Source organism: Ranitomeya imitator, chromosome 4 (genome assembly GCF_032444005.1).
Source record: "Ranitomeya imitator isolate aRanImi1 chromosome 4, aRanImi1.pri, whole genome shotgun sequence".
NCBI lineage: Eukaryota > Metazoa > Chordata > Amphibia > Anura > Dendrobatidae > Ranitomeya > Ranitomeya imitator.
Genome location: NC_091285.1, coordinates 556,768,608 through 556,840,696, shown reverse-complemented (window position 1 = coordinate 556,840,696; position 72,089 = coordinate 556,768,608).

The window sequence follows — 72,089 nt, the reverse complement described above, 5'->3', positions numbered from 1 at the left end:
GTGTAGGCCGAAGCCTGCACTGGTGGCAGCTTTTGGTCGGTTGTGCCAGCGTGGCTTGTGCTGGACACGATGCCGGCTACACAGCGGGGGAACAGCTGGCGTTGCTGAACCCCACTAACACATTGGCTGGTGTTTTTCTCTGGGCAGCTAGCATTTCCGGGCAAAAACTAGCGTTGTTAGAGCCCAGGGTCAGCAGGAGGAGGAGAGGAGCAGAGTGTAGGCCGAAGCCTAGTTGAACCAATTTCAAAGGTTACCTTTAACCCCCCCTCAGGTGTTACAAAGAACAAGAGCCACTCCTTCTGCAGCATTAATGCTGCACAAGTAAAAGGTTGCTCTATTAATTTGTCTACTTGCACAAGCTGAATGCAACACGTAGACTATTTAGCCCATTATACTGTTTAACAGTAGTGGAGGCGTGACTTGTCTTTTTAAAGAAAAGCAGCACAGGTGTCGAAAACAACACCTTTTTGCATGGGCGCAGCTTCCTGAGCGTTGTTAGTTGCTGTACAGGAGTCTGCGCTCTTGTGATCCTTTGGCCATGCGCTGTGAGCGCTTCCTGTCTTATGACCTCATTTCATGTTGGCCGTTGCGGTTAGCGATGGACATGAATCCCAGACCCACAGTGTGTTTTAAAAAAATCACACTGCGGTGCTGGGATTCGTGCCCTGGTGCAGTAAATATGTTTGCCGCTCACACATGTCCTTACACCTGCTTCAGACTGGACGGCCTCATCTGATCCCTTATCGCATGCCGCGGCCATGAGGCCGCACAGTCAGAAGAAGGCGGAAGGAGGGGAGTGAAAACAGGGGAACATATGCACTGCTCGTGCCCATCAATCACACCCTCGCAGTCAAAATATATGAGACAACGGGGGGCGTTGTGTCGGGCAGGGGGGACGCACAGGCACAGCCAGCCAACCAATGATGTCAGGAGACGGGCAGCGCTAACAATGGGGGTGCTGCGTGTCATTAAAAGGAAAGTCACACCTCAGGGACATTGTAATGGTCTGTAATGAGACACATTTTGTACTTGTTGAGTTCCACGTGTGCAAGGAGAAAAAGTCAGCCACCTTGTACAAATGCAGCAGTACTGCTGTACAAGGTGGCTGTTATACATAGAAACACCTGGGGGGGGTGGGGGGCAGGCTCCCTTCAATTTCAGTTCATGTGCCTGCGTGGCGTTTGCAGGTCACGTTGCAAGCTACACAGCAGGGGAACAGCTGGCGTTGCTGAACCCACTGACACATTGACTGGTGTTTTTCTCTGTGCAGATTGCATGTCCGGGCAAAAACTAGCGGTGTTAGAGCCCAGGGTCAGCAGGAGGAGGAGGAGAGGAGCAAAGTGTAGGCCGAAGCCTGCACTGGTGGCAGCTTTTGTTCTGTTGTGCCAGCGTGGCTTGTGCTGGACACGTTGCCGACTACACAGCAGGGGAACAGCTGGCGGTGCTGAACCCCACTAACACATTGGCTGGTGTTTTTCTCTGTGCAGCTAGCATTTCCGGGCAAAAACTAGCGGTGTTTGAGCCCAGGGTCAGCAGGAGGAGTAGAGGAGCAGAGTGTAGGCCGAAGCCTAGTTGAACCAATTTCAAAGGTTACCTTTAACCCCCCCCCTCAGGTGTTGCAAGGTACAAGAGCCACACCTTGAACAGCATTAATGATGCACAAGTCAAAGGTTGCTCTATTTAATTTTGCTCCTTGCACACGCTGAATTAAACACGTACACTATTTAGCCCATTATACTGTCAAACAGTTGTGGAGGCGTGACTTGTCTTTTTAACGAGACGCAGCACAGGTGTCAAAATTTGCACCTAGGTACTGGGCGCAGATTCCTGAGCGTTGTTATTTGCTGTACAGGAGTCTGCGCTCTTGTGTTATCCCTTGGCAATACCCTGTTAGTGCAGGCCGTCTCATGACCTCATTTCATGTTGGCCGGTGCGGTTAACGATGGCCATAAATCCCAGACCCACAGTGGCTTTTCCTAAAGTCACACTGCGGTGCTGGGATTCGTGGCCTTGTGCAGTAAATATGTTCGCCGCTCACACATGTCCTTACACCTGCTTCAGACTGGGCGGCCTCAGCTGATCCCTTATCGCATGCCGCGGCCATGAGGCCGCACAGTCAGAAGAAGGCGGAAGGAGGGGAGTGAAAACAGGGGAACATATGCACTGCTCGTGCCCATCAATCACACCCTCGCAGTCAAAATATATGAGACAACGGGGGGCGTTGTGTCGGGCAGGGGGGACGCACAGGCACAGCCAGCCAACCAATGATGTCAGGAGACGGGCAGCGCTAACAATGGGGGTGCTGCGTGTCATTAAAAAGGAAAGTCACACCTCAGGGACATTGTAATGGTCTGTAATGAGACACATTTTGTACTTGTTGAGTTCCACGTGTGCAAGGAGAAAAAGTCAGCCACCTTGTACAAATGCAGCAGTACTGCTGTACAAGGTGGCTGTTATACATAGAAACACCTGGGGGGGTGGGGGGCAGGCTCCCTTCAATTTCAGTTCATGTGCCTGCGTGGCGTTTGCAGGTCACGTTGCAAGCTACACAGCAGGGGAACAGCTGGCGTTGCTGAACCCCACTGACACATTGACTGGTGTTTTTCTCTGTGCAGATTGCATGTCCGGGCAAAAACTAGCGGTGTTAGAGCCCAGGGTCAGCAGGAGGAGGAGGAGAGGAGCAAAGTGTAGGCCGAAGCCTGCACTGGTGGCAGCTTTTGTTCTGTTGTGCCAGCGTGGCTTGTGCTGGACACGTTGCCGACTACACAGCAGGGGAACAGCTGGCGGTGCTGAACCCCACTAACACATTGGCTGGTGTTTTTCTCTGTGCAGCTAGCATTTCCGGGCAAAAACTAGCGGTGTTTGAGCCCAGGGTCAGCAGGAGGAGTAGAGGAGCAGAGTGTAGGCCGAAGCCTAGTTGAACCAATTTCAAAGGTTACCTTAAACCCCCCCCTCAGGTGTTGCAAGGTACAAGAGCCACACCTTGAACAGCATTAATGATGCACAAGTCAAAGGTTGCTCTATTTAATTTTGCTCCTTGCACACGCTGAATTAAACACGTACACTATTTAGCCCATTATACTGTCAAACAGTTGTGGAGGCGTGACTTGTCTTTTTAACGAGACGCAGCACAGGTGTCAAAATTTGCACCTAGGTACTGGGCGCAGATTCCTGAGCGTTGTTATTTGCTGTACAGGAGTCTGCGCTCTTGTGTTATCCCTTGGCAATACCCTGTTAGTGCAGGCCGTCTCATGACCTCATTTCATGTTGGCCGGTGCGGTTAACGATGGCCATAAATCCCAGACCCACAGTGGCTTTTCCTAAAGTCACACTGCGGTGCTGGGATTCGTGGCCTTGTGCAGTAAATATGTTCGCCGCTCACACATGTCCTTACACCTGCTTCAGACTGGGCGGCCTCAGCTGATCCCTTATCGCATGCCGCGGCCATGAGGCCGCACAGTCAGAAGAAGGCGGAAGGAGGGGAGTGAAAACAGGGGAACATATGCACTGCTCGTGCCCATCAATCACACCCTCGCAGTCAAAATATATGAGACAACGGGGGGCGTTGTGTCGGGCAGGGGGGACGCACAGGCACAGCCAGCCAACCAATGATGTCAGGAGACGGGCAGCGCTAACAATGGGGGTGCTGCGTGTCATTACAAAGGAAAGTCACACCTCAGGGACATTGTAATGGTCTCTAATGAGACACATTTTGTACGTGTTGAGTTCCACGTGGGCAAGGAGAAAAAGTCAGCCACCTCGTACAAATGCAGCAGTACTGCTGTACAAGGTGGCTGATATACATAGAAACACCTGTGGGTGGGGGGCAGGCTCCCTTCAATTTCAGTTCATGTGCCTGCGTGGCGTTTGCAGGTCACGTTGCAAGCTACACAGCAGGGGAACAGCTGGCGTTGCTGAACCCCACTAACACATTGGCTGGTGTTTTTCTCTGTGCAGCTAGCATGTCCGGGCAGAAACTGGCGTTGTTTGAGCCCAGGGTCAGCAGGAGGAGGAGAGGAGCAAAGTGTAGGCCGAAGCCTGCACTGGTGGCAGCTTTTGGTCGGTTGTGCCAGCGTGGCTTGTGCTGGACACGATGCCGGCTACACAGCGGGGGAACAGCAGGCGGTGCTGAACCCCACTAACACATTGGCTGGTGTTTTTCTCTGTGCAGCTAGCATGTCCGGGCAGAAACTGGCGTTGTTTGAGCCCAGGGTCAGCAGGAGGAGGAGAGGAGCAAAGTGTAGGCCGAAGCCTGCACTGGTGGCAGCTTTTGGTCGGTTGTGCCAGCGTGGCTTGTGCTGGACACGTTGCCGACTACACAGCAGGGGAACAGCTGGCGGTGCTGAACCCCACTAACACATTGGCTGGTGTTTTTCTCTGTGCAGCTAGCATTTCCGGGCAAAAACTAGCGGTGTTTGAGCCCAGGGTCAGCAGGAGGAGTAGAGGAGCAGAGTGTAGGCCGAAGCCTAGTTGAACCAATTTCAAAGGTTACCTTTAACCCCCCCCTCAGGTGTTGCAAGGTACAAGAGCCACACCTTGTGCAGCATTAATGCTGCACAAGTAAAAGGTTGCTCTATTTGTTTTGCTCCTTGCACACGCTGACTAAAACACGTACACTATTTAGCCCATTATACTGTCAAACAGTTGTGGAGGCGTGACTTGTCTTTTTAACGAGACGCAGCACAGGTGTCAAAATTTGCACCTAGGTACTGGGCGCAGATTCCTGAGCGTTGTTATTTGCTGTACAGGAGTCTGCGCTATTGTGATCCCTTGGCCATGCGCTGTGAGCGCTTCCTGTCTTCTGACCTCATTTCATGTCGGCCGTTGCGGTTAGCGATGGACATGAATCCCAGACCCACAGTGTGTTTTTAAAAAATCACACTGCGGTGCTGGGATTCGTGCCCTGGTGCACTAAATATGTTTGCCGCTCACACATGTCCTTACACCTGCTTCAGACTGGGCGGCCTCATCTGATCCCTTATCGCCTGCCGCGGCCATGAGGACACCCAGTCTGAAGAAGGCGGAAGGAGATGAGTGAACACAGGCAAACATATGCACTGCACATGCCCATCAATCACACCCTCGCTGTCCAAAAAAATAAGACACCGAGGGCCGTTGTTTCGAGCAGGGGAGATGCACAGGCGCAGCCAGCTAACCAATGATGTCAAAAGACGGGCAGCGCTAACAAGGGTGGTGCTGCGTGTCATTACAAAGGAAAGTCACACCTCAGGGACATTGTAATGGTCTCTAATGAGACACATTTTGTACGTGTTGAGTTCCACGTGGGCAAGGAGAAAAAGTCAGCCACCTCGTACAAATGCAGCAGTACTGCTGTACAAGGTGGCTGATATACATAGAAACACCTGTGGGTGGGGGGCAGGCTCCCTTCAATTTCAGTTCATGTGCCTGCGTGGCGTTTGCAGGTCACGTTGCAAGCTACACAGCAGGGGAACAGCTGGCGTTGCTGAACCCCACTGACACATTGACTGGTGTTTTTCTCTGTGCAGATTGCATGTCCGGGCAAAAACTAGCGGTGTTAGAGCCCAGGGTCAGCAGGAGGAGGAGGAGAGGAGCAAAGTGTAGGCCGAAGCCTGCACTGGTGGCAGCTTTTGGTCGGTTGTGCCAGCGTGGCTTGTGCTGGACACGATGCCGGCTACACAGCGGGGGAACAGCAGGCGGTGCTGAACCCCACTAACACATTGGCTGGTGTTTTTCTCTGTGCAGCTAGCATGTCCGGGCAGAAACTGGCGTTGTTTGAGCCCAGGGTCAGCAGGAGGAGGAGAGGAGCAGAGTGTAGGCCGAAGCCTAGTTGAACCAATTTCAAAGGTTACCTTTAACCCCCCCCTCAGGTGTTGCAAGGTACAAGAGCCACACCTTGTGCAGCATTAATGCTGCACAAGTAAAAGGTTGCTCTATTTGTTTTGCTCCTTGCACACGCTGACTAAAACACGTACACTATTTAGCCCATTATACTGTCAAACAGTTGTGGAGGCGTGACTTGTCTTTTTAACGAGACGCAGCACAGGTGTCAAAATTTGCACCTAGGTACTGGGCGCAGATTCCTGAGCGTTGTTATTTGCTGTACAGGAGTCTGCGCTATTGTGATCCCTTGGCCATGCGCTGTGAGCGCTTCCTGTCTTCTGACCTCATTTCATGTCGGCCGTTGCGGTTAGCGATGGACATGAATCCCAGACCCACAGTGTGTTTTTAAAAAATCACACTGCGGTGCTGGGATTCGTGCCCTGGTGCACTAAATATGTTTGCCGCTCACACATGTCCTTACACCTGCTTCAGACTGGGCGGCCTCATCTGATCCCTTATCGCCTGCCGCGGCCATGAGGACACCCAGTCTGAAGAAGGCGGAAGGAGATGAGTGAACACAGGCAAACATATGCACTGCACATGCCCATCAATCACACCCTCGCTGTCCAAAAAAATAAGACACCGAGGGCCGTTGTTTCGAGCAGGGGAGATGCACAGGCGCAGCCAGCTAACCAATGATGTCAAAAGACGGGCAGCGCTAACAAGGGTGGTGCTGCGTGTCATTACAAAGGAAAGTCACACCTCAGGGACATTGTAATGGTCTCTAATGAGACACATTTTGTACGTGTTGAGTTCCACGTGGGCAAGGAGAAAAAGTCAGCCACCTCGTACAAATGCAGCAGTACTGCTGTACAAGGTGGCTGATATACATAGAAACACCTGTGGGTGGGGGGCAGGCTCCCTTCAATTTCAGTTCATGTGCCTGCGTGGCGTTTGCAGGTCACGTTGCAAGCTACACAGCAGGGGAACAGCTGGCGTTGCTGAACCCCACTGACACATTGACTGGTGTTTTTCTCTGTGCAGATTGCATGTCCGGGCAAAAACTAGCGGTGTTAGAGCCCAGGGTCAGCAGGAGGAGGAGGAGAGGAGCAAAGTGTAGGCCGAAGCCTGCACTGGTGGCAGCTTTTGGTCGGTTGTGCCAGCGTGGCTTGTGCTGGACACGATGCCGGCTACACAGCGGGGGAACAGCAGGCGGTGCTGAACCCCACTAACACATTGGCTGGTGTTTTTCTCTGTGCAGCTAGCATGTCCGGGCAGAAACTGGCGTTGTTTGAGCCCAGGGTCAGCAGGAGGAGGAGAGGAGCAGAGTGTAGGCCGAAGCCTAGTTGAACCAATTTCAAAGGTTACCTTTAACCCCCCCCTCAGGTGTTGCAAGGTACAAGAGCCACACCTTGTGCAGCATTAATGCTGCACAAGTAAAAGGTTGCTCTATTTGTTTTGCTCCTTGCACACGCTGACTAAAACACGTACACTATTTAGCCCATTATACTGTCAAACAGTTGTGGAGGCGTGACTTGTCTTTTTAACGAGACGCAGCACAGGTGTCAAAATTTGCACCTAGGTACTGGGCGCAGATTCCTGAGCGTTGTTATTTGCTGTACAGGAGTCTGCGCTATTGTGATCCCTTGGCCATGCGCTGTGAGCGCTTCCTGTCTTCTGACCTCATTTCATGTCGGCCGTTGCGGTTAGCGATGGACATGAATCCCAGACCCACAGTGTGTTTTCAAACAATCACACTACGTGGCTGGGATTCGTGGCCTTGTGCAGTAAATAGGTTTGCCGCTTACACATGTCCTTACACCGGCTCCAGACTGGGCGGCCTCAGCTGATCCCTTATCGCCTACCACGGCCAGGAGGCCGCACAGTCTGAAGAAGGCGGAAGGAGATGAGTTAAGACAGGCGAACATATGCACTGCTCGTGCCCATAAACCACACCCTCGCTGACAAAATAAATATGACAACGAGGGGCGTTGTTTCTAGCAGGGCGGATGCACAGGCGCAGCCAGCTAACCATGATGACAAAAGACGGGAAACGCTACCAAGGGGGGTGCTGCGTATCATTACAAAGGAAAGTCACACCTCAGGGACAGTGGAATGGTCTCAATGAGACACATTTTGTACGTGTTGAGTTCCACGTGGGCAAGGAGAAAAAGTCAGCCACCTTGTACAAATGCAGCAGTACTGCTGTACTAGGTGGCTGTTATACATAGAAACACCTGGGGGGGTGGGGCCAGGTTCCCTTTTAATTTCAGTTCCTGTGCCTGCATGGCATTTGCAGGTCACGTTGCCGGCTACACAGCAGGGGAACAGCTGGCGTTGCTGAACCCCACTAACACATTGGCTGGTGTTTTTCTCTGTGCAGCTAGCACTTCCGGGCAAAAACTAGCGGTGTTTGAGCCCAGGGTCAGCAGGAGGAGGAGAGGAGCAGAGTGTAGGCCGAAGCCTGCACTGGTGGCAGCTTTTGTTCTGTTGTGCCAGCGTGGCTTGTGCTGGACACGTTGCCGACTACACAGCAGGGGAACAGCTGGCGGTGCTGAACCCCACTGACACATCACCTAGTGTTTTTTTCTGTGTAGACAACACTTCCAGGTGGCAACTGACAGTGTTGAAACCCAGGGAATCAAAGAGGAGCAGAGTGTAGGCCGAAGCCTGCAGTGGAGCAAGTTGAAAGGGAACCTTTAACCCCCCCCCCCAGGCATTTGTTGCTGAAAGAGCCATCTTGTACAGCAGTAATACTGCACATGGAAAATGGTGGCTCCGAAAATTATGCTCCTTGCAAACGCTGAAGTACACACTCATATAATGTGTCCCCTCACACCGTCAAACCATCCCGGAAGTGGGACTTTCCTTTGTAATGTGACACAGCACAGCCGTCATTCCAACCCCCTTGGTGCCGGGCACCACCTCCTCAACGTTGTTTGGTTCTGTCACGGAGCCCGCACTGTAATGTTATCCCTTGGCCATGCACAGTTAGCGGTGCCCGTCTTCTGACATCATGTAGGTGTCAGGCTGGCAGTGCCTGTGCGTCCAAGCTGCCCGAGATCCAACCTTGCAGTGTCATCTAATGTAGTCCCACTGCGGGCCAGGGATCCATGGGCATGCGCAGTGCATATCATCGCCTCTCACTCACCTCCTTCCTGCTTCTTCAGACTGTGCGGCGTCACGGCCGTGGCATGCTATTAGGGATCAGCTGACGCCGCCTAGTCTGAAGAAGCGTGAAGAAGGGGAGTGAGAGGCTAGTATATGCACTGCGCATGGCCATGGATACCAGGCCCACTGTGGGATCACATTAGACGACACTGCGAGGTGTGATTTCGGGCAGCGTGGACGCACAGGCGCAGCCAGGACGACAACAAATGATGTCAGAGGACGGGCAGCGCAAACTGTGCATGGCCAAGGGATAACATAACAGCGCAGGGTCCATGACGGAATCAAACAACGCTAAGGAGGCAGCGCACGGTGCCAAGGGGGTAGCAATGACGGCTGTGCTGTGTCACATTACAAAGGAAAGTCCCACCTCCGGGACGGTTGGACGGTGTGAGGGGACACATTACATGAGTGTGTAGTTCAGCGTTTGCAAGGAGCATAATTTCAAGAGCGACCTTTCCCTTGTGCAGTATTAGTGCTGCACATGGTGGCTCTTTCAGTAACAAACGCCTAGGGGGGGGGGGGGACAGGTCCCCTTACATTTTAGTTGTGCCAGCGTGGCGGTCGCATGACACGTTGCCGGATACACAGCTGGGGATCAGCTGACGTTACTGAACCCCAATAACAGAGGAGCGACTGTTGACTGTGCACACAGCACTTCCAGGCACCAACTGGCGGTGTTAGAGCCCAGGGACAGCAGGAGGAGCAGATTGGAGGTATTGCCGCACACACAGCTGGGGATCAGCTGACGTTACTGAACCCCAATAACAGAGGAGCGACTGTTGACTGTGCACACAGCACTTCCAGGCACCAACTGGCGGTGTTAGAGCCCAGGGACAGCAGGAGGAGCAGAGGAACAGAGTGTAGGCCGAAGCCTGATTGGAGCAAGTTGAAAGGAAACCTTTAACCCCCCCCCCCCAAGACGTTTGTAGCTGAAAGAGCCATGTTGTGCAGCACTAAGGATGCAAAAGGAAAAGGTTGCTCTTTTAATTATGCTCCTTGCAAACACCGAAGTAAACACTAAAAATGTGTCCCTTTATACCGTTAAACCGTTCCGGAGGTGCGAATTTCCTTCGTAATGGGACACAGCACAGCTGTCATTCCTATCCCCTTGATGCCGTGCGCTGCCTCCTCAGCGTTGTTTTAAGCTGCCACGGAGCCTGCGCTGTTCTGTTAGCCCTTGGCCATGCCCAATTAGCGCTGCCTGTCTTCTGACATAATTTGGTGTCAGGCTGTCAGTGCCTGTGCGTCCACGCTGCTCCAGATCCCACCTCGCAGTCTCATCTAACGTAATCCCACTGCGGGCCTTGGAACCATGGGCATGCACAGTGCATAACCTCGACTCTCACTCCCCTCCTTCCCTCTTCTTCAGACTGTGCGGTGTCACGGCCGTGGCATGCTAGGGATCAGCTGACGGCGCACAGTCTAAAGAAGGCGGAGGGAAATGAGCGAGAGCCCGAGGGGAAGATATGCACTGCGCATGCCCATGGATCCCAGGCCCGCAGTGTGACTCAATCAGAAGACACTGCGAGGCGGGATCTCGGGCACCGCGGCCGCACAGGCGCAGCCAGCCTGACACCAAATTATGTCAGAAGACAGGCAGCGCAAATAGGGCATGCCCAAGGGATAACAGAACAGCGCAGGCTCCGTGACAGCTTAAAACAACGCTGAGGAGGCAGCGCATGGCACCAAGGGGGTAGGAATGACGGCTGTGCTGCGTCACATTACGAAGGAAAGTCCCAGCTCCGGGACGGTATAACGGTATCAGTGAACACATTTTATAAGTGTTAAGTTCTGCGTGTGCAAAGAGCTAAAAAAAAAGAGCTACCTTTTCCTTGTGCAGCATTACTGCTGCACAAGATGGCTCTTTCAGTAACAAACGACGGGGGGGGGGGGGGGACAGGTTCCCTTACATTTAGGTTGTTGTGCCAGCGTGGCGGTCGCAGGACACATTGCCGGCTACACAGCTGGGGATCAGCTGACGTTACTGAAACCCAATAACACTGGGTCGTATGTTTTTACTGTGCAGCCTGCACTTCTGAGCCGCAACTGGCGGTGTTGGAGCCCAGGAATAGCAGTTCAGGTGGTAGAAAGATGAACACAGCAGGAGACCTGGATGACACCCAATTACTTAATCAGGCAGAGGAGTGGCAAATTCCTGCGAGATCCAGGCCTGGTTCATTTTCAGGAAAGTAAGCCGGTCAACGTTATCGGAGGATAGTCGCATGCGACGGTCTGTTAGTACACCACCTGCGGCACTAAAGACACGTTCCGATAAGACACTAGCCGCAGGGCAAGCCAGCACCTCCAATGCATACTGGCTTAGCTCTGGCCATGTATCCAGCTTAGAGACCCAAAACTTGAACGGGGAAGAGCCGTCTGGGAGTACAGTAAGAGGGCAAGCCATGTAGTCTGTCACCATCTGACGGAACCGTTGCCTCCTGCTGACTGGAGCCGCCGGTGATGGTGTAGACATTTGGGGCGGGCACACAAAAGTGTGCCAGAGTTGTGCCATACTGGGCTTGCCTTGGGCAGAGGCACTGCTTCTGCTCCCTCTTTGGGCAGAGCCTCCCCCACTGCCTCGACGCACTGAGCTGCTTTGTAAAGCACTAGCAGCACTCCTCTCAGTTGGACAGGAGAAGATGATGGAATTCACCAGTGTGTCGTGGTACTCCCGCAATTTACGCTCCCGGGTCAACGCAGGGATGAGGTTTTGGACGTTGTCCCGGTAGCGAGGATCGAGGAGGGTGAACACCCAATAATCAGGCATGTTGAGAATGTGGTCGATGCGGCGGTCGTTTCTCAGGCACTGCAGCATGAAATCCACCATGTGCTGCAGAGTGCCAACCGGCCCAGAAACGCTGTCCCCTGCTTGAGACATGATCTCTGCCCGCTCGTCATCACCCCACCCTCGCTGTACACACTGACCACTGGACAATTGTGTCGCTCCCTCCTCTGGACGGAGCTCTTCCTCCTCCATTGACTCCTCCTCATCCTCCTCACAAATTGGCCCCTGCGTACCCCTTTGTGAGGAACCACGTGGCGCTGACTCTCCAGAAGCTGATGGAAAAGGTGACTCCTCATCCTCCACCTCTTCCACCACATCATCCCTTAACCCTTGCAAAGTTTGCTGAAGCAGGCAGATAAGGGGGACAGTCATGCTGACTAGTGCATCATCTGCACTTGCCATCCGCGTGGAATAATCAAAAGGACGCAAAACCTGGCAGACGTCCTTCATAGTGGCCCACTCTGTGGTTGTGAAGTCTGATCGGCGCTGACTGCGACTTCTTTGCGCCTGATGCAGCTGGTACTCCATAACTGCTTGCTGCTGCTCACACAACCGCTCCAACATATGTAACGTGGAATTCCACCGGGTAGGTAGGTCACATATGATGCGGTGTTCCGGAAGGCGGAATCGGCGCTGCAGAGCAGCAATGCGGGATCTGGCCAAGCTGGAACGCCGCAAGTGAGCACACTCTAGGCGGACCTTGTGCAGCAGGGCATCAAGATCCGGATAGTCCCTCAGAAAACTCTGCACAACCAAATTGAGCACATGTGCCAGACATGGGATGTGAGTGAGGTTGCCAAGGGCCAAAGCTGCCACCAGATTTCGGCCATTGTCACACACTACCATGCCTGGCTGGAGATTCGCTGGCAGTAACCACACATCGCTCTCCTGCTTTATGGCATTCCAGAGCTCCTGCGCTGTGTGGCTTCGATGCCCCAATGAAACTAGTTTCAAGACGGCCTGCTGACGTTTGGCCACGGCTGTGCTCATGTCGGTCATAGGTAAACGTTCACGGGTCCATGTGGGGGTGGACTGTGACGGATCCTGCAGAGAGGAATCAGAGGAACTGGTGTAAGAGGAGGAGTCGATGCGTACAGACTGGATTCCTGCAATCCTTGGAGTGGGCAGGACACGTCCTGCGCCACTCGCACGATCTGTACCTGGCTCAACAACATTAACCCAATGGGCAGTGAGGGAAACATATCGCCCCTGTCCATGCTGACTGGTCCACGCATCGGTGGTGAGGTGGACCTTGCTACTGACGGCGTTCAGTAGCGCATGTTTTATGTTTGCCTCAACATGCCTGTGCAGGGCAGGGACAGCCTGCCTGCTGAAGTAAAAGCGGCTGGGCACCTTGTACTGTGGGACTGCCAATGCCATCAAGTCACGGAAGCTGTCAGTCTCCACCAGCCTGAACGAGAGCATTTCCAGGGACAACAGTTTGGCAATGCCTGCATTCAGAGCCTGTGCTCGGGGGTGGTTGGCCGAGAATGCCCGCCTTTTCTCCCATGCCTGTACTACCGATGGCTGTAGAGTAGACTGGGAGTGTGAGGATGACTGGGAAGGTGGTGCTGTGGGTGGAATTACACAAGGTCTCTGGGAGGAAGCCAAACCAGCTGTGCGTGAGCTGGAGGAAGAGGCAACACGAGCTGAAGAGGTGGTAGCTGCCGCTGTTGGTTGGCCTACATCTTCAGTGTGTTTCTGTAACTCCACCGCGTGCCTGGTCCGCACATGTTTCCACATATTTGTGGTATTGAGGTTGCTGACATTTTTCCCTCTTTTTACTTTATGATGACACAGCTTGCATTTGACAAAACAAATGTCATCTGCAACTGTGTCAAAAAAGGACCAGGCACTGCAAGTCTTGGGAGCGCCCTTTTTGGCTTTGGAAAGAGACAGGCTCCTAACGGGTGCCAAAGTGGAGGCTACAGGCTCCGCAGTCTTCCCCCTCCCTCTCCCTCTTTGGCCCGTAAGAGGAAGCTCTTCCTCTGAGCTGCTCCCACCACCTTCCTGTTCCTCACGCCACGATGGGTCAAGGACCTCATCATCTCCACTACCCTCTGCCACCAACTGCTCCTCCTGGGTAGTCTCAGCAGCACAGTACGCACGAGAAAGCGGCACCTGAGTTTCATCATCAGATGCGTACTGCGCTGTGGTCACCGGAGGCACTGGCCCACCTGCCTCTTCAGAGTCAGAGAGAAAAAGGTGTTGGGCATCACTGCACACTGCCTCTTCTTCCATTTCTCCAATGCTGCTTGGCTGGCCCCCTGTTTCCAAGCCAAGAGATTCAGAGAACAGAAGTAGAGACGGCTCCTGTCCTGGGCTCTCTGACTGCCTGGCCAATTTGGCAGGTGGTGAAGAGACAGATGGCTGCTCTCCAGTGCTCTGTGCCTGAGAGGATGTGGCACTAACTGAAGTCGATGCCGAGGCGTTAGCTGCCATCCACCCGACAACGGCTTCAATTTGGTCTTCACGCAGCAGCGGTGCACGGCGCTCTCCGACAAAGCTGCGCATGAAGGACTGTTCCCTGCTGAAACTGAGTGACGACGAGTCACCGGCGCCCGCAGCAGGCACAGAATCACCACGTCCTCTCCCTGCTCCTCTCCCTGCTCCGCGCCCACGCCCACGTGCCTTACTCCCTGCCCTCTTCATCTTGGTTGACAGATAAAGATAAGCAGAAAAGTACTAAGGCCTTAGTGTGCTTATTCCTGTAATGCTCCTCCTAACAGGTGTAAGAAACACTAATGTTGTAAATTGTGGACTAAACTTTATTATTTTTCAAATGTGGCCTACACAAGTGTAAGTTGTGTTTGGTGAACTTAACCTTTTTTTTGGTGCAGATCGGGCTACAGAGCTAGTTTAAATCACACGGAGACCGTGCAGACAGCCGTAAACGGCGCTGCAAGGCCAAGAAACCCTCCTCTAGGTTATCCTATATAGTGTTTTTCCACTATTTAGCTGGATACAAGTGGAAAGACACTAATAGGAATTTTTTTTTTCAAATTTTAAACTGGCTGCACTATTTGAAAAAAAGGAAATTGTTTTTCAAGGTATGAGGCAGTAACGCACCCTGAGCTGAATCCAACCGGCTATGGCTGCACACAGACTACAGGGCGAGCTGGGCTCACACGGAGACCGTGCAGACAGCCGTAAACGGCGCTGCAAGGCCAAAAAACCCTCCTCTAGGTTATCCTATATAGTGTTTTTCCACTATTTAGCTGGATACGAGTGGAAAGACACTAATAGGAATTTTTTTTTTCAAATTTTAAACAGGCTGCACTATTTGAAAAAAAGGAAAATTTTTCTCAAGGTATGAGCCAGTAACGAACCCTGAGCTGAATCCAACCGGCTATGGCTGCACACAGACTACAGGGCGAGCTGGGCTCACACGGAGACCGTGCAGACAGCCGTAAACGGCGCTGCAAGGCCAAAAAACCCTCCTCTAGGTTATCCTATATAGTGTTTTTCCACTATTTAGCTGGATACGAGTGGAAAGACACTAATAGGAATTTTTTTTTTCAAATTTTAAACAGGCTGCACTATTTGAAAAAAAGGAAAATTTTTCTCAAGGTATGAGCCAGTAACGAACCCTGAGCTGAATCCAACCGGCTATGGCTGCACACAGACTACAGGGCGAGCTGGGCTCACACGGAGACCGTGCAGACAGCCGTAAACGGCGCTGCAAGGCCAAAAAACCCTCCTCTAGGTTATCCTATATAGTGTTTTTCCACTATTTAGCTGGATACGAGTGGAAAGACACTAATAGGAATTTTTTTTTTCAAATTTTAAACAGGCTGCACTATTTGAAAAAAAGGAAAATTTTTCTCAAGGTATGAGCCAGTAACGAACCCTGAGCTGAATCCAACCGGCTATGGCTGCACACAGACTACAGGGCGAGCTGGGCTCACACGGAGACCGTGCAGACAGCCGTAAACGGCGCTGCAAGGCCCAAAAACCCCCCTCTAGGTTATCCTATGTAGTGTTTTTCCACAATAGAGCTGGAGACTGGTGGAAAAACACTAATAGGAAATTTGAGAAAAAATGTGCAGCAGGCTGCACTAAGAGCAAAAAAGAACAACTGTGTGAGGCAGTGTGAACCCCCCCTGAGCTGAATACAACCGGGTATATGGCTGCACACAGACTACAGAGTGAGCTGCACACACACACACACAGAGACCTTGCAGAACGCTGTTAAAACAGCGCTGCAAGGCAAGAGCAAGGTGAACAGTGAAGAACACACAGCGTTTTGCTAAATTAGCCTTTGGAAAGGAAAATAAAGCAATTAGCTAGCTCAACTGGCCCTCAGTTAGAACACAGCGTCCTGTCCCTAACTGAAATCACAGCAGAGTGAGCGCAAAATGGCGGCAGCGCTTTTTTATAGTGCAGAGTGACATCATTTCAGCAGCCAATCCAAGCCTTGCCAGTACTTACATGCCCACCATGCTAAACAGGATGTGCCCACACTTTCATTCATTCCTCATTGGCTGCTGCGTTCAATTTGAATTCTGGGAACTTCCGATTCCGGTATCCGATACGCGGGAAGTATCGGAATTCAGTATCGGAATTCCGATACCGCAAATATCGGCCGATACCCGATACTTGCGGTATCGGAATGCTCAACACTAGTGTTTACTGAAGACTTGTTCATATTCCGTCACTAGCCTATACACCCCTTGTTTTTGATGGGTAGGTGTTGAATTTATGCCCACGTGTAGCTGTTGGCACCAATCCTCAATTTCTCCATCTGAGCCATTGCCTTCCACCTGACAGGTTGGTTCTAAGGGCTCAATGGTTGTGATGGCATTGTTGTCAACAGTATATAGCTTTGCCATTGTAGCATACCTTGGCAAAGTGACCTCTTCCTCTCCACAGTTCAAAAGTCGTACCGGCACTCGTCCCCGGTGTACCTCGACTATCCCTCGTGCTGTGAGTATAGTGGGCCTGCTGTCAGTGTACACTGGTTCTATTAAGGCTTGATAATCTCGTCCCTTAGTACCAATGGCTGCTCTACACCATACCAGCATTTCTGTTTTTGGTGGGATTACAATAGACGTTGGATCACTTACCCTCACACTGCCGATTTCTCCACCTGCAACTTCTACCTGTTGCCTTAACATCAATACTTTTATTTCCCTCCGGAGAACTCTCTGCTGGCAGGATTGGGCAGTTTCAGCAATTTGCTGTAAGACAGAAATGACTTCGGAAAAGCAGTTCTCTAACACATTCATTCCTATCAATACAGTTGGTTCACAGTTCCGCCGGTCAACATCAACAACAATTATACCCTGTTTCTTCAGTTCTACTTTACCAATCTTTATGGTCATCTCCCTGAATCCTAGTTTCGGTACCAACTTACCATTACTGGCCCATATATCTAGTTCAATATCAGAGGGCCCTTTATCAATATCTGCATCAGCCCAGTACCTCTTATAAAGGATATACGGTATAGATGAAATCTGGGAACCTGTGTCCAGCAAAGCGTTGAGGGGAATTCCGTCCAGCACGATAGGGATAATGGGTCGTCCTCCGATGTACCTGTCGTGCCAGGGTGTTGGGCCTTGAAAGTTCATTCCTGCGAAGCGGCCCGCATTCCCAGGGGATTCCCGTTTAAATCACAATCTCGTGCAAAGTGGCCCGGCTGCTGGCAACGGCGGCAAATGGGCTGTCCATCCGGTTGGTAGCGGTCGCGGGGTCGTCCTCTCCATGTCGGGTATCTCCGGGGTCTCATCCATGGAACATCCTCTCTACAGTTTGCCAACTCCATCTTGTGTCCTCTCATCTCCTGCATGGTTTTAGCCATTGAAGCACCAACATCAGCTAAAGAGTCAAGCTTTTGTTGAAGAGCCTCATTAGTACTGGGCCCCAGGGGCTTAGCAATGGCCCCGGACATAGCTGATGTCACTTGCACTCCCTGTTGTTGAGGTGCCTCTGCCATGGGTTGCGCAGGATCCTGATCCCGAGGTGCCTCTGCCAGCTGGAGACGTATAGCGCTCTCCTTTAATTGGGCAAATGTCAATTCAGGGTTCTTAAAAACAAGCATGCTCACATGCCCCCGGTGAGAAGGGGTGTAGAGTCCCTCAATAAATTGATCTCTTAGCAGTTTATCCGCTCCGGTGTTAAAAATGGGTTCAGCCAGTGTAAGTGATTTAAGGGCTTCCTGCAGGTTTAAGGCAAAGTCTCTCACGCCCTCATTAGCTTTTTGTTTGCAATTAAAAAATCGTATTTTAGCTTTGCTGCTGGCCGTGGTTTCAAATGTAGCTTTTAATCCAGCAAATATGCGTTCAACAGTGCCTTTTAGATCAGCTGCCCATGCTGTGACTTCTCGCTTAGCATGGCCACTTAACTGCATCATCAGGAGACTAACACGCTGAACTTCACCCACAGGGAACATGTCAAAATGGGCCAGCATCTTTTCTCTGAAATCGTCAAGGGTATTAGGCTCACCTTCATACATTGGAAGCCATGGGCCACCCGGGGTATATGGCATCAGCACCGGCATGATGGGCGCCACTCCTTGCACCGCTGCGCTGCCGGACTCTCTATTGACACTCTGTCTTTCAGCTGCATTAGCGTTGCCGGGTGCTGCGGCGTCTCCGTGCTGCGACATACTGTGCCCCCTTAGTTAATCCGGACCCTTCCGGTCCTCCGCTTCCGTCGGGATAGTGTAGATTCGTTCCGCTGTGCAGCTGGATCGATTTTCCCCTTGCTCTGATGTCAGAGCGCTCAGCTTGGTGCCGCCCACAATGACACGCCCCCTGCTGCTCCCACCCACCGCGCTCTGTAATGGCGGATTCTGAAGTTTTTCAGTTAGACTGGGGCTCAGGTGATGGCGTAGCTCAATTAACAGTCTCGTGCCTAACGGTTATGAAGTGATTACCTCAGGGGATGGCGGCCATCTTTACTCCATTATAACCAATGGGGAAAAGTCACTTTCAATAGTTTTCAATGGGGAATGGATTTTTCTTTAATAAAGTCAATTTTCAAGATTTTTCATCCCAGTTTTCACAGTTTTGGGCTCCAATCACGGCACACAATACCCGGTATACGGGCTGGCTAGATCCTGTTCGTGACGCCAATTGTGACGCCCAGGAGACCGGGATACCCAGCACCGGACCAATGGAGTCTGTCTCTTGAGGGGGATGTCACGGGTGGCTTGACCCGGTGCTGTGGCCTCAGGCAATGCACAGTGTAAGGGGTATCATGAGGGGACAGGCACTTACTTGATCAGCAGCAGGTTCTCCCATCGGTGACGATCCCGATCCTGGATAGATGGCTATTGTCCAAATGAAAGACTGAGGCACTGAAACGTTTAACCAGTTTACTTTAACATAAAAGGATTTACAACCAGTCCTGTCACCGGAGTCTGTATGGGAACTCTGAGTTACTTTGACCCTGCCGGGGTCTTCGCCTCTTATTGTGCGCAATTTCTGTGTGGCCCTGCTGCTGTATGTGAACTGGCTGACGGCCCAATCTGTCCCCTCCGGGTCCTGGTTCGACGGGCAACCCGAGTCCTTTTATCGGTTTACCCCCTCTGGGAGTATCGCTGAACTCTGTGTCTGTTGCTGCGTCCGGCCCTAGTGAAGCTGATATCACCTCACGTTTTTCCGGTTGCTGTATTATATATAATGAATACAGCCACGGATCCGGTATCCGTCTTTGCGCCTGTTCTGGGTAGTGATTAATGCTACCCGGTTCTCACAATGTCCTTTTTCTCTATCCCTCTTCTCCTCAGGCCGGTGATTTAGGCCTGGTAACAGTCACAGGGCTGTTAGAGATTCAACTGTATGACCTCTCACTTTCAGCTCCTTAGCCCAACTGCCATTTCTTCTCTCAGACCAGAATGGATCAAGGGGAGTCTCTGGAGCTCCCCCTTCTGGCCGGAGGTGGTAGTGCAGTCTTGCTATTTTAGTATTTGTACTTACTCTCAGTAACTATTTTTGTGGCAAATACCCCTAGGGGTGCCACACCAATGATTGTCTGTATCTGCCACTGTCCATGTATTCTATTATAGGGGATCTGTCTATTTCCCTAAATTGTCTGTTTTATTAAGTACTTCTCTCGTTGATCTGTGGCGTGTCATTCCTCTGGTACTCTTCCTAGAAATTTCTGAGTAAATTGACAACAGGGTGTTAGTATTTGCAGGTGTGTCTTTACACACTGGCAGTATCCAATCAGCAGGGCCAGTTTTAGACAAAGTGTGGCCCTGGGCCCCAAATGCTCGCCCATATTGCAGCATCACAAAGAAACACTTCGGTTGCATTTATACGCACTGATTTCAGGAAGTTAAAGGGACACTGTCACCTGAATTTGGAGGGAACAATCTTCAGCCATGGAGGCGGGGTTTTGGGGTTTTTGATTCACCCTTTCCTTACCCGCTGGCTGCATGTTGGCTGCAATATTGGATTGAAGTTCATTCTCTGTCCTCCATAGTACACACCTGCGCAAGGGAAGATTGCTTTGTGCAGGCGTGTACTGTGGAGGACAGAGAATGAACTTCAATCCAATATTGCAGCCAGCATGCAGCCAGCGGGTAAGGAAAGGGTGAATCAAAAACCCCAAAACCCCGCCTCCATGGCTGAAGATTGTTCCCTCCAAATTCAGGTGACAGTGTCCCTTTAAATGTCATTATTCAGGTCTTTGTCTGCCGCACTCTTCACACTGGCTGACGAAGAATGATGGGCACAGAACGATCACTAGTAGATTAATCTGTCCATATAGAGTATTATGCTATCAGCAGCACTTCTGCAGTTTACACCGGCCGATGTGCTGCTAAGAACAATGATTTTTGTTTTGGCATAAATAGCTCAATCACTCGATGAATAGGCAGCATTTTGCTCGCTCGTTGGGTGACTGATTACATGTTTAACCCTATGGACTATTGTCTGCCCTGCCGGAATTTATAAATGCGGATGCTACACACGCAATATGTGACACACACATTGCATGTTACACACGCATATGTATTGTAAGGTGGCAGCTCGATAGCTGATGATTGGGAGGTTTGTGTTCCCGGGGTGCCAAGCATCGGTGATGTAGGACCCAGAGAGTGGAAAAAACTCGTTTAAATGTTGGAGCCCGGGTGTTATATGGAATGGTTATTTTCCATTTTGTTTAGTTATACTTTTTGCTCTACCTGGAAGAAGAGGCTGTTTTATTTTTGTAACCCTGACGGCTTATAAACTCTTAATAAACCGCTTGTTTTTGAAGCAAAGATCTAAGTCTCGTGTGTAAACCAGTGTCCCACAGAGCCAATCTCTCACAGTATATAGATATAGCACACACACATGTATAAACCAAGCACATGCACACATATGTATACAAGGAGCAGACACAAAGCACATACATACAAACACATGCATGTGTACTTACATACAGATACATGAATGCACATACATGTAGAGACATGCATGTATATACATATACACATACATACAGAGACAGGCATGCACACATATATAGAGACATGCATGCACATACATATATATATATATATATATATATATATACATACATACAGAGACATGCATGCACATACATATAGAGATACGCATGTATATACATATAAACTTACATACAGAGACAGGCATGCACACATATATAGAGACATCCATGCACATACATATATACATGCATACAGATACATGAATGCACATACATGTAGAGACATGCATGTATATACATATACACATACATACAGAGACAGGCATGCACACATATATAGAGACATCCATGCACATACATATATACATACATACAGAGACATGAATGCACATACATGTAGAGACATGCATGTATATACATATACACATACATACAGAGACAGGCATGCACACATATATAGAGACATGCATGCACATATATATATATAGATATATATATATATATATATATACATACATGCAGATACATGCATGCACATACATATAGAGACATGCATGTATATACATATAAACATACATACAGAGACAAGCATGCACACATATATAGAGACATCCATGCACATACATATATACATACATACATACAGATACATGTATGCACATATATATATAGAGACTTGCATGCACGTACATATATATGTACATACAGAGACATGCATGCTCATTCATACAGAGACAGGCATGCACACATATATAGAGACATGCATGCACATACATACAGTACAGACCAAAAGTTTGGACACACCATCTCATTTATAGATTTTTCTGTATTTTCATGACTATGAAAATGGTATATTCACACTGAAGGCATCAAAACTATGAATTAACACATGTGGAATTATATACTTAACAAAAAAGCGTGAAACAACTGAAAATATGTCTTATATTCTAAGTTCTTCAAAGTAGCCACCTTTTGCTTTGATGACTGCTTTGCACACTCTTGGCATTCTGTTTATGAGCTTCAAGAGGTAGTCACCGGGAATGGTTTTCAATTCACAGGTGTGCCCTGTCAGGTTTAATAAGTGGGATTTCTTGCCCTATAAATGGAGTTGGGACCGTCAGTTGTGTTGAGAAGAAGTCTGGTGGATACACAGCTGATAGTCCTACTGAATAGACTGTTAAAATTTGTATTATGGCAAGAAAAAAGCGGCTAAGTAAAGAAAAATGAGTGGCCATCAATACTTTAAGAAATGAAGGTCAGTGAGTCAGAAAAATTTGGAAAACTTTGAAAGTGTCCCCAAGTGCAGTTGCAAAAACCATCAAGCGCTACAAAGAAACTGGCTCACATGAGGACTGTTCCAGGATAGGAAGACCAAGAGTCATCTCTCCTTCTAAGTATAAGTTTATCCGAGTCACCAGCCTCAGAAATCGCAGGTTAACAGCAGCTCAGATTAGAGACCAGGTCAATGCCACACAGAGTTCTAGCAGCAGACACATCTCTACAACAACTGTTAAGAGGAGACTTTGTACAGCAGGCCTTCATGGTAAAATAGCTGCCAGTAAACCACTGCTAAGGACAGGCAACAAGCAGAAGAGACTTGTTTGGGCTAAAGAACACAAGGAATGGACTTTAGACCAGTCAAAATCTGTGCTTAGGTCTGATGAGTCCAAATTTGAGATTTTTGGTTCCAACCACCGTGTCTTTGTGTGAGGCAGAAAAGGTGAACGGATAGACTCTACATGCCTGGTTCCCACCATGAAGCATTGAGGAGGAGGTGTGATGGTGTGGGGGTGCTTTGCTGGTGACACTGTGGGGATTTATTCAAAATTGAAGGCATACTGAACCAGCATGGCTACCATAGCATCTTGCAGCGGCATGCTTTTCCATCCGGTTTGCGTTTAACTGGACCATCATTTATTTTTCAACAGGACAATGACCCCAAACACATCTCCAGGTTGTGTAAGGGCTATTTGACCAAGAAGGAGAGTGATGGGGTGATACGCCAGATGACCTGGACTCCACAGTCACCAGACCTGAACCCAATCGAGATGGTTTGGGGTGAGCTGGACAGCAGAGTGAAGGCAAAAGGGCCAACAAGTGCTAAGCATCTCTGGGAACTCCTTCAAGATTGCTGGAAGACCATTTCCGGTGACTACCTCTTGAAGCTCATCAAGAGAATGCCAAGAGTATGCAAAGCAGTCATCAAAGCAAAAGGTGGTTACTTTGAAGAACCTAGAATATAAGACATATTTTCAGTTGTTTCACACTTTTTCGTTAAGTATATAATTCCACATGTGTTAATTCATAGTTTTGATGCCTTCAATGTGATTGTACAATTATCATAGTCATGAAAATACAGAAAAATCTTTAAATGAGAAGGTGTGTCCAAACTTTTGGTCTGTACTGTATATACATACATACAGAGACATGCATGCACATACATACAAAGACAGGCATGCACACATATAGAGAGACATGCATGCACATACATATATACATACATACAGAGACCTGCATACACAGTACATACATACAGAGGCAGGCATACACACGCATAGAGAGGAAGGCAACATACATACATACGTACATACATACAGAAACAGGCATGCACATACGCACATACATACATAAACATGCATGTAGATACGTACAGAGACAGGCATGTGTAAGGTACTAGCAGGTACTCAGGATGCAGTGACGAGGATTGCAAAAATCCTGTCAGACTTTAAGTACCAGGGGTATTTCCATTTTTGCGTTTCCATTTTTTGCTCCCCTTCTTCCCACGACCATAACTTTTTTATTTTTCTGTCAATATGGCCATGTGAGAGGGCTTGTTTTCTGTGGGACGAGTTGTACTTTTATGGCACCATTGATTTTACCATGTCATGTACTGGAAAATGGGAAAAAAAATTCCAAATGCAGTAAAAATTGCAAAAAAGTGCAATTCCACAATTTTGGGGGGAAATTTTTTTTGACCATATTCACTACTTACTAAAACTGACCCGCCATTATGAATCTCCAGGTCATTACTAGTTCACAGACACCAAATATTTCTAGGTTCTTTTTTAAGTGGTGAAAAAAAATTATTTTAAAACAATTAGAAATAATTTACATTTAATAATAAATGAAGGAGTTTCAATTTAGAAGAGCTAACATGTTAGCTAAACTAAATATGCCCAACTTTTCCAACCCCTCATCATATGAGAGGCCTTCCATGCCTTGTAATAATTTAGTTGTCCGCCTTTGAACTGACTCTAAGTACTGAATATCCTTTTTAAAATGTGGAGCCCAAAGCTGGATCCGTATTCTAAATGTGGCCTCACCAGTTATTTATGAAAGGGTAACAGTATGTTGGGATTGCGGGATTTCATCTCTTTTTATACATCCTAAAATCTTGTTTGCTTTTGCAGCTGCTGCTTGACATTGAGTAGCACTCCACAGCCTACTTGTAACCAGAATACCCAAGTCCTTCTGTTCTGTAGTCTCGAGTATACTCCCATGTAAAGTATATGCAGCAATAGGATTTCTCTGTCCTAGATGCACTACTCTACATTTGTCAACATTAACTCTCATTTGCCAGGTGTTTGCCCATTCAGTTATCTTATCCAGATAGTTTTGAAATATTGTAAAGTTATTTGAGCATGAGATGCCAGACACTCAAAGCAGGTTCTATTCTAATCCATGTTTGAGGATCAGAATCTGTCGTTCAAGTCTATGGTGATCAATGAAAGAAGGATGCAAATAGGAAGGGTTCAGATTTGCATTCATGTCTTACTAATCTATTTCTCAGTGATAAATTTGAATTAAAATATGTCACCTTCCAAATGTTTTCTTCAAGGTTTGTGAGCAAAGACCTGTCTTCAGTAAAAAAAAAACAAAAGACATAAGAAAAAAATAGATGCAATTAGGATGCCACAAAGAAGGAACTAGGACGACATTTGAGAAAACAACGGTCAGCTTCTCAAGAATGGTAAAATTCAGCTGGATGTTTCTCTTTCCCCCTAATATTGGTTTCAGTAGAACCACCCATATGTTTTACTTTATGAACAAAAGTATTAAAATACTATATATACTGTGTATGATGTACAATATATCATGCTACATTTAATGTGCAATTATTGAATCCTAGATATTCCCGTAGGAACAGAGATCCAAGGAGAGGTCACCTTTTCAGTCATGACTTAGTGACGTTAACCAACCTTTCATAAAATATACCCTATGTGTCATACATGGCTAAAACCTGATACCTTGCTGCTTACAGAAAATGCAGAATGGTTCCTAAAATATCTGTGTGCGCATCCTCATAAATCACAGAGAGAACACTTGATACGTGTAGTCATTATTTAACAGGCGGCTGGACTTTGCTGAGGATATCACTCTTCACGTCCTAGGAGAGAACGATTCACTTCTCATTGCCATGTCAGTCACTCCATTATATTTCTGCCCTTTCAACAAAATGTTATCCATTTTAGTTTTACAGTTCAGCTATGAGACCAAATCAATAAACATGACATAGCTACTAAAAATATCTCTGAAACAATCTCAGTCTTTCAAATATAAAATTAGTTCATAATCTATCTATTATCTATCTATCTATCTATCTATCTATCTATCTATCTATCTATCTATCTATCTATCCATCTTCATATCTATCTATCTATCTATCTATCTATCTATCTATCTATTATCTGTCTATCTATCTACAGTGGGGGAAAAAGTATTTAGTCAGCCATCAAGTTCTCCAACTTAAAAAGATGAGAGAGGCCTGTAATTGACATCATAGGTAGACCACAACTATGAGAGTCAAAATGAGAAAATAAATCCAGAAAATCACCTTGTCAGATTTGGCAAGATTTATTTTTTGCAAATTATGGTGGAAAATAAGTATTTGGTCACCTAAAAACAGGCAAGATTTTTGATTCTCACAGACCTGTAACTTTTTCTTTAAGAGGCTCCTCTGTCCTCCACTCAGTACCTGTAGTAATGGCACCATTTTGAACTTTTTAGAAGTATAAAAGACACCTGTCCACAACCTCAAACAGTCACACTCCGGTGTCCACTATAGTGAAGACCAAATAGCTGTCGAAGGACACCAGAAACAAAATTGGAGCCCTGCACCAGGCTGGGAAGACTGAATCTGCAATAGGCAAGCAACTTGGTGTGATGAAATCAACTGTGGGACCGATAATAAGAAAATGGAAGACATACAAGACCACTGATAACCTTCCTCGATCTGGGACTCCACACAAGTTCTCACCCATAGGGTCAAAATTATCACAATAACGGTGAGCAAAAATCCCAGAACCACATGGGGGGACCTAGTGAATGACCTGCATACAGCAATGACCACCGTAACAAAGGCTACAATCTGTACACACTACACCACCAGGGACTCAGATCTTGCAGTGTCAGGCGTGTCTCCATTCTTAAGCCAGTACATATCCAGGCCCAACTGAAGTTTGCTAGAGAGCATTTGGATTATAAAGAAGAGTATTGGGAGAATGTCATATGGTCTGATGAAACCAAAGTAGAACTGTTTGGTAGAAACAAGAGTCGTCATGTTTGGATGAGACAGAATGCTGAGTTGCATCCAAAAAACACCATACCTACTGTGATGCATGGAGGTGGCAACATCACACTTTGGGGTTGTTTCTCTGCAAAGGACCAGGATGACTTATCCATGTACACGAAAAAATGAATGGGGCCATGTATCGTGAGATTTTGAGTGCAAGCCTTCTTCCATCAGCAAGGGCATTGAAGATGAAACATGGATGGGTCTTTTAGCATGATAATGATCCCAAGTACCCCACCAGGGCAACGAAGGAGTGGCTTACTAAGAAGCCTATGAAAATCCTGGAGTGGCCTAGCCAGTCTCCCGGTCTCAACCACATAGAAAACCTTTGGAGGGAGTTGAAAGTATGTGTTGCCCAGCGATAGGCCCAAAACATCACTGCTCTAGAGGATATCTGCATGGAGGAATTGGCCAACATACAGGGGCGGATTATCAGAGGGTCGATATGGGCGGTAGCCCAGGGCCCAGTGGTGTGGGGGGGGCCCTGGGCTACCGCACAGATTGACCCTCTGCTAATCCGCCCGAGTGTGACTGTGAATGCCCGCCGGCATTTATGTGCCCCTGGACCCAGTGGGCAGAGAGAGGGGGCCCGCATCGGGCCCCTTCTCATCTGGTCACCAGGCCCTTTCCGGCGCTGCGGCGGTTTCCTATTGAAGTGCGGGCACGCACCTGCACATCAATAGTTAACAACAGCCACCAGTCAATTGGGGGCTGGCAGCTGAAGTCGGCCGCAGCACACACGTTGCCGGCGTCTGACGTCATTGTCAGTCGCCGGCGAGTGTGCGCTGCTGGAGGGAGCTCGCCGCCTGGAGCATTGGTCAGGTGAGGAGACTCTGTTTGTTTGTTTGTTTTTTGTTTTGTTTTTTGATAAGCTAAGGGTGGACACACTGGGGGCAATGCTGGAGGACACACTGGGGCAATGCTGGAGACACTGGGGCAATGCTGGAGACACTGGGGCAGATTGCTGGACACACTGGGGGCAATGCTGGAGGACACACTGGGGCAGATGATTGCTGGATACACTGGGGCAATGCTGGAGACATTGGGGCAATGCTGGAGACACTGGGGCAGATTGATGGACACATTGGGGCAATGCTGGAGGACACACTGGGGCAGATTGCTGGAGACACTGGGTCAATGCTGGAGACACAGGGGCAATGCTGGAGACACTGGGGCAGATTGCTGGACACACTGGGGGCAATGCTGGAGGACACATTGGGGCAGATGATTGCTGGAGACACTGGGGCAATGCTGGAGACACTGCGGCAGATTGCTGGACACACTGACGGCAATGCTGGACATACTGGGGCAGATTGCTGGACACACTGGGGGTAATATGCTGGGGACACTGGGGCAGATTGCTGGACACTGGGGCAGATTGCTGGACACACTGGGGGAAATGCTGGATACTCTGGGGCATTATGCTGGACATACTGGGGCAGATTGTTGAACACACTGTCTGGGGGAAATGCTGGATACACTGGGGCAATGCTGGATACACTGGGGCAATGCTGGAGACACTGGGGCAATGCTGGAGACACTGGGACAGATTGCTGGACACACTGGGCAATGCTGGACAATTGGACATACTGGGGCAGATTGCTGGACACACTGGGGGCAATGATGGACATACTGGGGCAGATTTCTGGACACACTGGTGGTAATATGCTGGACACACTGGAGCAGATTGCTGGACACAGTCTGGGGGCAATGCTGGACATACTGAGGCAGATTGCTGGACACACAGGGGGTAATATGCTGGACACACTGGGGCAGATTGCTGGACAAACTGGGGCAGATTGCTGGACACACTGTCTGGGGGCAATGCTGGACACACTGGGGCAGATTGCTGGACACACTGGGGGCAATATGCTGGAGACACTGGGGCAATGCTGGAGACACTGGGGCAGACTGCTGGACACACTGGGGCAATGCTGGAGGACACACTGGGGCAGACTGCTGGACACACTGGGGCAGATGATTGCTGGAGACACTGGGGCAATGCTGGAGACACTGGGGCAATGCTGGAGACACTGGAGCAATGCTGGAGACACGGGCAGATTGCTAGACACACTGATGGCAATGCTGGACATACTGGGGCAGATTGCTGGACACACTGGTGGTAATATGCTGGACACACTGGGGCAGATTGCTGGACACACTGTCTGGGGGCAATGCTGGACACACTGGGGCAATATGCTGGACATACTGGGGAAGATTGCTGGACACACTGGGAGTAATATGCTGGACACACTGGGGCAGATTGCTGGACACACTGTCTGGGGCAATGCTGGACACACTGGGGCAGATTGCTGGACACACTGGGGGCAAAATGCTGGAGTCAGACACTGGGGCAGATTGCTGGAGACACTGTCTGGGGGCAATGCTGGACACACTGGGGCAGATTGCTGGACACACTGGGGAAGATTGCTGGACACACTGGGAGTAATATGCTGGACACACTGGGGCAGATTGCTGGACACACTGTCTGGGGCAATGCTGGACACACTGGGGCAGATTGCTGGACACACTGGGGGCAAAATGCTGGAGTCAGACACTGGGGCAGATTGCTGGAGACACTGTCTGGGGGCAATGCTGGACACACTGGGGCAGATTGCTGGACACACTGGGGGCAGGACTGGAGGCATGGGCAGAATGTAGACACGGGACATGATTGGAGACACGGGGCAGAATGAAAGACATGGGGCAGGATTGGATCATGGGGCAGGATGGATACGATGGAGACAGATGGGGCAGGATGGGCAGATCATATGGTGTAGAATGCATACTCATGAGTGCAGGATGGGAGAACATATGGCTGGAGCCAGGAATGAGACACACGGGGCCAGGGTGAGAAATATTATTACCATAGGGGCTAATTAAGGGATATTATTACTGCAGTGATGCATTTATTTTATTTTTTGAGTATACTGTTTTAAATGGGGGGGCGGTCATGTTACTGTGCAGAGTGACACTATGTCGCCTTTTTTTCTTCATGTGGTGTAATGTAGAAGTTGTGAAAAATTAAGTAATGTGTTCTGGAAGCGGAGCTCAAGATAACTGTGTTAACTGTGTTTTTTCCTGCAGAAATGAGTCCTGGCTGGAAGAAATGATGGCGGTCTGTGCTGGATGAAAGATGAAGGACTTCACCTAGAGACGTCACTGGTGAGTCAGTGTTACCTATACACTGACACTATACACTGTAGTAGCTATAGCAAATGGATACTAATAAAATTAAAAAAAATAGCCTTTAATAAATCCATAATAAAAATAGACTAGTATTACATAACAACAACAAAAAAAGGTGGGCGTATTTGTGGTGTGATTTACCCACAGTAGTGGGCTGTGTTTATGGCGCATTCTCCATGCATCAATGTGTAAGGGATCACCTACAGTGGATGCTTCAGCTACAAAGGGAGGAATAATCAATACACTGACCACATTTGGAACGCTCATGAGTACTTAAATGAGGATGTATGGTTCCCTCGCATATGCGGTTTAGTGTATTATGCGCTAGTATTGTCTTCACATATTGAAGCCTTAGTGACGTGCTGCTAATACTTATTGACTGGCACTATAATCCGGTATACTCTGGCATATAAAAAAGTAACCGTTGGTGGTGTTTATGTGTTTTGTAGCAATATCTATACCAAAACAGGGGCCAATAGTCTACACCCCCTCTTTTTCTACTATTCGTTATGTGGATGCATTGTCCCTAATAATGGTATGTATGGGATTCCACACTGTTGCAGTAACAAATTGGCGAGGTGTATGCATAGACAGTGGCATTCCTCTGTGTTCTGTATCATTTGCTACATTCTTCAGTCTCTGTTGGCCATATGACCCTGAGACTAATAGTGCAGTCAATTTTTAAACATTGTGTGTTTATGTTTAGCAGTCTTCCCCTTCTGTGTTGGGCTAAGGGCACAATTAATCACCGACCCCCTTTTTTTGTCCCCTTTTTTTTGTTGTTGTTATGTAATACTAGACTATTTTTATTCTGGATTTATTAAAGGCTAAGTTTTAATAGTATCCAACCACTATAGCTACTGTATATCTTTTTCTTGGATTACTTACCCAGCTGGCTTATATTATACACTATACACTGTATACTATATACAGAGGTCCTGTGTACAATGTCACCAGTGATCACTGTTCTACCTATACATTATATACAGAGCTCCTGTGTATAATACCACCAGTAACCTCTGTATTACCTGTACACAGACACTGCATACTAAGTACAGATCTCCTGTGAATACTGGCACTTATGGTGATAGTATTGTGTTTTGTTTTGTTTTATTTCTGATCAGTATTGTAGTATTCAGTCACTATGTTGTGGTAATATGTGGTCTGGAAATGGTGTTGTGGTATTTGTCCATTGTATGTGCTATTTGGTCACCAAGTGGTGGTAATATGTGGTCTTGACATGGTGCGGTGGTATGTATTCCTTGTATGTGATATTATTCGATCACTGTGGGTGTAATTTGTGGTCTGGTCATGGTGCGGTGGTATTTGTTCCTTGTATGTGATATTATTGGTCAAAATATACCTAAATTGTATTGCAGATTTTAACAAATATTTAATAGGTTACAGTAGAGTAGGGCCCGGCCATTTTTCTGGAATAATCTGGTTCGGATATATCATGACCCCGTCACATGACCCCCGTCACATGACCGCCATCACATGACCCCCGTCACATGACCCCCGTCACATGACCGGGGGGGCCCACCGTGTCTGAACAGCCCGGGGCCCTGGCTACCCTTAATCCACCCCTGCCAACATACCACCAACAGTGTGTGCCAACCTTGTGAAAACTTACAGAAAATGTTTGACCTCTGTCATTGCCAACAAAGGATATACAACAAAATATTGAGATTAACTTTTGTTAATGACCAAATACTTATTTTCCACCATATTTTGCAAAATAAATCTTGCCAAATCAGACAAGGTTATTTTCTGGATTTGTTTTCTGATTTTGACTCTCATTGTTGTGGTCTACCTCAATTACAGGGAGAACTTGCACAATTAGTGGCTGGTTAAATAGTTTTTTCCCCACCGTATCTTATCTATCTTCATATCTATCTATCTTCATATCTATCTATCTAATACAAAAAGGGTTAAGAGTAGGGTTGAGCTACTTTTGTTTTTATAGGATCGGGTCGGGTTTCACGAAACTCGACTTTTTCAAAAGTCGGGTCGAGTGAAATCGGCCGATCCTATAGAAAAGTCGGGGTCGGGCTCGGCCGAAACACGAAACCCAATGCAGTGCATTGGGTTTCTAATGGTTCCCAGGGTCTGAAGGAGAGGTAACTCTCCTTCAGGCCCTGCGATCCATATTAATGTGTAAAATAAAGAATAAAAATAAAAAATATTGCTATACTCACCCTCGGACGCGCCCTGGTTGTAACCGGGAGCCTTCCTTCCTAAGAATGAGCGCCTGAAGGACCGTTCGATGACGTCGCGGCTTGTGATTGGTCGCGTGAGCGGTCACATGGGCGTCACGCGACCAATCACAAGCCGCGACGTCATCGAAAGGTCCTTCAAGCGCTGATTCTTAGGAAGGAAGGCTGCGGGTTAGAACCAGGGCGCGTCTGAGGGTGAGTATATTCTTAATAGGTATATACTCACCCTCGGACGCGCCCTGGTTCTAACCCGCAGCCTTCCTTCCTAAGAATTAGCGCTTGATGGACCTTTCGATGACGTCGCGGCTTGTGATTGGTCGCGTGACGCCCATGTGACCGCTCACACGACCAATCACAAGCCGCGACGTCATCGAAAGGTCCTTCAGGCGCTCATTCTTAGGAAGGAAGGCTCCCGGTTACAACCAGGGCGCGTCCGAGGGTGAGTATAGCAATATTTTTTATTTTTATTCTTTATTTTACAGTTAAATCTGAATTCCGATACCGATTCCCGATATCTTAAACATATCGGGAATCGGTATCGGAATTCTGATACCAGATTCAGAAGATCGCCGACCTCATGGCCGACCCCACATAGGGGTCGGGTCGGATTTCATGAAACCCGACTTTGCCAAAAGTCGGCGACTTCTGAAAATGGCCGACCCGTTTCGCTCAACCCTAGTTAAGAGCAGCACAAAACACAAAATTAGGGTGCAGAGCCCACCAGGCATATACCAAACCTTTTTATAGGAGTCCAAAAAATTAGAGGCAGCACACCACTGATAGTTGACGTTTTAAAGGTATTAAATTTTAATAGCCCATTAACCCCTTTACCCCCAAGGGTGGTTTGCACGTTAATGACCAGGCCAATTTTTACAATTCTGACCACTGTCCCTTTATGAGGTTATAACTCCGAAACGCTTCAACGGATCCTGGTGATTCTGACATTGTTTTCTCATGACATATTGTACTTCATGATAGTGGTAAAATTTCTTTGATAGTACCTGCGTTTATTTGTGAAAAAAACGGAAATTTGGCGAAAATTTTGAAAATTTCGCAATTTTCAAACTTTGAATTTTTATGCAATTAAATCACAGAGATATGTCACACAAAATACTTAATAAGTAACATTTCCCACATGTCTCCCTTACATCAGCATAATTTTGGAACCAATTTTTTTTTTGTTAGGGAGTTATAAGGGTTAAAAGTTGACCAGCAATTTCTCATTTTTACAACACCATTTTTTTTTAGGGACCATGTCTCATTTGAAGTCATTTTGAGGGGTCTATATGATAGAAAATGCCCAAGTGTGACACCATTCTAAAAACTGCACCCCTCAAGGTGCTCAAAACCACATTCAAGAAGTTTATTAACCCTTCAGGTGTTTAATAGGAATTTTTGGAATGTTTAAATAAAAATGAACATTTAACTTTTTTACACAAAAAATTTACTTCAGCTCCAATTTGTTTTATTTTACCAAGGGTAACAGGAGAAATTGGACCCAAAAAGTTGTTGTCCAATTTGTCCTGAGTACGCTGATACCCCATATGTGGCAGTAAACCACTGATTGGGCGCATGGGAGAGCTCGGAAGGGAAGGAGCGCTATTTGACTTTTCAATGCAAAATTGACAGGAATTGAGATGGGACGCCATGTTGCGTTTGGAGAGCCACTGATGTGCCTAAACATTGAAACCCCCCACAAGTGACACCATTTTGGAAAGTAGACCCCCTAAGGAACTTATCTAGAGGTGTGGTGAGCACTTTGACCCACCAAGTGCTTCACAGAAGTTTATAATGCAGAACCGTAAAAATAAAAAATCATATTTTTTCACAAAAATTATATTTTTGCCCCCAATTTTTTATTTTTCCAAGGGTAAGAGAAGAAATTGGACCTCAAAAGTTGTTGTCCAATTTGTCCCGAGTACGCTGATACCCCATATGTGGCAGTAAACCACTGTTTGGGCGCATGGGAGAGCTCGGAAGGGAAGGAGCGCCGTTTGACTTTTCAATGCAAAATTGACAGGAATTGAGATGGGACGCCATGTTGCGTTTGGAGAGCCACTGATGTGCCTAAACATTGAAACCCCCCACAAGTGACACCATTTTGGAAAGTAGACCCCCTAAGGAACTTATCTGGATGTGTGGTGAGCACTTTGACCCACCAAGGGCTTCACAGAAGTTTATAATGCAGAGCCATAAAAATAAAACAAAATTTTTTTCCCACAAAAATTATTTTTTAGCCCCCAGTTTTGTATTTTCCCTAGGGTAACAGGAGAAATTGGACCCCAAAAGTTGTTGTCCAATTTGTCCTGAGTACGCTGATACCCCATATGTGGGGGGGAACCACCGTTTGGGCGCATGGGAGGGTTCGGAAGGGAAGGAGCGCCATTTGGAATGCAGACTTAGATGGAATGGTCTGCAGGCGTCACATTGCATTTGCAGAGCCCCTAATGTACCTAAACAGTAGAAACCCCCCACAAGTGACACCATTTTGGAAAGTAGACCCCCTAAGGAACTCATCTTGATGTGTTGTGAGAGCTTTGAACCCCCAAGTATTTCACTACAGTTTATAACGCAGAGCCATGCAAATAAAAAATATTTTTTTTCCACAAAAATTATATTTTAGCCCCCAGTTTTGTATTTTTCCAAGGTTAGCAGGAGAAATTGGACCCTAAATGTTGTTGTCCAATTTGTCCTGAGTACGCTGATACCCCATATGTGGGGGGGAACCACCGTTTGGGCACATGGGAGGGTTCGGAAGGGAAGGAGCGCCATTTGGAATGCAGACTTAGATGGAATGGTCTGCAGGCGTCACATTGCGTTTGCAGAGCCCCTAATGTACCTAAACAGTAGAAACCCCCCACAAGTGACACCATTTTGGAAAGTAGACCCCCTAAGGAACTCATCTTGATGTGTTGTGAGAGCTTTGAACCCCCAAGTATTTCACTACAGTTTATAACGCAGAGCCATGCAAATAAAAAATATTTTTTTTTCCACAAAAATTATATTTTAGCCCCCAGTTTTGTATTTTTCCAAGGTTAGCAGGAGAAATTGGACCCTAAATGTTGTTGTCCAATTTGTCCTGAGTACGCTGATACCCGATATGTGGGGGGGAACCACCGTTTGGGCGCATGGGAGGGCTCGGAAGGGAAGGAGCATCATTTGGAATGCAGACTTAGATGGATTGGTCTGCAGGCGTCACATTGCGTTTGCAGAGCCCCTAATGTACCTAAACAGTAGAAACCCCCCACAAGTGACCCCATATTGGAAACTAGACCCCTCAATGAACTTATCTAGATGTGTTGTGAGAACTTTGAACCCCCAAGTGTTTCACTACAGTTTATAACGCAGAGCCGTGAAAATAAAAAATCTTTTTGTTTTCCCACAAAAATTATTTTTTAGCCCCCAGTTTTGTATTTTCCCAAGGGTAACAGGAGAAATTGGTCCACAAAAGTTGTTGTCCAATTTGTCCTGAGTACGCTGATACCCCATATGTTGGGGTAAACCCCTGTTTGGGCACACAGGAGAGCTCGGAAGGGAAGGAGCACTGTTTTACTTTTTCAACGCAGAATTGGCTGGAATTGAGATCGGACGCCATGTCGTGTTTGGAGAGCCCCTGATGTGCCGAAACAGTGGAAACCCCCCAATTATAACTGAAACCCTAATCTAAACACACCCCTAACCCTAATTCCAATGGTAACCCTAACCACACCTCTAACCCTGACACACCCCTAACCCTAATCCCAACCCTATTCCCAACTGTAAATGTAATCTAAACCCTAACCCTAACTTTAGCCCCAACCCTAACTGTAGCCCCAACCCTAACCCTAGCCCTAACCCTAGCCCTAACCCTAGCCCTAACCCTAGCCCTAACCCTAGCCCTAACCCTAACCCTAGCCCTAGCCCTAACCCTAGCCCTAACCCTAGCCCTAACCCTAGCCCTAACCCTAGCCCTAACCCTAGCCCTAGCCCTAACCCTAGCCCTAACCCTAGCCCTAATGGGAAAATGGAAATAAATACATTTTTTTTTATTTTTCCCTAACTAAGGGGGTGATGAAGGGGGGTTTGATTTACTTTTATAGCGAGTTTTTTAGCGGATTTTTATGATTGGCAGCCGTCACACACTGAAAGACCCTTTTTATTGCAAAAAATATTTTTTGCAATACCACATTTTGAGAGCTATAATTTTTCCATATTTTGGTCCACAGAGTCATGTGAGGTCTTGTTTTTTGCGGGACGAGTTGACGTTTTTATTGAAAACATTTTTGGGCACGTGACTTTTTTTATCGCTTTTTATTCCGATTTTTGTGAGGAAGAATGACCAAAAGCCAGCTATTCATGAATTTCTATTGGGGGAGGCGTTTATACCGTTCCGCGTTTGGTAAAATTGATAAAGCAGTTTTATTCTTTGGGTCAGTACGATTACAGCGACACCTCATTTATATCATTTTTTTATGGTTTGGTGCTTTTATACGATAAAAACTATTTTACAGAAAAAATAATTATTTTTGCATCGCTTTATTCTCAGGACTATAACTTTTTTATTTTTTTGCTGATGATGCTGTATGGCGGCTCTTTTTTTGCGGGACAAGATGACGTTTTCAGCGGTACCATGGTTATTTACATCTGTCCTTTTGGTCGCGTGTTATTCCACTTTTTGTTCGGCGGTATGATAATAAAGCGTTGTTTTTTGCCTCGTTTTTTTTTTTTTTTTCTTACGGTGTTTACTGAAGGGGTTAACTAGTGGGACAGTTTTATAGGTCGGGTCGTTACGGACGCGGCGATACTAAATATGTGTACTTTTATTGGTTTTTTTTTTTATTTAGATGAAGAAATGTATTTATGGGAATAATATTTTTTTTTTTTTTCATTATTTTGGAATATTTTTTTTTATTTTTTTTACACATTTGGAAAAATTTTTTTTTACTTTTTTACTTTGTCCCAGGGGGGGACATCACAGATCAGTGATCTGACAGTTTGCACAGCACTCTGTCAGATCACTGATCTGACATGCAGCGCTGCAGGCTTCACAGTGCCTGCTCTGAGCAGGCTCTGTGAAGCCACCTCCCTCCCTGCAGGACCCGGATCCGCGGCCATCTTGGATCCGGGGCTGGAGGGAGCAGGGAGGGAGGTGAGACCCTCGCAGCAACGCGATCACATCGCGTTGCTCCGGGGGTCTCAGGGAAGCCCGCAGGGAGCCCCCTCCCTGCGCGGTGCTTCCCTGCACCGCCGGCACATCGCGATCATCTTTGATCGCGGTGTGCCAGGGGTTAATGTGCCGGGGGCGGTCCGTGACCGCTCCTGGCACATAGTGCCGGATGTCAGCTGCGATAAGCAGCTGACACCCGGCCGCGATCGGCCGCGCTCCCCCCGTGAGCGCGGCCGATCGGCTATGACGTACTATCCCGTCCAGGGTCAGATAAGCCCAGGGCACCTCGACGGGATAGTACGTCTAAGGTCACAGAGGGGTTAAAGCAACGTTTTGGCTCATGGAGAGCCTTTCTCAAGCTTTTTTTTTAAATAAATAATTAACATTATAAAAAATCTATAAATACAGGGTGTGGTGGGTTCCCAGGAATACTCCATAGGTAACTATGCACATTATTGCTTATGTATACACTTTTATTTAATTATCACATATTGTTCAGCGTCTATGAGTTCTCAGTGCATGGTTACATTGAACCATCTTCTGTATTTATAGATTTTTTATAATGTTAATTAATTATTTATATGGATGTACATATTGCGTATTTGGGTAACTTCCTGGGCTACCCACCTGTATTTACCTGTGCTTGTGGTATTTTTGCCCATCTTTTAATACTTGTATTTTTATTGTTTCTAATAAAGGTTATGGTTAGTTTTACTGGCCTTGTGTAAAGTTTGGTACTTTTGGGTTATTTACATGTGTTGACTTCATGGCCCCCTTTTTGGTGGATATGCTTAGATGTTTCTAAAGCAGGGTTAGGTTATAAAAAAATAGTCCAAGCTTAGAACATCTCATGGAGCACTGTTCAATTCATCATCCAAAAATGGAAGCAGTATGTGTCAAGTTCCCACCTCTGCACAGGGGGAATCTGGAACCATCTTCACTGCAGACTCCCATTCATTTCCAGCCACAGTGGACTCTGCTCAGCAGAGACATCAATTCCAGCGTCTAGCTCAGGCTGATACTGGATGACTGGTTACTACTGCCCTTCCAGGCACTGTCCTTGTAGCCGGCAATGTTCAGCAGTGAGCAGGTTTTTCTGGGACTAAGTCCTGCTTTTCCCATACAGAGCATGCCCACGGAATGACTTCCCATTGGAGGTCCAGGGTCACATGCTCAGGTCCTCTTGCAGCTCCTATTGGTCCATCTGGAAGGTCTTGTATCACTTCCGCTATAAAAGGTTCGCATGGCCACTCGGCCATGCGCTAGTGTACATTTGAAAATGTGTGTGTTGATGAGTGCAAGTCACTCTTTAAACATCCCCTCCCTTGTGTATGACTGCTCGCGTAAGGTGGATGTCTGCTATCTAGCGCCCGGCTGAGCTATCAGCATTAAACACACAAAGCAGCGTCTAATTGCTGTGACCGCCAGTGCAGCGCCGTGCGCTATTAGAGCGCTTTTCTATCCCAAGTCTGGGTGGTTAGTGGCATCCGCCAGAACGGCACAGCACGCACTCTTGTGCATTTGCGTTATATTTTCAGTTACTCTGACACCCCAGTTGCGGTGTCGAACGCAAGTGATCTGAACGTACTCTAATCCTGTCTCTTGGGATAGAGTCCTGAGACTCCTTGCTTGCGCTCTTGGTGCGGTACCGCGGCCCTGTGACGCAACAAGGTTTGCTTCCTTCACACTGGGTGAAGTTAACCCGTGTGGGTATCCACATTGTACCACCATATAGTCTTAATTACTCAGCAGCAGGTTCCATATCTGCACGGTGGACCCCGGGCTGCGAACGCACCTATACCATTTCTCTTATAATTTGGTGCGTTCCGCTAGCCCTAACATTATGGCACAACTGCAAACCTACCAAGACATGGCAGTCCACGAAAACTGACAATCCATGCAAGAAGAGCACTAATCAAAGAAGCAGCCAAAAGGTCACTTGGGAAATTGCTGCAGGTCAGGTGAGAGAATCTGTCCACAAGGCAACTATTTGGTCATGTTCACAAGCTCAGCATTTAGTCAGTATTTTAGATCAGTATTTCCTAGCCAAAACCAGGCATGGGTAAGAAATGCAGAAGTGATGCAAGTGTTTCTAATAGGCCAAATTCACACATCCAGTATTTGGTTTGTATTTTCCATCAAATTATAAGCCAAAACCAGGAACTGATGAAAAATGCAGAAGTGGTTTTGAGTTACACATTCTAATTCAAAATACTGACCAAATACTGAAAGTGTGAACGTGGGCTTATACTATTCCTATGACCATTCTACTGCTGATTTTTCCTTACAATTACTGATGTAAAATACAATCCATATGCTGAACATGTGAACTTAGCAATAGTCGCATATTCCACAAATCTGGCATTTATAGCAGGATGAAAGAAGAAGAATGAAATTTCTGAATGCAAGCCATAAGAGGTCCCGATTGTACTTTGCAAAAAGTTATGTAGAGTACACACCTTGCAGGTGGAAGAATGTGCTCTGGTAAAATGAGACCAAGTGGAACTTTTTGTTCTAAATGCAAATTGCACTGTATATCACACTGAAAACACCATCCACACCATCAAACATGGTAGTAGCAGCATCATGCTGTGGGGATGTATTTCTGTAGCAGGGACAGGGAAGCTAGTCAGAATTAATGGAAAGATAAATGGAGTTAAATACAGAGCAAACCTGGAGGAAAACATGCTAGAGGTTGAAAAAGACTGAGAAGTAGATTCACCTTCTATCAATACAACAACCATAAACATAATGCCAGAGTTGCAACTGCAATGGAATGGTAATCATAAAAGCATTATGTGTTTGACTGGTCTAGTCAAAGTCCAGACCTGTGAATCTGTGGAATGACTTGAAAATTGCAGTTCACAGAAGCTCTCTATCCAATCTCATTAAGTGTGAGCTGGTTTGCAAAAGAGAATTGGAAAATATTTCAGCATCCAGTTTAGGGGGCTTAAAGTCAGCTGGGTAAATTGGCCACTCATAGAATAAATGTGAATATGAAAGGCCACAGTCTTTGCGGGATAAGATGATGTTTTCAGTGATATCATTATTTTTCTATATAACTTTTAGATCATCTTTTTATTTTTTTCCATGTTTTTTATTCTCTATAATGGTGTTTATCATATAGGTAATAGTACAGATCTTTTTGACTTCAGTTTTTTCATAAACCAGTATTTTTTCATACTTTATTTGAATTAAAAAAAAATGTTTTCCTGCTTTTGTCCCCCCAATTAGTCCCATACAGTATTATTGTTTTACAATTAGCCCCTAAAATGAATTCTGGCTCCCATCTTGTAATAATGTCCTCAATCCTGTAATACTGTCCCAAATCCTGTGATAATGTCCCCATTTTGTAATAATGTCTTAAAAAATGTAGTAATGTCTACAAACCTGTAATAATATAAAAATGTAGCTATTCAAGTAATATTCTCTTCATGGTTGCCATCATATACTAATGTCCCCATCCTGGTGGCCAACATGTAGCAATATCTCCATTTTTGTCTCCATCCTGTAGTAATGGGGTTATAAAGGACAGGCTGTGTGGTGCTCGGCACACTGATGTAATTGCACAGCTCAATGACAGTTGTTATTGGAAGAAGAGAGTGCATGTCCAGGCATATGTGTGCAAAGTTTAACGAATCAGAATCCTGCAGTGTTGATACTATTGCTGAAGCTGAACCACAATAGTAACAGTCCTTATAAGGGCTATTTTTTTGTTTGTATCAGATACAATCTCAATTAAGCCTAAGGAAGGAAAGAAAGTTGCAGGAACAGGGAGAGTGGCTCAATAGAGTCAAAGATTAGGGTTTTGCAGTCCGTTGCTAAATATATAGCTGCATTAGTTGACCACATTTTCATTTTATTTTTTGGGTGCAAAAACCAACTATATTGTCATCTATGGAGTATTAGGTGCTTTGCAATACATTTCTCTATCTTATAACACTCCCAAAAAGTATTGAAACATTTTTCTGTGTTCAATTACTCATCTATATACTATTATGTGACCTATGGTACATTTTGGTATTATACAACAATCCAAAAAATGTGAAAAAATTTTCAGAATTCAATTACTCATTCATACAGTTATATGAAAAATTTTGGGCACTCCTATTAATCTTAAGCTTAATGTTTTCTAAAAATTGTTTTTTTTTTGCAACAGCTATTTCAGTTTCATATATCTAATAACTGTTTGACACAGTAATGTTTCTGCCTTGAAATGAGGTTTATTGTACTAACAGAAAATGGGCAATCTGCATTCAAACAAAATTTGACAGGTGCATAAGTATGGGCACCTCACCAGAAAAGTGACATTAATATTTAGTAGATCCTCCTTTTGCAAAAATAACAGCCTTTAGTCGCTTCCTGTAGCTTTTAATGAGTTCCCAGATCCTGGATGAAGGTATTTTTGGCCATTCCTCTTTACAAAATAATTCCAGTTCAGTTAAGTTTGATGGTCGCCGAGCATGGACAGCCCTCTTCAAATTATCCCACAGATGTTCAATGATATTCAGGTCTGGGGACTGGGATGGCCATTCCAGAACAGTGTAATTGTTACTCTGCATGAATGCCTGAGTAGATTTGGAGCGGTGTTTTGGATCATTGTCTTGCTGAAAGATCCACCCCCTGCGTAACTTCAACTTTGTCACTGATTCATGAACATTATTGTCAAGAATCTGCTGATACTAAGAGGAATCCATGCGTCCCTCAACTTTAACAAGATTCCTGGTGCTGGCATTGGCCACACAGCCCCAAAGCATGATGGAACCTCCACCAAATTTTACTATGGGTAGCAAGTGTTTTTCTTGGAATGCTGTGTTTTTTGGCCGCCATGCATAGCACCTTTTTGTATGACCAAACAACTCAATCTTGGCTTCATCAGTTCACAGGACCTTCTTCCAAAAAGAAATTGGCTTCTCCAAATGTGCTTTTGCATACCTCAGCCGACTCTGTTTGTGGCGTGCTTGCAGAAACGGCTTCTTTCGCATCACTCTCCCATACAGCTTCTCCTTGTGCAAAGTGCGTTGTATAGTTGACCGATGCACAGTGACACCATCTGCAGCAAGATGATGCTGCAGCTCTCTGGAGGTGGTCTGAGGATTGTCCTTGACTGATCTCACCATTCTTCTTCTCTGCCTTTCTGATGTTTTTCTTGGCCTGCCACTTCTGACCTTAACAAGAACTGTACCTGTGTTCTTCCATTTCCTTACTATAATAATCACAGTGGATATTGACAGGCTAAATCTCTGAGACAGCTTTTTGTATCCTTCCCCTGAACAACTATGTTGAATAATCTTTGTTTTCAAATCATTAGACAGTTGTTTTGAGGAGCCCATGATGCCACTCTTCAGAGGAGATTCAAACAGGAGAACAACTTGCAAGTGGCCACTTTAAGTAGCTTTTCTCATGATTGCATACACCTGGCTATGAAGTTCAAAGCTCAATGAGGTTAGAAAACCAAAAAAATTGCTTTAGTAAGTCAGTAAAAAGTAGGTAGGAGTATTTAAAACAAGAAAATGATAAGGGTGCCCATACTTATGCACCTGTCAAATTTTGTTTGAATGCAGATTGCACATTTTCTGTTAGTACAATCAACTTCATTTCAAGGCAGAAACATTACTGTGTCCAACAGTTATTAGATATATGAAACTGAAATAGCTGTTGCCAAAAAAACAATTTTTAGAAAACATTAAGCTTAAGATTAATAGGGGTGCCCAAACTTTTTCATATAACTGTATACTGTTACGTGGTCTCGGATACATTTTGGTGTTATGTGACAGTCCAAAAGAGCATTAAAAACATTTTCTGAATTCAATTACTCATCCATATACTATTAAGTGTTCTGTGGTACATTTCGGTAGCATATAACACTACAAAAATGTTTTGAAATACTTTTATGGATTCAATTACTGAACGCTATACTATTACATGCTCTGTAGTACATTTCGGTGTTATATAATAGATCAAAAATTTTTGAAAATTTGAAATTTTTTTCTCTTTTCAATTACTCATCCATATACTATTAAGTGTTCTCTGGTACATTTTAATAGCATATCATTACTCCCAAAAAGCATTAAAACATTGTTTTGCATTCAATCACTTATCCATATACTATTATGTGGTCTGTGGTACATTTCGGTATTGTATAACAATCCCATAAGGCATTTAAGCATTTTTCTATATTCAGTCACTCATCTATGTAGTATTACATGGTCTATGATATATTTTGGTGTTATATAACAAACCAAAAAAGATTTGAAACAATTTTCTAGTTTTAATGACTTTTCCATATACTAGAAAATATACAAGATCTGTGATACAGATTGGTGCTTTCTGTGACATTTTGGTGGTATATAAGACTCCGAAAAAGCATAAAAAATTTGTCTATATTCTATTAGTCATCAATAGAGTGTTAGGTGTGCTATGTTCCATTTTGGTGGTAAATAAAACTCCAAAATAGTGTTTAAAAATTTGTCCGGATTCAGTTACTCATCCATATACTATTACATTTTCTGTGGTTGCTACATTTTGATGTAATATGACAGTCCAAAAGAGCATTGAAAAAAATCTGTATTCAATTACTCATCCATATACTATTATGTGTTATGTGGTACATTTTGGTAGCGTATAACACTCCAAAAAAGTGGTCAAAATTTTTTCTGTGACTCATCCATATAACATTATGTGGTCTGTAGTACATTTCTGTGTTATATAACAATCCCAAAAATCATTGAAACATTTTTCTTATTCAATTACTCATCCATCCACTGTTACGTACTTGGTGGTACATTTCAGTGTTGTATAACAGTCCAACAAGGCATTGAAAACTTTTTCTGTTTCAATTACTCATCCATAAACTATTATGTGGTGTGTGGTACATTTCAGTCTTAAAGTGCACTCCAAAAAAAAACAGCTGAAACATTTTTCTGTATTAAATTATTTTATCAATATATTTTTATGTGTTTTTTGGTACATTTCGTTGTTGTATAACGGTCCAAAAAAGCATTGAAAACATTTTCTGGATTCAATTACTCATCCATATACTATTATGTGCTCTGTGGTACATTTTGGTGCTATGTAACATTCCCTTAACACTGAAACATTTTTCTGCATTAAATTACTCATCCATATACTGTTACGTGTTCTGCTTGGTGGCATTTAAATATCCAAGAAAGCATCGAAATATTTTTCTGGATTCAAATACTCATTCATATACTATTACATGGTCTCTGGTACATTTCGGTGTTATATAAAAATACAAAAATCTGCTAAAAAATGTGTCTATATTTTTCTCTTGCAGAACTGCCTGTACTAACACATTACCTATGTCTCTAGGATCACCACATCCTCCCTCACTTTTTCATACAGAGATCAACTTGGTAACAGGGGTAGTTCACTATTTCTCGATATGCTCATCCTCAAAGTGGAATACTAACTCCAACTATTTCCCTAGTGGTGGAGCACAGAAAACTGTCACTCAAACTTCAACGTCACCAATCCTACAACAGCTATAGTGCACTGTAATGCGCAGTCTCAGAGAGGAACGCAAACTCCACCCACTCCCTACATGGTGGAACGCTGAATACTGTTACTCAAACCCTCCACGTCACTTCCGGCTAGCCACTTCTGGTTGCGTGACTCTCGCACTCTGGGAATCAGCACGGCTTTATAATGGACCACCCGGACAATCACCCCACGCACTGGACTAGCGGTGGATACAGCATCCGTTACTTCTGTCAGTGGGTAAGTTATTTTCACTTTTGTACATCCGGAGATGCGCTAGCATTATTACACTATAACGCAGCAGAGCTGCATTGGAATTTACAATTAAGATCTTTTTTCCATCTCCATCCCCCACAGTGCCTGATGCGGCCTTACCTAAGACTGCTGTCTTATTACAAGTGGGGTATGTAACTTTTTGCTATACCATGTGCCAGAATATGATTACAGGGCATGATTAGTGACCAGTGGCTTATTCAGCTTTGTTCTTCCTTCCTAGCATCATAGGTTTTTTTTTACCCTTTGTGTCCCAAAAAAAACTCTAAGCTCAAAGTGAGGGTAGGTTTCTATTTTCTACTGACCTCCGTGTCACACTCACATTAGCTGGACTCACTGCACTGTTGAAAATTGCACCCTGACTAGCTCTATTCCTCACACTAGGATCTGTATATAATAGTTGAGACTTTAAATGGTTAAACTGAGTGCAATTATTTGCTATTCCATTGTACCGCATCTAGACTGTTTACATAATCATAGTTACCATATTACCGTTCGACCCAATACTTAATATCTATTGTTAATACTTTATTTATTTGGTTCATTTATTTTCTTTGTTTAGTACACTGATGAAGGTCTGAATGTGACCGAAACGTCTACTGTATGTACTTTGTTTCTATAAAATTTTCACTGCATCTCACGACATGTGTGCCAAGTTTATCTCTAATATTGTACGGCTTGGGCACCTACTTGAGCACCACGATTATAGTAGTGCCTACGGACTTTTTCCTATATTCAATTAGCCATCCATAGATTATTAGGTGATTTCTGTTACAGTTCTGTGGTGTATAATGTTAGGGTTGGCGGATTGCACAAAATAAAATATAAATTAAAGTGCAATCACAACTCAGGGTCCACCATGCAGAGATGTATAACTGCTGCTAGTGTGAAAAATGATGGGACAAAACAGTGAATGTTATCTTGAACACACTGAGTTAGAGCCACACAGTGTGATAGGTACACAGAGTACCAAGCTCAGTTACTTCACCAAGATGTACTGGACTAGTATGCGAAGTGCTACACATGATAACGTCATAGGAGTAAAAGCACAAGGATTGGACGTGCTCTATAACTATGCAGTGCTAAACGCACACCCAAATAAAGCAGATGCTGAGCCAAGAGAGAGAGCTCTCTGACTCCAGGCACACTACCCTGTCGCTTCCACAGAGAATTATAGCATAAGGGTTGAGCTTGCTCTGCCAATCGCTCACCTGAACGAAACAGATGCTAAGTCAAGCGGCTAGTACCCCAGTCCTGTCACTACTGAACCTGTGCCTGACTGGCACCTTAAGCATGTAGCAGACTAAAGACACAGATGTTGAGCCACAAAACTGCGTAAGTGTGCTACCTGCTTGCCAGCGGGTACAGCCTCAGAGCACAGACACACACATACACGTGTTGACAGAGTGGTAGAGTATCCACCCACACACCAAACTAAAATGACCAATGGACAATCCAGAGCTGTCACCTCATCAGAACAGCTAACTGACAACCAATGGGAGGATGCCAGATCACAGACATGCTCAGTAAGGCGATATCGCCAGTTATAATAGACTTGGCTGGAGAGTCAGGAATAACCAAATGAATACATTGAGCCTGAGCAAGACGCTGAGAACGATGTCTGTGCTGAGCAGCACTTGCAGCGGCCGGACCAGAATGGGTGACAGCACCAGACAATGCTTGGGATCTATCCCGCGCAGCGGGAGAATCCTGGCGCCTAACATATAAGACTCCAAAAGCACATTTAAAAATTAGTCTGTATTCAATTAAACATTCATACAGAATGGAGTGCTTTCTGTTAAATTTCAGTAATATATAAACCTCTAAAAAGCATTTAAAAAGCATTTAAAAATCTGTCTGTGTTCAATTAGACATGCATATAGTATTTGGCGCTTTCTGTGACATTTTGGTGGAATATATAAGACTCCAAAAATGAAATTGTCTGCATTCAATTAGTCATCCATATATTTGGTGCTTTATGTGACATTTCATTGGTATGTAAGACTCCCAAAAAGTATTTAAAAATTGATCTGGACTCAATTACTCATCTATAGAACATTATTGGCTCTGGGGTATGTTTCTGTCGTATATAACACTCAAGAAAGCATTTAAAAGTTTGTTTGGATTCAATTAGTCATCCAATCAGTATTAGGTGTTTTTTGTTAAATTTCCGAGGTATGTAAGATTTCAAAATAGCATTGAAAAATTTGTCTGTATTCAATTGGTCATAAATACAGTATTAGGTGCTCTGTTTTACACTTCCATGGTGCATAAAACTCGAAAAAAGAGTTGAGAAATTTGTCTGGAATTAATTGGTCATCCATACAGTATTAGGTGCTTTTTGTAACGCATGTAAAATTTTGTCTTCATTCAGTTAGTCATTAGTGTTGAGCGATACCGTCCGATACTTGAAAGTATCAGTATCGGATAGTCGCCGATACCGATATCCGATACCAATACAAGTCAATGGGACACCAAGTATCGGAAGGTATTCTGATGGTTCCCAGGGTCTGAAGGAGAGGAAACTCTCCTTCAGGCCCTGGGATCCATATTAATGTGTAAAATAAAGAATTAATATTGATATATTCACCTCTCCGGCGGCCCCTGGACATCACGCGGGTAACCGGCAGGCTTCTTTGTTTAAAATGAGCGCGTTTAGGACCTGCGAAATGACGTCGCGGCTTCTGATTGGTCGCGTGCCGCCCATGTGACCGCGACGCGACCAATCAGAAGCCGCAACGTCATTCCTTAGGTCCTAAATTCCTAGAATGAGGAGTTTAGTGCCTGAGAATGACGTCGCGGCTTCTGATTGGTCGCGTCGCGGTCACATGGGCGGCACGCGACCAATCAGAAGCCGCGACGTCATTCCTCATATTTTTTATTTTAATTCTTTATTTTACACCTCACTATGGATCCGATACCGATACCCGATACCACAAAAGTATCGGATCTCGGTATCGGAATTCCGATACCGCAAGTATCGGCCGATACCCAATACTTGCGGTATCGGAATGCTCAACACTATTAGTCATCCGTATAGCATTTGGTACTTGGGATGACATTTTGGTGCCATACAATGCGCTAAAAAAGCATTAAAATATATGTCTGGATTCAGTTAGTTATCCATAAAGAATTAGATGCTGTCTGTGACATTTCAGCCATGTATGAGACTCAAAAAAGTGTTGAAATTATTTTCTGTATTCAATTAGTCATTCATACAGCATTATGTGCTTCCTGTTAAATGTCATTGGTATGTGAGACTCCAAAAAGTGTTGAAAAATTTGCCTGTATTCAATTAGTTATCCATATAGTTTTAGGTGCTCTTTGTTACATTTCAGTTTTACATAAAACTCCAAAAAAGAGTTAAAAAATGTGTCTGGATTAAATTAGTCATACTTACAGTATCAGGTGCTCTTTGCTAAATTTCGGTGGTACATAAGACTCTAAAAAAGCATTGAAATATTTGTCTCTACTAAATTAGTCATCCATGGAGTATTAGATTCATTATGTCACATTTTGTTGGTATAGAACACTCCAAAAAAGTGTTTGAAAATGTTTCTGCATTCAATTACTTATCCATAGAAAAGTACATTTCTGGGTTACATTTGTGTGGAATATAACACTCCAAAAAAGCATTCAAAGATTTTTCAGTAGTCAATTACATATCCATATGCTATTTTGTGTGTGTTGTACATTTCGGTGGCACATAACACTCCAAAAAAGGATTGAAAATTTTTTGTGTATTCAGTTACTCATCCATAGAGTCTTATGTGCTCTGGTGTGCATTTCAGTGGTATACAAAACTACAAAAAATGTTGAAAATTGCTTCTGTATTCAATTACTCATCCATAGTGTATTACATGGTCTGGGGTACATTTCAGCTTTATACAGCACACAAAAAAAAACATTCAAAATGTTTTTGGCATTCAATTACTCATCCATAAAGTAGTGTAATGTGCTAAGTGGGTGACAAAGATGGCAGAATACTGAGGAAGTGACCAGAGGAATATTGGAGCCAGATCAAGCTGGCATGATATTGGAGGTGGCAGTATCCTGTGGTGCATAAATGGATGTTCTGATCGGCAGTAAGATCATCAGATGACAGCATGAGCCATCAGCTGTGACCGGTGGTAAAAAGTTTTTCCTGTTCACATGTGTCGGCTGATGAGAGAGTATTACTCCCATCAGCCTATGCCTGATGTTGCTGGAAACCTTTTTACCCCCAGCTGCTGGCTCATGCTGTCAAGTGTGGCTCTGACCGGTGGCAATGATTTTACCTCCGATCAGAGCCACTGGTGATTATTGTGCTGTCATACAGAAGACAGTGAGGTAAGCACCCCGATGCTCGGGTTGCAGAAGCCAAACAGTAACACAGACTTCCTGGAGATGTCCGTGTTTGGGGTCCGGGGTATTCAGTACGGACCCCGAACATTTCTTTTTAGGTTCACCCGTCTCCACTGCTTATTACAATTTGCCTGGAGTTTCTATTACATTTTTACCTATTCACAATACAGTATACAAATTCTTTGTTTGTGATACCATTACTTTATTGTGCAGTGCTCTTTTTTATTATAAATGGAATGTTTATATGCAGGAATGGAAAATTGTAACATTGCGCAAATGTTAGTTCTAACAGCCATGTAACAGTTGCATCCTTACCTATATCCCAAAATAAAAGCCAGTGTCCATTTTTACTTATCTCAGATCTCAGATATTTATGCTCCAGAGCTCCTCCTCTTGTTCTTTCTTAAATAAGTTGCTATTTTCGATAAGCTACATTAGCTTCAAATTCTGTCAGTTAGCCAAACTTCAAGTCTACAAGTTAGGTCTCCGTCTGTCTACTCTTCTCCATCGCTCTATCAGTTCTCTTTCTGGTAGCCAGTCACTGAGGCACAACTTGCTTCTGTCATTGTTGAAGTGCAAAAAGGTTCCTGATCAAAACTTTGTCTAAATCTGCATTGCTGTGCGATTATGTTACCCACAGCCCATGCTAAATATCAAGGTAGGATTTTATACATTTTCAATATCAAAAGTGCAAAGGGTATGTCAATCTTTATAGATATGCAAATTGCTTCTTCAAAGAGGAAGAGGACTTGAAATTTATTGCCATATATTTTGTAAATAGCAATCTTAAAAGTCAATTTCAATCCTTTAATAAGCCTTGCCACCTGAATTAGTACGAAAAGGCCAAATCAGACACTCTATTAGCAGATACTTGCTTTGGTGTGTATGCCCCTCATCATTTAAAAACAATAGGTCTGATATGTATTACCTCTTTAATTGCCCTTCAGATACCTGTCATACAGGTAAATCAGATCTCTTGCTTTGCAATGATGAGGGGTAAACACCCTTGATGAATTTTGGAGATTTGCTCATTTCTAGAAATGTCAAGTTCCAGCCATGAAAATGTGAAGAGCAGAACAAAAATGATTACCTCAATGAACACAACTATAAAAAAAAAAAGAATTTGTGATAAATATTGACCTGTCCATTCAAGGACATTTTAGCTATAGTATGAAATCCTGTTTTTCTTGTCTGTGGAATTGCCTTTGTACTGTTTGTTGTGAAACTGCCGCCCACGAAACTGTTTTCTTTTCTTTTCTTTCTTTCCTGTTTTGTCTCTTTGTTTAAACATGCAACACTTGTATAACCACTAAACCTACTGAAACAACTATATAAAGAAGGGATAGCACCTTGAAGGCAGGCGTGCTTCAGAGACTTCCCAGTGATACACTATACAAGACGTGTCTTGTGTATTATTTCTGGTGATTCCCCACTTCCAAAGGCTGCTCCGACTGAGTGTGATCCCGACATTTCCTGGCGCCTGAACAGGGACCCGAGGTCTGTGTATTCCTTCAAGAACACCGGCAGAATACGAACGAAAAGAGAATCTGGGATAATGGACGGCAGATGAACAAAAACCTGGCCAGGTAAGAGACACTGTTAGATCTCTTATATCTGCCCTGCACTGTCCGTAAGATTTTCTGTTTCATGTTCTTTAGCGGGTAGTTCTAGTAGAGGAGGATACCTATAGCTCGGGTTCTTGAACTATTTAGGAATTGATCACCTCACGGAGTACGGCATTGAATGAGAGTGAACGTGAATAGAAGGTGTGTGGAAGTTGGGAATAGCCCTATAAGCCGCCCAGGGGGTTGAAACAGAAGAAGTGACTGTCCCACTGGGCAACGTGGTTGCGTCCTTTCGGGGAGACCTCCGCGCCTATGTTCAATCTCTGATCCTGTCTTTGACAAAAACCTGGTGATGGATAAGTGTATGATAGTATGAGCCCAGGACAGATAAATTAGCCTGGGTCAAGAATACATTGTATGTGATAGTATAAGCCCAGGACAGATAAATTAGCCTGGGACAAGATACGTTGTATGTTCTTTTTCTTTTTCTGTCTGGTTGCATTTGTGTTGTTTGCTATAGGTGTAGGAATCAGGATTTTCTTACATCAACACAGTTTAAACATCCTAGCTCCTTAGGAAGAAGGTAACGAGGTATTCTCATACCCAAACGCCACCTAGGGCAAGAAAAAGACATCCTAGCTCCTTAGGAAGAAGGTAACGAGGTATTCTCATACCCAAACGCCACCTAGGGCAAGAAAGCTCAGGATCAGAAAATGGGGAATAAGCAAACAAAGTCGGAACCAGAAGAATTAGATATCTATACTATCATAAAGGAGAGAAGTGGTGAAGATGCCACTAAGGGGCTGAAAAAGATTTTTAGTAAGTTTGGAGTTACTAGGGCAGAAGCTTTTAGTAGAAAACTATGGGAAGGAATTCAGGAAAGGAAAAAAGGCATAATCAGAGACAAGAAATGGATAGATCAGATCCAAGCATTGATTGATGTCTCTAGGGTAGCAGAAAATGAGGGATGGACATATAATCAACAGAGTAAAAAGTGGTGTATTAGACCCACAGGCTGTGGAGAAAAACAAAATGTGGAATCTAAAAATACCCCACCCCCATACCTTAACCCACATGCCCCATCTTTTCTCCAAACACCACCTCAAAGTTTAGCCGGACCAGGAGGATGGGTATGTCCGCACTGTGGACAACAAAATCCAGACTGGAGAAATGATTGCCTAGCCTGTGGTACACCTAGACATGGCGCTGTACTTGCCCCTGTTAGGGTAGTACCAAGACCCTTTAGGGAACCTGGTGCTGACGGAGTAATGGGAACTAGATATCACCAAACTCGACAATATTTCCCTTGGTCCCCCGCTGAAGGCATGTCTCTCTTGCATAACGCACCAGATCCCACCCAGTGTCCAGTTAGATTTGCACAATATATACAGCAAATTATGCAGACTCACGCTGGAGTTTGGGCAGATGGAGAAGAATTATGTAGAATGAAAATGACTCCTGGACTCTTCCAGGAGCTATTAGCAAATCTACAGGTACATAGGCCCCAAGCAGGAGATAGTGCCTTACAAACGATAGAATCAGGTACACAATTTGTAGATCACTTAATGGTTTTCATGAGGGAGAGACAGAGGCAGAGAGGAACAACGGGAGTGGTGGCTCAGAAATCTGGACAATCAGTAGACGAATATTATCTAAGTGTAGAAAATAATTTCAGAGATGAAGGCATGGATCTAACCGCTCCAGGAATGATGAGGTTAGTTACAAAAACCTTTATAGATGGATTGTCTCCGAAAGTGAAGGAAAAGCTTAAGGCCGCAACCCCTGATTGGAGAACCTTGGAAGACCCACACCTGGCTAGACAGAAAGCTGTAGGGATAGAAATGGACTTAAGAGAAAATTCTAAGCCAGTAAGAATTGCACAGGCTAATACTGGCTCTGCTAATCAAAAGTTTACTTGTCATTACTGTAAGAAGCCAGGACATTTCCAAAGGGAATGTAGGAAGAGAAAAACAGATATAGATTCAGGAACCTTTGTACCCAAAAATAGGATAAATAACCCAGAGCCTGATCAAACAGACAGCTCAGAATGACTGAAAGTTATGCAGGTCTCTCTTCCTTCTAGAAGACCAATAATACAAGTTGAAGTTGAGGGTAAAAATGTACCTTTTCTGATAGATACGGGAGCAACATCCTCCATTTTAAATCAGGACTTTTTACCATATCCTGACAATATATCCTCAAAGGTTACATATGCAGAAGGGTATGATGGTAAAATTCAGGCGTTGCCCTTTACAAAACCTTTAAATGTGAGCTTTGGCCCTAAAACTTTTGTATCCAAATTTTTATTTGCTAAAGGTGCACCTACCTGCTTGTTGGGTACTGATGTCTTAAGTAAAATGCATGCAAACATCCATTTTAGAGAAGATGGCACAGTTATGCTGACCATCCCTGAAGATGCAGAAACTCTGGAACCATATGTTAGAATACAGGCAATGGAGGATTTTCCCGAAATTTACACTCAACAAGCAAAAATTGACTTGTCTCGGGTTCCTGACAGCCTATGGGCAAAAGGAGACACTGATGTAGGATTTTTATCAGTAGCTCCTATACTGTTAGAAACTGCCCCGGGAACCATATTACCTCAGCTTAGGCAATACCCCATCAGCGCCCAGCAAGAACAGGCGATTTCTCAACAAATTCAGGATTATGTGTTACAAGGTGTTTTGGTAGAAATCAGGTCACCCGCCAATACACCCTTATATCCTGTTAAAAAGAAAGTGTCCTCCAAAGAAACTATGGTGAAATATCGCATGGTGCACGACTTACGGGAAATCAATAAGGTTTTGGCACCGGTCACCCCTGTGGTACCGAATCCTCATACCTTACTGTCTCAAATTCCCAGCACTGCTGCATATTTTACGGTAATTGACTTATCAAACGCATTTTTTTCTGTGCCACTACATAAGAACTGTTGGCATTTGTTTGCCTTTACATTCAAGGGTAAACAATTAGCATGGACAAGATTGCCACAAGGTATGGTACACTCACCAACTTTGTACTCTGAAGCAATGCAGACCGTGCTAAAAAATTTCATCCCAGAACCAGGAGTAGTCATTCTACAGTATGTAGATGACTTACTTATTTGTTGCCCTGATGAGCAGACGGCAGTTACCTCAACTGTTAATTTCTTAATTTTCCTAGCGCAAGAAGGCTGTAAAGTAAATAGACAGAAACTCCAGGCTTGTCAACAAACAGTCGTGTTTTTAGGTCACTGCATATCACAGGGCATCAGACACCTCACACCTCAACGTACGGAAGCCATACGTAACATGCTTGAACCCAGGAATTACAAACAGCTGCGTGCTTTCCTAGGTATTGTTTCACACTGTAGACAGTGGATCATACATGCAAGTCAACTCATGCAGCCTTTATATGACTGTATTGCCAACACACCATATTCACTCAGTGAAGAGGCTAAACAGTCATTTTCCTCTTTGAAAACAGCACTGGTATCAGCTCCGGCTTTGGGACTCCCAGACTACACTAAACCTTTTCAATTGATGGCAGCTGAGATATCCTCACATGCTACAGGGGTGCTCACACAAAAACATGGAAACAAACAGAGACCTGTGGCATACATATCAGCTCATCTGGACCCTGTAGCTAGAGCCGCACCTTCTTGTGTAAGAGTAGTAGCCGCAATTTCACTGTTATTAGATAAAGCTTCTGAGATTGTTCTTGATCACCCACTTCTAGTTCAGACCACTCATGATGTACATGGCATTCTTAACCAGGTCCAACCTAAACATATTTCAATGGCCAGACACCTCCGTCTCCAATGTTCCCTACTACTGCCGCCCAACATTTCCTTTGCCAGGATTCAGACTCTTAATCTCGCGTCTTTGCTCCCTTTAGAGTCTGAGGGGGGTACCATACCTGAGGAAACTGCAACTGCACTCTCCAACTCCTTTGACCCATCAAAGTCAATGCATGATTGTGTACAATTAATGGAACAAGAGACTCAGGGCTTATGTAATGTACGTGACAAGCCACTCTGTAATGCTACATTTGAACTTTTCATAGATGGCAGTAGATATGCAGATATGAATGGACAATTTCATACAGGTTATGCGGTAGTAACTCAGCATGAAGTGCTGAAAGCAGAACCTCTCCCTGCTAATCAGTCTGCACAAGAAGCAGAACTTACGGCATTAGTTGAAGCTCTAAAAATAGCCAAAGATCAGACAGCAAACATATGCACTGATTCTAGATATGCACATGGCATTATTTTCGATTTTGGCGTAATATGGAGAGCCAGAGGTTATATGACTGCTTCAGGCCAACCTGTTAAACATGCCTCCCTCATTAGACAGATTCTGGAGGCAGCACAAGAAACTAAAGAAATAGCGGTGATAAAGGTAGCTGCACATGTGAGACTCGACACCGAGGAAGCCAGGGGTAACGATAAAGCCGATAAGGCAGCAAAACAGGCAGCACGTAAACCCTTACATCATGCCCACACACTAGATAGCTCTGAAGATGATGAGGAAAGATTGAAGGAAGCTCAGAAACAGGTAGACGACGAAGAACGAGGGCAGTGGCAGAAAAAAGGGGCAGAAGATCAGCAAGGATTATGGAAAAAAGGAACTTTGTTGTGTTTACCCAGAGCCTGGTACCCCGCAGTGGCAAGTGACCTCCACCTACCCACGCATGTGTCGGCAAATGGTATGACGCTCAAGGTAAAAGAAAGGTGGTTGGCTCCAGGCTTTGGTAATTTTGCTCGGAACATGTGTGCTGCATGCGCTATATGCCTGGCACACAATCCAGGTCAGGCCATTAAAACCCCAACCAAGCATCATGTAAGACCACTGTATCCCTTTCAAAGACTCCAGATCGACTACATCCAACTTCCTAGGTACAATGGATACGAATATGTGCTTGTGTGTGTGGACATGTTCTCAGGGTGGCCAGAGGCTTATCCAGTTCGTAAAGCCTCAGCAAAAACTACTGCCATTAAAATAGCACATGAACTGATACCCCGTTACGGCATGCCTGAGGTGTTCGAGTCAGATAGGGGTACCCATTTTACTGGGGAAATATTCCAGAATGTTATGAAAATGTTGGGAGTAGAAAACCAGTTTCACACTCCATATCATCCACAGAGTTCAGGTAAAGTGGAAAGATTAAATGGGACAATAAAATTAAAAATCCAGAAGGCCATGGCAGAAACAGGAAAGCCTTGGACCGAGTGTCTACCAAGGCAAGGCCCTGTATTCCATCCGAAACACCCCAAGGGGGAAGGCTAAGCTGTCACCACATGAGATTCTTTTTGGTAGAGCAGCAAATTTGGGTTGTTATTTTCCACAACAACTGATGTTGAATACTGAGACTTTAACTGCTTATGTACAAGAATTACAAAAACGTTTAACTAAAGTGCATTCGCAAGTTTTTGCTTCCCTTCCAGATCCAGAAAATCTCGAAGGAGGCCACAAGTTGGAACCTGGTGATCAAGTCTACGTGAAAAGACACACCAGAAAGACTCTGGAACCGAGATTTGACGGACCTTTCCAAGTCCTGTTAACAACTCCAACAGCAGTCAAGCTTGAAGGAAAGGCATCATGGATACATGCAAGCCATTGCAAAAAAGCAGTATAAGACTCATGATATTGATGTTAATAATGTTAACCTCAACGGAGGCATGGGAAAGACTGAATTCTCTAGCCCCTTTGAACAATAGATTCGTACAACATCATAGAAAATTAGTGCATGACTTGTTAAATAATACGCAACCCCTGGCAGATTGTTGGATCTGTACCCATTCACCAGTATCAGCCACAAGTATACCTTTTCTAGCAGTTCCCGTGTCAGCTGAAAAAATATTCGCTTGGCCTAATTGTTCAGACAACCTGGCCAACAACCAACCTGGCAATACTAGACTATGGAATACTACAATCGCCATACCAATTGTGGGATGGGTAGAATTTCCTTGGTGGCAGGGCAATCTTACAGGAAAAATAGACAACTTACAATATTTAGCATTCAAGGGAGGAAAATGGGTACCTAGGAATAAGACTGGATTAACTGATTTAGGACAGGTCCCCACTGAAAATCTACAGCTCAGTTTCAGTACAACCACCCCTTCCTCTGATGCTTTCAAACCTACAGTATTGGAAAGATACATACATAATAGAAAATGGGAACATTCTGAGTTGTTCCCCCAAGGTGATGCAGACAGTTGTACAAGTAAGCCGGGGAACCTGGTTTGTAATGAATCCAATGAGTATGTCAACGGAATGCATGTATGTGGGAATCCCGCAGCCGGGTACTGTAGCCCCTTGGGACAAAAACCCTCTTGGTGTATGCTTCAGAATGTATCTAGTTTTGTGGATTTGGCTCACAGATTGGTATTGCAGCACTCAGCTTTGTGGGATCTGCCTGAGGGTACATTTTGGATATGCGGAGAAGGAGCATATAAATGGCTTCCCGTAGGTATAAAGGGTACTTGTACATTAGGACGCCTAACCCCGGCTACTTTCATAATTTCAAATAAACAAGTGAATATGCAAGCCGTGCCCAAGCACACACTGTATAAAAGAGCTGCAGATAACTCACCACGTCCCTCGGGGAGGCCGCATATAGTACAAATGGGAATTCCCAACAAAATTGCTAGTACCATTTTTATTTATCCTATGTTAACACAGATGTGGGATAAATTAGTTAGAGCCACGGATTATCTAGATGATCAGATTTGGGATATATTGGACATATTAAATACTAGTATAGCTGTACAGAATCAGCTTATAATAGTCACTAACCAACATACCCTGGTATTGGATTACCTTACTGCCTCACAAGGGGGTATGTGTCAAATCATCGGACCCACCTGCTGTCATTATATAGACCCGAATAGTACTATGAGTATGAGATTTAAATTAAAAGACGTACAACGACTCAGGGATCAGTATGACAAAGACAATGACCAAAATAAGGATAGCTGGTGGTCAGATACCTTTTCTTTTCTTAACCCGGCCAATTGGTTCAGAGGGATCGGTGGGTGGGTTACCGGGATTATGCAAAGCCTAATACATACAGTTATGGTTATTGTAATTATATATGTATTATTCAAGGTTGTACTCAAGGGTATCTCGGTATGCACAAATAAATTTTGTGTAATGGATGCGAGAATATAAAGTTTTTTTTTGTAATATCACAAAAAGAATGACTAAAATGATCGACAAGGTTTTGAATGGAATATGTCAAAGGGGGGATTGTGAAGAGCAGAACAAAAATGATTACCTCAATGAACAAAAAAAAAAAAAAAAAAAAGAATTTGTGATAAATATTGACCTGTCCATTCAAGGACATTTTAGCTATAGTATGAAATCCTGTTTTTCTTGTCTGTGGAATTGCCTTTGTACTGTTTGTTGTGAAACTGCCGCCCACGAAACTGTTTTCTTTTCTTTTCTTTCTTTCCTGTTTTGTCTCTTTGTTTAAACATGCAAAACTTGTATAACCACTAAACCTACTGAAACAACTATATAAAGAAGGGATAGCACCTTGAAGGCAGGCGTGCTTCAGAGACTTCCCAGTGATACACTATACAAGACGTGTCTTGTGTATTATTTCTGGTGATTCCCCACTTCCAAAGGCTGCTCCGACTGAGTGTGATCCCGACAAAAACTACAGATTGTCATGACATGCCAGAACCACTGCTACAGTTAAACGAATGTAGTCAGTGCATAGAACAAGAGGCAATTAAAAGTTTACATTGAAAGTCATATAGGAAGACAATAATACCTTACCAGTGAGCTATCTAGAAAGTAGACTATCTTGGCAATTTAGTTCCTTCTGTCATCACTGCATGTAAAACAACCATAGTATTAATCACTGCAGCCTGCACTTTCAAGGTAGGCTAAATTATAATTATTTAGATAAAAAGAAGTTGAATTAAATTAATTATTTATTGAAAATATTACATTCAGCTATCTAATATATAATTGCCTAGAATGCTACTTCCTGCAATTTGTGCCAACTTCCGTGGCTTTGTCCGGAGCTAATGTCCGGAGCTAATGTCTGGAGCTAATGTCCGGAGCTAATGTCCGGAGATAAGTGACGTCAACAGTGTCCAGTGTCTGATTGGTTGCCGCCTGCTGCGAGCGACCAATCAGAAACGTGCCGTACTGTGACACACTCCGCCCGCCATTTTGGTGTGATTTTTGAATTTTTACCTCACAGCAAGTTTCTACTGCGTGGAGGCGGGCCCAGTGACGTTGCTCTTCAAGCTCCTGCCGAATTTCATCAAAAAAATGATAATACCATTTACCAAAACTATATATATTTAGTTGTGAAGTGGTTCAGTGACATTTTCACACCAATTTTGAACTTTTGTTTGGTGTTTTCTCCATATACTGCCTATTATTTTTGTTCTTTCTTACTATTATTTATTAATTGTATTATTCTTACATTTGAATAAATAAAGTATATATGGATTCTAGACTCCCGATTCTTTAGAATCGGGCTGCCATCTAGTTTCATATAAATTTACAACTAGCAATATAGTAATGCTTTTGCTGCAGATACATCTGCTTTACAGGTAATGAATGAGTTAATGTCTGGAGCTGGGAACAGGATATGTGCAAATATATGGAAAACAGCTAATCTCATGATGAGAACATCCATGGAAGAAAGAAGCAGACTGCGTGCTCAGTGAAGGTCAGTGTACAAGGGATGCTGTTACATTGACAATCAAAGGGAATTAAAGAGAGAATACTTTGTCGAGCAAAACACACGGCAGAGCTGGGAGCTTGTCTTAAGCACTTGTAATTAAATACTTCCACAACAAAATTTCATTTTTATGGAAATAGATACAAAAAGCTAGATAAAGAAGCCTCAGCTGTCTCGATGGATTTCCTAAGATTCCATTGGGGATTGAAGAATAATGAAACTTTGCAATGTGTTGTAGTTATCATTATCAGTATACAGCTCACATACTAAGCAGAATTATTCATTCAGTGCAGTCACTTCCACACTGGTGTATTTAATACCCAGAATTACAACCTAGGGTTAATATTAAAGAGCAAAGATGGGAGAACCATGAGTCAAAAAGTAGCCAAAAAGATATACCCAAAATATAAATTTTATTGAAAACACATAATTTTCAAAGGCATAGTATTACCATATAAGTAAAAGTGACAAATTTGTGACTAAATCCATTGATACAATAGTAACCTTGAATCACAGACCGGGACAATAACACAGTAGATTATCTAATACTAGATGGCAGCCCGATTCTAAAGAATCGGGAGTCTAGAATCCATATATACTTTATTTATTCAAATGTAAGAATAATACAATTAATAAATAATAGTAAGAAAGAACAAAAATAATAGGCAGTATATGGAGAAAACACCAAACAAAAGTTCAAAATTGGTGTGAAAATGTCACTGAACCACTTCACAACTAAATATATATAGTTTTGGTAAATGGTATTATCATTTTTTTGATGAAATTCGGCAGGAGCTTGAAGAGCAACGTCACTGGGCCCGCCTCCACGCAGTAGAAACTTGCTGTGAGGTAAAAATTAAAAAATCACACCAAAATGGCGGGCGGAGTGTGTCAAAGTACGGCACGTTTCTGATTGGTTGCCACCTGCTGCGAGCGACCAATCAGACACTGGACACTGTTGACGTCACTTATCTCTGGACATTAGCTCCGGACATTAGCTCCGGACATTAGCTCCGGACAAAGCCACGGAAGTTGGCACAAATTGCAGGAAGTAGTATTCTAGGCAATTATATATTAGATATATTAGATATAATTGCCTAGAATACTACTTCCTGCAATTTGTGCCAACTTCCGTGGCTTTGTCCGGAGCTAATGTCCGGAGCTAATGTCCGGAGATTAATTGCCTAGAATACTATTTCCTGCAATTTCTGCCAACTTCCGTGGCTTTGTCTGGAGCTAATGTCCGGAGCTAATGTCCGGAGCTAATGTCCGGAGCTAATGTGCGGAGATAATGTCCGGAGCTAATGTCCGGAGATTAATTGCCTAGAATACTACTTCCTGCAATTTGTGCCAACTTCCGTGGCTTTGTCCGGAGCTAATGTCCGGAGTTAATGTCCGGAGCTAATGTGCGGAGATAATGTCCGGAGCTAATGTCCGGAGCTAATGTCCGGAGCTAATGTCCGGAGATAAGTGACGTCAACAGTGTCCAGTGTCTGATTGGTTGCCGCCTGCTGCGAGCGACCAATCAGAAACGTGCCGTACTGTGACACACTCCGCCCGCCATTTTGGTGTGATTTTTGAATTTTTACCTCACAGCAAGTTTCTACTGCGTGGAGGCGGGCCCAGTGACGTTGCTCTTCAAGCTCCTGCCGAATTTCATCAAAAAAATGATAATACCATTTACCAAAACTATATATATTTAGTTGTGAAGTGGTTCAGTGACATTTTCACACCAATTTTGAACTTTTGTTTGGTGTTTTCTCCATATACTGCCTATTATTCACTGACTGTTATACTGAGAGACTGCCGTTTATTAACCTCTTCTTTGCTGTTGTTGTGGCATTTGCCACAACACGCAAAGTTGTCGTCTGATGTCTTTCATCCCTCCCCTCATAAGCATTTTCATGGATCCTGTGTAACTGTACCTTAAATAACAAGAATTGTCAAGAGCTGGTGAGTGCAGCCATTTTTTGTTCTTTCTTACTATTATTTATTAACTGTATTATTCTTACATTTGAATAAATAAAGTATATATGGATTCTAGACTCCCGATTCTTTAGAATCGGGCTGCCATCTAGTTGACTCATAAGCATGCAGCGAGCGTGCTGCCAGCAAGTGCACATAAAAGTCCGCTTTTTCCTGGATGCCAGCAACTGGGATGGAGCTATCTGTGAACTGGTCATGGAACTTCTAACATTTATTTTGACAAAATTTTTTTTTGTTTTCAAGGATGTTTTCTACTTGCAGCAGCGCGACACTGCCATGGGCGCGGCCTGTGCGCCCTCTTTCGCCAATCTCTTCCTGGGGTATTGGGAGAGGGAGATTTTTGGCGGGGGAGGGCCGCGGGCCGCGGACCATGTGCAGTGCTGGCTGCGCTACATTGATGACTTGTTCATTATATGGCAAGGACCTGATGAAGCTCTGCATGAGTTTATGCATCAACTTAATGAGAATACGTATAATATCAAACTGATGTACCAAATGAGCAAGACCGAGGTGGATTTTCTGGACATCAAAATTGAGGTAGACAGTGATCGTTATTTGCAGACTGATGTTTTCAGAAAATTCACGTCGGTCAACTCACTTCTCCATGCAGAATCAGGTCATCCATATAGCACAATTAAAGCCATCCCAGTTGGTCAGCATCTTAGGATGAAGCGGATTTGTTCCTCCACCACTAAGTTTGAGGCCCAAGCAGCAGATCTTAAGGTCAGATTCCAAACTAGGGGTACAGCAATAGAAGCATCAGAAAGTGGTACCTAAGAGCCAAATATGCACTGCGTGATGAATTGTTGTGCTCTGGTAATAAGAGCATCAAAGCCACTGAACAACAAAATGTGGTAAGATTTATCTCCACTTATAATGGTGAATGGTCCATTATGAGAGATTGTCTCCAAAGACATTGGAGCATTCTCCAAAGTGATCCATTGCTCTCCAAATGTCTTACAAACTGTCCCTCAATGACCGCAAGACGCAGTAAAAATCTTAAGGATTTATTGGTATCAAGTCACTATATCCCCAAGGTGAACACATATAACTTTGGATCAAGTGGGCCACCCCATGGCTGTTTTCCATGTGGCGATTGTGTCTCCTGCCAAAATGTTTGTCGCTTTGCCACGTTTGATTCAGCAGACGGTAGAAAAACCTTTTCAATCAATTATCATATAACATGTAATACCACCCAGGTTGTAAACTATGCTGTATGCAGCTGCCCGAAAATTTATATCGGATTAACATCCCGCCGTTTGGGCACACACACACGAGAACACGTGCGCAAAATAATGGCTGCTAAAAATGAGACAGACATGACACAATTGAAGACTATACCACATCACTTTCGACAGTTTCATGGGTGTAACCCTAAGTCTTTTTTGGTACATGGAATTGATCTTGTCCAGTGTGGTATTAGAGGTGGTAATGTTAAACGCATTTTGGCACAGAGGGAGTGCCGCTGGATTACCACACTGGGCACAATGACGCCCATGGGTCTCAATGAAGCGCATGGATTCTCCTCTTTTCTTTGAAGGAGATATACATTTATACATTTTTTCCTGTTGTCTCTATTATGCCCAATCAGTTTTTTAATTTTGTATCTCTGTTTCTCTCTTTTAAGGTGTTTATCATCCTGACTGTGCCCATGTGACGCTCGACATTGTGGACATCAACATATAAATGGAATGTGACTGAAATACTTGTAACATCACCCCTGAATGGAGTATCATAAAGACTGGAAAATGGACAATACAACTTTGGCAAATCTGGAATGTATAGGCTAATTAATAACAGCTGTTGTAATGGTAACTAATATAAAGACTTGTTTTGTGGCAACAGTATATATATATTTTCACTTTTTGTCATTTTTCAATCTCTATGTCCGTAATGCCTGATATTGTGTTATTTTGTATGTCCCCATTTGTGGGCTCTCTCATGTGCATCGCCGGGATGTTTTTATAATTTGTGCTTGTCAATAGTTGTTTTTTAATGTTATTACCATATATTTGATAATACACTTTATTTGTCATAAGCACACATCATTTATTAATCATTCCCCTGCCCGTCCCTTCTCCTATCGGTGGATCTCGGTCATGGGGTGTGGGTACAGCCTGGATCCATCGCGGGGTTGTGGGGGTGGGACTTTGGGGACTTATTCACTACCATCATGATTCACGCATGCGCACTACTTAGCGTTACATGGTTGATATGGGAACGCTAATATGTATTAAATTTTATCCATGTTTGCACCTTACCGCACTGTCACTTTAGATCCAGACATCAGGTGATGTTCTGCACGCCAGCACGCGGAGCTCATTGTGCACTTGGTCCCTTCTCTGATGGCGGTCCTGTGTCATGTGTTGTGGGCATGGCGCCGGCCCGCTCACATGACCGGTATCTGCTGGATGGATGTGAGACCTGGAGCGCATATATGGGGCTCTGCGTGCGGTTCACGCATGAGCACGCGCTATTTTTACTTCATCACATGATCGGATGTGACCATTATTTAAATGGGACTGAGATCTTGATTAAGCCACGCCCCCTGAGGAAGCAGCAACTATTGAACGCGAAACGCGCGTTGGGGTATGTGACCGGGATCCAGACGGGACTTTTACTCCACTCCACATGGGTAATTAGATTTCTTGTATATGCATTGTGTGCACATTAGCTTACGGCCATTATCATAGTACTTATCTATGCGCTTATACTGCAAATCCTGGCAGATTGGACATCAGTAAATACTTTTATGTGCACTTGCTGGCAGCACGCTCGCTGCATGCTTATGAGTCAATAATCTACTGTGTTATTGTCCCGGTCTGTGATTCAAGGTTACTATTGTATCAATGGATTTAGTCACAAATTTGTCACTTTTACTTATATGGTAATACTATGTCTTTGAAAATTATGTGTTTTCAATAAAATTTATATTTTGGGTATATCTTTTTGGCTACTTTTTGACTCATGGCTCTCCTATCTTTGCTATTCATGGTTGAGTCGCCATTTTTTTTTTTGTGATTTACGACTGATGTTTATTTGTGTCTAGGGTTAATATTATAGAATAACAAATTACCAGTTCATTTGCATGGTATGAAAAAAAAACAACATAACCAAAAGATGCTCAGCTAATTTCGCTCCTTGAATTATAATGCTCTTAAATGAAAAGTGTCATCAGAAAATAACATTTTGTTTAAATAATAGTTTTAAATAAAAAAAATATTGTTTCTCCAAAGTTTTTATTTCATTTTAAAAAAGATGAAAAAATCCAGCACTTTGTCTCCAGTGTAAAATATAAACAATAAACATTTATTAGCACACCATGGCCACTCTTATCAGCATGTCCTTTTTTTTTTAAAGTGTGACATTTTAGTTATTTATTTCTAAATGTGTTAATAAATATTATTGTTCATTAATCATCCCTTCTCTGTTGTTCATGGTTGTCGGGAGGGGTCGGAGGAAACAATCATCAGTGTTACCCAGCCACCAACACAGCATGGGGTTGGACCTCATGGAGGAACCCGACATATGAGTGTCTTCTTGCTACATTATCTGCAACATGATCCCCGTATAATTATGATTCGAAATAGTGCTGACTAGGGTTGAGCGAAACGGGTCGGCCACTTTCAGAAGTCGCCGACTTTTGGCAAAGTCGGGTTTCATGAAACCCGACCTGACCCCTGTGTGGGGTCGGCCATGAAGTCGGCGATCTTCTGAATGTGGTATCGGAATTCCGATCCCGAGTTCCGATATGTTTGCAATATCGGAAATCGGTATTGGAATCCATATTTAATGTAAAATAAAGAATTAAAATAAAAAATATTGCTATACTCACCCTCTGACGCGCCCTGGTACTAACCGGGAACCTTCCTTCCTTCGAATCAGCGCTTGCAGTACCTTGCGGTGACGTCGCGGTGACGTCGCGGCGACGTCGCGGCTTGTGATTGGTAGCACGGCTGCCCATGTGACCGGTCGCGTGACCAATCACAAGCCGCGACATCACCGCGACGTCACGCAAGGTCCTGCAAGCGCTGATTCTTAGGAAGGAAGGCTGCCGGAAAGAAGCAGGGCGCGTCCGAGGGTGAGTATATACCTAATAGGAATATACTCACCCTCGGACGCGCCCTGCTTTCCGGCAGCCTTCCTTCCTAAGAATCAGCGCTTGCAGGACCTTGCGTGACGTCGTGGTGACGTCGCGGCTTGTGATTGGTCGCGCGAGCGGTCAAATGGGCGGCCGCACGACCAATCACAAGCCGCGACGTCACCGCGACGTCACGGCAAGGTCCTGCAAGCGCTGATTCGAAGGAAGGAAGGTTCCCGGTTAGTACCAGGGTGCGTCAGAGGGTGAGCATAGCGATATTTTTTATTTTAATTCTTTATTTTACACTTAAATATGGATCCCAGGGCCTGAAGGAGAGTTTCCGCTCCTTCAGACCCTGGGAACCATTGGAAACCCAATGCACTGCATTGGGTTTCGAGTTTCGGCCGACCCCGACTTTTTTATAGGATCGGCCGATTTCACTCGACCCGACTTTTGAAAAAGTCGAGTTTCGTGAAACCCGACCCGATCCTATAAAAGTAAAGGTCGCTCAACCCTAGTGCTGACTCCTGGGTTTCCATTCTGTTATATCTATGTTATAAGAGTAAATTTTGTCAGATGCTTCCGCCCCCTGTAAAGAGACACACGAATGCTGAAGTATCAAACTACACTTTTACTCAACCTTAAGACAGGTTTTCTCCAAGACAGCAGTGAGGCACACAGTGCGCAACGCAGCGGTAGGATTCCAACCATGGGCACATCAATTTGTCAACGCCAAAACATTAGCAGCAGCAGTAGTGTAAGTGGCAACAGCAATTTCTGTGAGTCCTTTGACCAATTTTTTTAGACCAGCTCATGCACCAGCACACCAGTTCAAGTCTGACACGTGGTGAACGAATGGAGAGGATGGTGCAGGAGCATCTAGAACTCAATATCAATACCTTTATGGAGGGTTTGGACCTTTTCACATTTTGGTCTTCAAAAATGGATGAGTGGCCTGAACTCACCTTGCACGCCTTGGAAGTTTTATCATTCCCGACACCCAGCGTTCTCTCAGAATGTATCCTGAGCACTGATGGTGGTGCCCTGACGATTAAGCACCACTGGCTGTCCCCTGAAAGTGTGGGATGCCTAACTCTCATCCAGAAGAAAAAGTCATGGATCTCCAAGGACTTTTGCACTCCAATCGCAGACTCTACAGACTAGGCGATATTGTAGTTTTCAGTGTGCTGCATTGATCTTGCGTACTTATAATAATAATAATAATAATTTTATTTATATAGCGCCAACATATTCCGCAGCGCTTTACAAATTATAGAGGGGACTTGTACAGACAATAGACATTACAGCATAACAGAAATACAGTTCAAAACAGATACCAGGAGGAGTGAGGGCCCTGCTCGCAAGCTTACAAACTATGGGGAAAAGGGGAGACACGAGAGGTGGATGGTAACAATTGCTTTAGTTATTTGGACCAGCTATAGTGTAAGGCTCAGGTGTTCATGTAAAGCTGCATGAACCAGTTACCTGCCTAAGTATGTAGCAGTACAGACACAGAGGGCTAATACTGCATAAAGTGTATGAGAACATGATGCGAGGAACCTTTTTTTTTTTTTTTTTTTTTTTTTATTATAAATAGGCCACACAGGGATCGTTAGGTTAATGCATTGAGGCGGTAGGCCAGTCTGAACAAATGAGTTTTTAGGGCACGCTTAAAACTGTGGGGATTGGGGATTAATCGTATTAACCTAGGTAGTGCATTCCAAAGAATCGGCGCAGCACGTGTAAAGTCTTGGAGACGGGAGTGGGAGGTTCTGATTATTGAGGATGCTAACCTGAGGTCATTAGCGGAGCGGAGGGCACGGGTAGGGTGGTAGACTGATACCAGGGAGGAGATGTAGGGTGGTGCTGAGCCATGGAGTGCTTTGTGGATGAGGGTAGTAGTTTTGTACTGGATTCTGGAGTGGATGGGTAGCCAGTGTAATGACTGGCACAGGGTAGAGGCATCGGTGTAACGGTTGGTGAGGAATATGATCCTGGCTGCAGCATTCAGGACAGATTGGAGCGGGGAGAGTTTTGCAAGAGGGAGACCGATTAGTAGAGAGTTACAATAGTCCAGACGAGAATGAATAAGTGAAACAGTCAGAGTTTTTGCAGAGTCGAAATTAAGAAAAGGGCGAATTCTAGAAATGTTTTTGAGATGCAGGTAAGAAGAGCGAGCCAGTGATCGAATGTGGGGGGTGAATGAAAGGTCAGAATCAAGGATGACCCCAAGGCAGCGGGCATGTTGCTTTGGAGTAATGGTGGAACCGCACACGGAGATGGCAATGTCAGGCAAAGGTAGGTTAGTAGAGGGAGAGAACACGAGGAGTTCAGTTTTTGACAGGTTTAGTTTCAGATAGAGGGAGGACATGATGTTAGAGACAGCGGTAAGACAATCACTGGTGTTTTCTAAAAAGGTCGGTGTGATATCGGGAGCAGAAGTGTATAATTGGGTGTCGTCAGCATAGAGATGGTACTGGAAACCAAATCTACTGATTGTTTGTCCAATAGGGGCAGTATACAACGAGAAGAGTAGGGGGCCTAGGACTGATCCTTGAGGAACCCCAACAGTAAGGGGAAGGTGAGAGGAGGAGGAACCAGCAAAACATACAGTGAAGGATCGGTCAGAGAGATAGGAGGAGAACCAGGAGAGAACGGTGTCCTTGAGGCCGATGGAGCGGAGCATAGTGAGGAGGAGCTGATGATCCACAGTGTCGAATGCTGCAGAGAGATCCAAGAGAATTAGCATGGAGTAGTGACCATTAGATTTAGCTGTTAGTAGGTCATTAGAGACTTTAATGAGGGCAGTTTCAGTAGAGTGTAAAGAGCGGAAGCCAGATTGAAGTGGGTCGAGAAGAGAGTTATCTGAGAGATAGCGGGTAAGACGGGAGTGGACCAGGCGTTCGAGGAGTTTAGAGATGAAGGGAAGATTAGAGACAGGTCTATAATTAGCGGCACAGTTTTGATCGAGGGATGGTTTTTTAAGTAATGGATGTATGATGGCATGCTTAAATGAGGAGGGAAAAATACCGGAAGTGAGGGAAAGGTTGAATATTTTTGTTAGGTGAGAGGTGATAGCCGGGGAAAGGGACTGGAGGAGATGTGACGGAATGGGGTCACTGGTGCAAGTGGTCGGGCGCGAAGATGCAAGGAGCCTGCTTACTTCTTCTTCTGTAACTGCTTCAAAGTCAGAGAGTGAACTAGATGCAGTGGGGGAGGGAGGACAGTGCATGGTATGAAGAGATTGGGAGATGATTTCCTGTCGAATGTGGTCAATTTTTTCTTTGAAGTAATTGGCCAGATCGTCAGCACGGAGATCCGTGGTTGGGGCCTGCTCTCTTGGGTTGAGTAGGGACTGGAACGTGTCAAAGAGACGTTTAGGGTTATTGGACAGGGAGGTGATGAGGGTGTTGAAGTAGGTTTGTTTGGAGAGGTGAAGGGCAGAATTGTATGTCTTTAGCATGAACTTATAATGGATGAAATCTTCGGGTAGATTAGATTTTCTCCACAGACGTTCTGCGCACCTGGAGCACCGCTGCAGGAAACGTGTTTGCAGCGTGTGCCACGGTTGTTGCCGTCTGTGCCGAGTTGTTTTATGTATAGGAGGAGCAGCTTCATCCAGAGCACTTTGCAGGGTTTCATTGTAATGCTTCAATGCAGAATCAGGACATGAGATGGAGGAAATAGGGGCCAATGAGGACTGCAAGTTCATCATAAGTTTCTGGGTGTTAATGGCCTGTATGTTTCTATAGGTGTGGAAAGTGGGGGTGACTTGCAGTCTGTGATATCTTTAGTGAGGTTTCTGTACCTGCTGTTGTTGCTGCTGCTGCAGATGTTAACACTAATTTTTTAAAAATTTGAAGATTCCTGATTGGATCTGCACCTGCTGGGTTTGCTGTAGTGGAAGAGATGTCACTCCCCATTGTACTATGATGTTTGTGTCACCTGAGCATAAAAGCAAGTTAAGCTGTTGTATATTGTATCAGGGCTCCCAGTACAGCAGGCCTACACTGATGCCCCACCAACGTCATCGTAATTTGAAGTACAAATTGTAAATGCTGGCCCAGACCCTGATACCTCAAGCATGGTTGATTGCTGCAGTGCCATTCTAAAATTTGTACTGTGGATAAATTGAGGCTACTTTCCTTGTGTCTGGCCATAATCTGCTGTTTTGGCAGCTTCTGAGCCTGTTAGAAGGTGTTGTGTATGCGTTTTGCCTCCCATTGACTCCAATGGGTTTTGGTGAATATCTGACTAATAAATCGGCAGTCGTAATCCGAACCGAACATTGAAATATTTGCTCACCTCTACTCTCCAGAATAGAACACTAATTCTCATGTGTATTCTGCAACCCTAAATGTGGGCGGTATGAGATTGGATGGCTGAGAGTGCCTCCGGTTGCTTTACTTTGTGTTCCAATTTGTCCCCTCTTAATCATGACCCTAGTTTGAACAACCAAAAAAAAGAAACAGAGTACAATTCCATTATCCCTAGATGGTTACAGAACCTCTTTAAGTCATTATCCTATCCACATTTGTTTGCAGACCAATTGTCCTGTTCTTTCCCCATTTAGCTTCTTTTTTGCAGCCCCCAAACACTTTCTCCAACCATTTTACAGCACTGAAGTTTGGGTCCTCATTGACTTGAATGTGGTTCGGAATCCAAGTTCAAATTTGGGTCATCTTTGGGTCCCAAATCTGACTTCTTAAAAAGTCAGCCAGAACCTGGCAAACCCAAACATCCACTGGTTCACACATCACTATAGATCACGTGATTTACAAAAAGTTATGATCACAGCTCACTTGTTCTGTAAATGCTGTTAAGAAAAACTTAGACAGATAGGCTACACAATACTGAAATACGGAAAAAAAAATAATGTAAAATTACATAAGACAGTAAATAGAGTTCACAAGTATCTCTTCTGCTGATTTTTTTGTCTCATAATAATCAGGCTGTTATATTCTCTTTAAATTGGATTTGAAACCAAAGTTCCAATAGTTGATACAGAAGAGAGAAATAAAGTTCCTTTTGGGGACTATTGACTAGGTGCTCAAACGTTCATGTTAGTAGAGAGCATATCGATTTGATTAAAATTTATGTAGAAATTTATGAAATTTGCAGGTTTTGAAGCAGCTTTCGTAGCCTTTATAAAAGCTGAGGTAGGAATGCAGCAGCTATTTCCGGGTGTTTTTATATTAATGGGCATATATCAGAGTTCACAGCTAGCTCAAAATGAGAATGAAATGAGAAACCCTCATTACTTTAGACAATTATGCCAGACAATGTGTGTTGTACCACTGCAGATTTGGTTAAGATGAGTGTAGTAGTCTGGGAATGAAGAAGAAGAGAGCTATGGGAGAGGTGTATCAGTGTCAGACTCAGTGTAATTGACCTGTGCTGTGATGCAGCTGGTATAAATTACAATATCTATTCAATGCAAATGAAAATCAGGTTGAATGTTATGAAGAACTCAGGGCCTGGTGAATTTAAACAATATGCAATTTGATTTGCACAAATTAGCAAAAAAATGCCCCAGCCTTTTTACACATTGCAGAAGATTGCATTAGTCACAGAAGGCTGTCATGACTTAAAGTACAACCCTGCTGTTTTCACCTTAATCTCTTGCAGCTATCACAACAAATCACATCGTATAGTGCTACCATTCAAGAGGGTTTGTATAAAAGCTGAGGCAGGGAATGCAGCAGCTATTTTAAGATAATTTTAGGATCGTTAAAATATATCATAGAACACAGTTCAGCAATAGAGATAGGGGAAAAAGCCCTAGAGCATAAGGCTACTTTCACACTAGCGTCGGAATCTCCCCGTCGCCATGCGTCAGGCAGAGATTCCGACGCTAGCGTTTAACGCACTGCACAACGGAGGCAGCGGATGCATTTCTCCGGCGCATCCGCTGCCCCATTGTGAGGTGCGGGGAGGTGGGGGCGGAGTTCCGGCCACGCATGCGCGGTCGGAAAAAGCGGTCCGTCAGGAGCAAACAACGTTACATGTAGCGTTTTTTGCTCCCGACGGTCCGCCAAAGCACGACGCATCCGTCGCATGACGGATGCAACGTGTGGCAATCCGTCGCAATGCGTCGTCAATACAAGTCAATGGAGAAAAACGCATCCTGCAAGCACTTTTGCAGGATGCGTTTTTTTGTTCAAAACGACGCATTGCGACGTATGCCAAAAAACGCTAGTGTGAAAGAAGCCTAAGAGAACCAGGACAGTAATGTCTGAAGCAATGAAGAAAATGATAGTAGTAGTATACTATTAATGCAGACATTCAGTTGATAGAAGTAGAGGGCGGTACAGTATGAGAGATGCCAGCAGCATTCCCAGCCTTAGTGGCATTGATTAAAGAAGTGGTGTAGCTGGTTTCAATCCTACTCCA